Source organism: Drosophila pseudoobscura, chromosome 4 (genome assembly GCF_009870125.1).
Source record: "Drosophila pseudoobscura strain MV-25-SWS-2005 chromosome 4, UCI_Dpse_MV25, whole genome shotgun sequence".
Lineage (NCBI taxonomy): Eukaryota > Metazoa > Arthropoda > Insecta > Diptera > Drosophilidae > Drosophila > Drosophila pseudoobscura.
In genome coordinates this window covers 13486072-13556291 of record NC_046681.1, presented here as the reverse complement: position 1 = coordinate 13556291, position 70220 = coordinate 13486072, and the positions used below count along the sequence as shown (strand labels likewise).

General features: G+C 42.3%; 3 protein-coding genes across 3 annotated transcripts; 1 reads left to right on the top strand and 2 right to left on the bottom strand.

Moving 5' to 3' along the window:
- Positions 1-33151: 33151 nt before the first annotated feature.
- Positions 33152-34498, bottom strand: LOC117184106 (uncharacterized). Its single transcript, XM_033380301.1, has 2 exons — positions 33521-34498; positions 33152-33465 (listed from the first exon to the last, which is right to left on the bottom strand). The coding sequence occupies exons 1-2, from the start codon at positions 34457-34459 to the stop codon at positions 33274-33276; spliced, it is 1131 nt and encodes a 376-aa protein (XP_033236192.1). The 5' UTR covers positions 34460-34498; the 3' UTR covers positions 33152-33273.
- Positions 34499-48842: 14344 nt separating this feature from the next.
- tsh (teashirt) lies at positions 48843-57706 on the top strand. Its single transcript, XM_001357235.4, has 3 exons — positions 48843-49302; positions 53871-57289; positions 57504-57706. The coding sequence occupies exons 1-2, from the start codon at positions 49250-49252 to the stop codon at positions 56806-56808; spliced, it is 2991 nt and encodes a 996-aa protein (XP_001357271.3). The 5' UTR covers positions 48843-49249; the 3' UTR covers positions 56809-57289; positions 57504-57706.
- Positions 57707-57760: 54 nt separating this feature from the next.
- Positions 57761-58468, bottom strand: LOC6903386 (ER membrane protein complex subunit 7 homolog). The gene has a single exon (XM_002132229.2). It carries the CDS (start codon positions 58466-58468, stop codon positions 57761-57763), a length of 708 nt encoding a protein of 235 aa, XP_002132265.2.
- Positions 58469-70220: the final 11752 nt, after the last annotated feature.

Here is a 70220-nt window from a genome sequence, read left to right as displayed (position 1 = left end):
AATATCTATCTGGGAATATCTTTAAAAATAAAATAAATAAAATTTAAATTAATCAATTCTTGAAATTATTAACGAATACAAAATTATTTTGTTATTTTTTGATTAACTAAATAATTATTTAATATTAATTATACTTTTAAAAAAATAGAACTTAATTTTTCTCTATTAAAATTTTTAAATATTCTACATATCATTTATTTGGGTTTTTTCTATCCTTAATTCCTAAATTCCATTTTTTTCTATTCCCTAAAACACGCAGAACTTTTTTGCTCCGTTCCATCAAGATAAATCGTTGACATTTGCTGGAATTTACTTCTCCCAACCAGAGACCTCCCTACCAGAGATCTTTCCGACAGCCAAATCTCATTTGAACAATTTTGCAATTTTAATCAGTTGTATCTTTATGGGGGTTTGGGTAGCCCCCAGAGTCCTGCCATCCCACCCACTCCGTGGGTCTTTGTTTTTGGATACCGCTTTGGCTGGATGGCTGGATGGCTGTCTGTCATAAATCTATCACATTTAATGGCCGCCTCGGCCTCGCCTCAGCGCTGCACATAATTTTATGTATTTTATGCTGCAAATTGTTAGCCAAAGCGCCCGCCGCACATACACAAACACAAATCAGCAGCAAAAGCAACCCTCGGCCACGGCCAAGAGCCCTGATACCCAGATACCACCCCAAAGCACCCCCAAGGAGTGTGAGTCACAGACGAAGACGAGAACACGAAATTTCCACGCACATCTCTGAAGACTCACAAATTTCATAAAGTGGCAATTCAATCAATCAATTCTGACAGCAGCAAAGGAACCCGGTGGCAGTGGCAAAAGCGTTCGTTCGAGGGTTGGACGCCTGCCATTTCTGGGGTGGACGAGGACCAGAACGGGACAGAGTCCTCGTCTCCGTCTATGGCCATTTTAACCGTTATGCTCACGTACACAATCACACAACTCAAACTGATTTTCTTACGGGGGAAACGTCAGCCCAGGCTCCGTCCTGCCTCCCCGTTTTCAGGGCGAAAAAACAAAAGAAAAGCTGTGCCGTAAAGTCAATGCAGAAGAAAGTATGCATAAATTTCTCTTAGACCCTCGCCCACAACCCCATTTTGGGGGCAACAACTTCGGCCTCAAGGCGTCAGAGTCCGGTCCAAAGAAGGGGCATCAGAGGGGAGCCGCTCCAAAGAAAGGCCATCAGAATCCGCACTCCAAGCAGTCCGTCAGTCCCTCGCCAGGAATGAGGCCGTAGACCCAAGTACCCCCCTGCCCGCCCCACCGTCCTGGCAGTTTAAATATTTTTTAATTGCCTCTGCCACTGGAAACTCACCCTCATCCACCACCACCACCCCTTTTTCAAGGCATTTATTTCCCCTCCTTCTTGGCCTTCTTTGTTCTTCCCAGCTATTATCCTTATTTATTTGTGTTTCGCTTCTGTTTCATTGCTTTCATTCTGCTTTTGCTTTTGCCATTGTCCTGCGGATTCGATAAATTTTTTGGAATAAGAAAAAAACAGCCTAAAGGGAAACTGTAGACAAAGGAAGGGAAGGGGGAAAGACAAGTGTCAGGATTGGAGCAGAGAGAAAAGTCGAAAGCGAAAGCTAATGATAATGAGAGAGAGGAGAGGAGAGAGAAACAGGGGAGTAGTTGCAGAAGGGAGTTCGAGAAGGGGAGTACTCTTAGGCCTATATTTTGTTGAACAAATATTTGATAGATGAGATAAGGATAAATGGTAGCATAACATTGAACAATATAATAGTAATAGGAATTCTAATAAGGTGTTTATTTAGTATGTAAATCGAATGGAGAAGAAACCCATTTGGGAATGGCATATATTTCTCTATTATTCATTCGGATAGACTCTGATGAAAGCTTGAATGCATATTCATAGTATTACTAATGGAACTAGTGATAGAGGAATACCTTAACAATGATATAAATACATCTTAATTCCATATAAAGGGAAACGTGGAAGAATGAGAAACGAGGTTCTTGGTTTTCAATCTCCCAAAACATATTGTGAAGCAATTCCCATGAGGCAATCCAATCAAAGTCCACCATTTCCCAACAACAAAAACCCCCCAGCCACAGCCATGTTTTGTATCTTTCGAGTACACAAATATACCCGATGCTGCCAAGAATCTGTATGCTGTGTGCTGTGTGCTGTGTGCTGTGTGCCGTATCTGTGTGTGTATTGGCCAAGTGCCTCGTGTCCGTCTGTGTCGGGGGTAAGCTCATGGCCAGTGAGCGTGGCCACGTTGACAGGTGATTGATGGACAGGCGGATGGAGCGCCCAGAGAGCAAGCGAGATGGTGCACGGCGCAGGCAGCTCTGGCTCTTTCTGGAGGTTGGAAAACGTACGTACGGCTGCTCCGCCCCGACACAAAAGGAGGAACCACCTTTCGAAGAACCATTCATATGAATGTACAACATATTCGCATGTGTGTGGACTCTTGCATTCATATCCAAGCGAAACAGGTTCTTGGATACATTTTTGAAGATAAATAACTAGTATCTGATCACGTAATGAGTACATATTATGTGCATATGGTGGAGTTTTAGTTGTTTATTAACTTGAACTCTATAAATAAAAGTATTTTTTGAGAGTGGGTTTCGTCTTTTGTTCTGAATTTCAAGCAATAATGAAAGAAAAGCCCATTTAAAAGCCGAAATCGATAGAAATAAAATAAATTGTAATTATTTGTTGGATTATGAAATACAAATTATGCATTACCATAAAAGAAATGCGTATTTTTTGAATAAATAAAAATAAACCGCAAACCACAATTTTCAAATCCCTAACGGACACGTTTTCGCATTTGGTTTGTGTTCGAAATTCGAACTCACTCAAGCGCTCACAAAACGTTTCGCGAGAGCAAAAGCCACTCAAGCAAACTACTCGCTCTTTCTCATGTTACACTCTTACGCTCTCGTCTCTCTTTCGAAAACACGCAACCACAGACGAATCAGCTGTTTTTTTGCAGCCGGCGTTGTTTCAGACGAAATAAACAAATACATAAATGCAGTAATATACGAATTGCACAACAAGAGGTAAAGCGTAATATAAGCAAATATGTGATATCAGCAGCAGTGGCAATATTGAACAATTGAACCCTGGTCGGAAGCCGATTTGATTGCTTTTATCAAGAAACTTGCCAAATGACTTACCGAAAAACGCAATTACTGCCAGCAGCGGCTTTAGGCATGGAATTTAGCAGTTTATTATTTTAATCATTCACTAAAGCGGTGCACTTTGTATTTATTAGTTTACTTTATTGTATCTGAATTAATTTAAACAATAAAAACAAAAAACAACACTAATTTGTAGCCACAGCGCACTTTTCACTAGCAACCATACGGCAACGCGTTGCTTCAGCTGGCCGGCAGTTCGAAATTCGAACTCGGGTTCAATCGAAAACAAGAGATGAGAGAGCGGAGTGAAAGAGTGAATGAGCGTACGTGAGAGCGTGTAAGCATTGAGTGAGTGTGAGCTCGAAATTTCGAGTGTTTATTATTTTGAGCGGAATGAAAACGAGTATTATAATAAAAAAAACTTTAAATAATTATAATAAATAAATAGAACGTCAGATATTCATTATAAAATGCATAAAAATACTAGAATATGTAATAAACTAAAATAAAAGCTATAAAGCCTATACCACCCCAGTAGAAATTAAGTTTGAATTATTATGGAAATTACTCTTTAATGTTTAACACAACAATTAATGTGACTTTTCCCCATTCCATCTTTACAGAACTGGCCACCAAGCAGGTTGAACAAAACCTCCATAATTATCTAGAAATTAATCTGACATAATTTCAATCTACATATGCAACTATCTTTAAACACGATCCCAGGGGCATAATCTTGATAAAAAATTCTACACATTTCCTGTGTCATTAGCAGCAGTTAGTGGGAGAAAGACAGCACAACAGAGACAGAGGGAGAGAGAGACAGAGACAGCGAACAGAACCTCTCATTTTGTTGGAACGAAATCAAAACGATTTCTCAAATGTCATTGGAATCATTTGTATTTCAGAGATACTTCTTTCAATCTCGTTTTTTTTTTTTTGATCGTCTGGACATATGGGAGACCTCTATAAAGATGGGGAGTGGGGATATTGGGGGGACTAGAGGAGAACTAATTGCGTGTTCAGTGCAAAAATCGTTTCAATTTATCGCCTCAGGTTGATTTTATGCTTCACACACACACACACACACATATCCGTATCCGTATATTAATGAAGCCTCCAATGGCTATCCTCTGATGGACTCTCCTCTCATTCGCATTCTCTCATCCTCAAGGGAGGAGGAGGAGCAGGAGCAAGAGAGGCAGAGACAGAGACAGAGACTCCAATCCCTAGCAGCCAGTGCACCTTGATTTATACGCTTCAATCCCACATTTTTATTTCTTTGGCTGCCATTTAGCTAAAATATTTCATATCTGCAGTGCATCGCCATCTCTGTGAGTAGTCGTCTCTGAGCTTTTGGCTCGAAGGCCCCAATGGAACCTGGACACAGACCCGGTGGAAGCGAGAGAGCAGGCAATGGACAGCCGCTGCCCCGTAATTATGCGATTTGTTATTCGAGATTTGAGGCGATTGTGACTGTGAATCATGTGCTGCAGTGCACCCAGAGACCACGGGCCAGAGGAGAGTGGGAGCTGGAGAGATGATTTAAAATGCGATTTCAATTCTGGCATTTCTGATTCGCCCTGGACTCCGCTTGGTGTGGTGTCTGGAGTCGTCCGATGGAGTCCCGATGGAGTCTCTCCCACCCCCACCCCCCCTGTGCCCTCGACGTTCTCGACGACGACTCTCAGGTATCTGCCGAACCATCGCATGCTGCTGCCGATGCCCCGCTCTCCACATTCCCTCCCCCTGGAGGAGGGACCCATTGCATGTGCAACGGACGGACATTCGCATTCGCATTCGCTGACTGACTGACGTACTTGGGGGCTGACTGATATGGGTGGAACCCAAAAACGAGGCTCCAAAGAGGCAGCCCGATTGCCGCATGTTGCCTGTTGTTGGAAGCCTGCAGCATGTTGTACAGACAAGCGAAAATGTTGGTACTCTGGGGACTCGAGGAAATATATTGGGATTATCTTTGAGTGGATTTCAAGAAATTAACTATATTTGAAATGAGATAAAATATCATTTCAATTTAAGAAAAAAATAACAACAAATTTTTACAAGTTTTTCATTCTTGAATGATGCTATTCCTACAAAATTCCATCATTCCACGTTGTCATGTGACTGGCAACATGAAGGGACACTGAATAACCTTCATCAAGTGCATTTTCATCATAAAATTCTGTACCTGTTGTATATTAAATATTATAATTAATTATAAAAAAATTATAATAAATATATGTATATAGAATATGGATATAAGAAACTTAAATTTTTTAGGTATTTAGGAATATATATAGGGTATATTTTAAGTGGATTCCTACATTTCCCAAGCATTTCAAGTAGTAAAAAACTTAAGGACTATTCTTTTTTCCACTATAGAAGGGGATAATAATAAATATAAAGATATTCATCTATGAATTTATATAGGAGAAATATGAAATGGAAAATAGGAATGAGGAACATCTTTAGTGGATTCCCACTTTTCCTTTGCATTTCAAACAATACAAAACTTTAAGCCTTTGCTTTTCTTCCACCAACATTTCTCTTTGAGTGTCTAAAGCTTATATACGATCCATGCGATCGACTGGAGAGTGTCGGGCCTGGTGGTGGTGGCTTGATTGCATTGCATGAGGCCTTCCTTTCGTCTTGGAGTGGCTTCGTCTTCGTCTTCATCTCCATCGCATCGGCCGTCGTCTGCTCGGTCGTCGTCGTCGTCGTCGTCATCGGCATCGTCCATCTTGGCAGGCAGGAGAGAACATTGTCAGTTGTTGGATTGTGGATTGTGGATCGTGGCGGGAAGGGATGAGGCATGAGGGATTCGTTAGCTTTTGGCGGGGGCTCTCGGGCATAAATCACTCTCTCGGCTTCGGAGATCGAGAGTCAAGGCGAGTCTCCACCTCTTTATGGCTCTTCTTCAGCTTCCTCTGGTGGTGCTGGTGGATCGTCTCGAGGTTCATTCCGTTGATTAATAATTAATTTGCGTTGCCTGTTGCCTGTGATTGCCTGCGGTTGTCGGTCTACCGGCGGCTCACCTGACGACTCCTGGACTCTCGACTCTCGACTCTGACTCCTTTATAATGAACGGTTCGAATGGGGATATGCCAGGGTGTGTGTGTGTGTGTGTGTGTGTGCTGGCAGGACATTCGTCGTACATCATCCCATCCCAAAAAGCGCGCCCAATGCTCGATGTTCGATGCTCTCTGTCTGATTGCTTTGGCTCACAGGTTGCTCTACTCCTCTCTTGCACCAGCCCCTACCCCCTTCTCCTCCCCCTGCTCCTCCAGCCAATGCATAAATTCTTTGGACGCCAAACAGGTATTTAAGAACCAAACCGATCCCCAAGCAACTCTGAGACGGCAGCGGCATAAATTAAGCGAAAGGTGTTTATACATTCGACAATAAATCAATTAGCAAATTTGTAATTATTATGTTCATAAATCTTCACAACTTCGTGGCAGCCCCAATGCACTATCTCCGCGCGATTAAAATATTTTGATAGCCCCAAAAAAAAAACGCAGCACGAAAGACTCGCTGATCGCGAGATCTTCAGTGGGAGCCATGCATCGATGATCTCGAGAAAAGGGGGAAGAAATTTCGGGTGTGGTCAGCCGCCAGTGAGAAAAGATAGTCATGGGAAGTAGATCTTAAGAATTTACTTACTATTAAGGATGGTTTTTCCTAAAAAAATTACAAGGGAAATTTAAAGAAAATAAAGAATTTTGTAATGGATTTTAATATGAAACGCAAATAAAATATTTATCAGGTTTTTCAGTGAAGTTTTTATACCAAAAAACAAATGAGAGGGGTTTCTTATAGTCTTCAAAAGATATTTCTTTGTTCATTCTTAAATGAGTTATTCTTTTCGCTTGAGTTATCATTCAACGGTGACGTGTGAATGACAACTTCATGCTCCTTCCAAAAGGTGCATAAGTATTCCTTAGACACTAAACGATTTTCCATGATTTATTACAGATTAAAGTAAAAACCTATAGAATAATCGTCCATAATTCGCCAGGATTCCCCTTCCAAACCTTCTTTTCATCATTCATTCAATCAATCTTCTGCCAGTCTTCGGCTCCTACAGACACACACAATCTTCCAGTGGCACAGCCTCTGGGGCTGGGCCTTAATGACCTCCTCCACTCTTTTTTCGTTTAACGCGCATCCGTCATTGAAATTCAGTCCGGGGTGACGCCCACAATTCTCGGTGTGTTTATGCGCCATTATTAGCACGTCATAACTTAGCACCCGCTACCAATAAAGTTATCCAAAACAGGACCCCATCACCCCCCTCCCATCAGCACTTGCCAAAAGTTGCCATCAATCAAGGCAGAGGCCACCAGCAGCAGCAGCAGCAGCAGTCCAAGGGATAAGCAAATGACGTGGATGCAGGCGGCGGCTCCAAGGGGCCAAAGGTACCACCAGAAACCCCCCATCCTACAGCCTACATCGTACATCGTTTATTTATGCATAACACGAGGCGAGGGCGAAGCCGCAAAGTGATTTTAAATGGGGGCCATGGCCGAAACACACACAAACACACAGGGCCAGGGCAGGCCTCACTGCCTCTGCCTCTGCCTGCCTTCAAAATTTCGTTGATGAAGTGAGGAGACCTGGAGGGCGGGGGAGGCAGAGGAACTCTGAACTCTGGCGGCTACCGGAACCATTAAAAAAGATTTTCGCTTAAAAAGCAAAACAAAAAATGCAACGTAAATGGTTTGTTGTGTGGGTTTTACGTTTACGTTTAATTGAATAGAAGTGCAAACAGCGAAAAAGGAGCGAAAAAAGTGCAGAAAAAATACTGAAACAGCCTAAAATTTGAGGGGGGATTCCCGTAGAAAGCATCATTCAAGTAATTTTTTGGGTTTATTTTAAGGATTTTTGATAAAGAAAGATGATAGAGGAAGGGTTTAATACAACAAAGAATTACAGAGCTCAGAGGTAGAGGTAGAGGAAATGGGGGAATAAAAAATGAAATAGCGAGAATAGGAGGATAGGAATAGAAGCCTAGGGAAGCATTTAATATCAGAAGTACGCTTAAGAATCGGTATCTCCATCTGAGACTCCTCTGCTGTGTCTGAGACTCTTCTGCTATCTCTGAAAGTCATAACTGGCTGTAAATCTTAATGAATATTTGCTTGACAGGGCTTACCGAAGTTCCTGAATCACCATAAACACGTACTACTATCCAAACTGATATTCGTCAGTATTCGTGGTTGATCTAAAGTCGTCCTACAGGCAGACCTCCCACCGATTCCTATCGCTGAAGGTCTCTGGGTTCCTCAGGATCACATAGACCCGTCTAACGGTTAGAGTTCTGTCTGTAGCAGTCCTCTGGTTATGCTCCGTGCCATGCAGGACTCTCCTCAAGAAGAGGACACTTTTGACCAAAGCATTCGACTCCAACGTTGCTGCGGTCTTGGATCACCGTTCCGCCTCCACCAGTACCTTGTCCATGATTTGTGGCAAAGGTAGCCTCTCCTTTGATCTTTTGCTGGGGATTCCAATTTTCAGACAGTGTCCAAGGCACAGGTCCCCGCGATAGAACTTTCCCTTCGGTGGTAAGGAATCCCTCGAATATCTGGTGCAGAAGTGGAGGCCCTTCTGGCATTCAATAATCTTGAAACCCACCAAAGAAATCCACAAGCAGAGCAGTTTTTTACTCAAAGAAGTCCGCAAAGGAGCACAAATACTCGTAGTTTCCTTTGGCAACCAACCCAAAGAAGAGCCCGCGGAAAAGCGTATTTTCCGCAACTATTTATGCAATTTTCTTCAGTCAATTACCTCAACGACAAATAAAGGCAGAGTTCTAAATCATCTGCTTATGTTTACAAAAGATGAAATTAAATCGTAATCTCTGTTTCTGTTTTTCAATTCAAATTCAATTTCAATTCCCCAATGCAGAAAGGATCCTCCACATGTCCTCCCGTACTCCCACTCCTTTGAATCCCCCTCTTCCCCTTTCCCGGCGACCAATCGAATTCAATTCGCAAATATTGCAACTACACCGAGGACGAGGACGAGAACGGAGGATGAAATTATGGTCAGTGCCTTGTGCAGTGGCTCCAGCTGCTGTTCCTCGCTCCATTCGGGGATTGCCTCCTGTTCCACAGTCCTGCCCCACTCCCTCTCTCGCTCCCTCTCTTTCTCTGCCACATAAAACGCCGTAAAATGTTCCGTGGAGTAAATCTAATTTCGCTGGACAAGTGACTGTCATTGATTGCCGATATTTAGGAGTCCTGCAACGGCAACAGCAGTACAGAATAGTCCTGGTCCTCATCCTGCTCGCTGGCCTAAACCCACATGTGTGTGGTGCGTGGTTTGGTGTGGTGTGGCAGAGGCACACTCTCGCAGAGCGACAGGATTGTTCCAATCGTCAATCGTGTTGCGTGTGTTGGCCCGGAATAAAAATGGTTCGAGTGCGCTGCACACACAGCAAAAAACCAGAAACACAGTGGTTCAGAAAAGGAGAAATATTCAATAGAAAATAGGCCATTTGATGGATACCTATATCCATGATATCATTCTAATAGGCTAAGCTCACTTCCTCCTTGCTTTTCTCCTTAAAATTTCGTCTGTTTTATTCCAGGTTGCCTCTTTTTATCGCTCTCCAGCTTTCTTCTACCATCTCTAGCATATATATCGATAATAAATCAGCTAATTTCGATTGCCGTTAGTATATTTTTGACATAAATCTTATCGATGGAATTTTTCTCCATTTAACCGTTTATCGATTATAAAATTTACTTAGGTTTCCTTCTGTATCACTCTATAACTTTTTCTACCATCTCTAGCACATTTATCGATAAAAAATCACTATTTTCGATTGCCTTCATTGCTGTTTTGTTCTCTTAACCATTGATGGATAATAAATAAGTCTTATCGATTGCCGATTCCATGATGTTTTTCTCGTTGAACCATTTATCGATAATAAATCAGACATGGACATAAAAATGCTTAAATGTTCAGGCCTATCGATTATTTGTATCCTATTTCTTCACATATATTTCTTTATAAATCTTTTATCTATGCTTCCACTGTACCGCTTCACCACTCGATGCCAGATTAGTCGTCGCAGGCCTAGAACGCATCATTTCATACCCGATTGGACAACGGGCGACGTTGGTCAACCCCAGTATCCAACAGCTGAACCCATCGAGACCCCATGCCCGACTCCAATTCCAACGACAGGAAGAGAGCGCTCCACTTTCAGTAGAATACCAGACATCCTGTGGGCGGTACACAGACTACATTCATACATACATATATATCTGTCTGTCTGTCTGTATAGTCACATGCGTTGGAATGTGCGTGTCTCTGTGTTTTTAGAAAATAAAATTGCATTTTCATGAACCCTTTTGGGTTGTGGAATTTATCTGGCGCACAGATTTTCAGAACGCACAACCAAATAGGCACAGCACGCACGATGCATAAAGCGCATAAATAGCTGCACCCGGTCTGCATCCCGGTACACACATCCAACCAGGCGTCCAACCAATCCTCCATCCCCTAGCAATCACCATCAACCCCATCCCCCATCCCCCAACCCTGTGCTCTTCTGGTGGACATGGGCCCTGGACATGCGTGCATATTTACGAGTCGACTGTGGCGGCATCAGCTGCACCAAAAACTCGATTGCCTCGACAGAATGGATCCTGGGATGCCACACACACACGTACACACACGACGTTGGAGGGGGGGAGGAATAGGCCGACTGCTGGCCTCCCATTTGGCGTCACAAAATAATTACCAGAGCCCAGGACTCCGACTCCGACTCCACTCGACTCTCCTCGTCGTTCTTCGGTGATTGAGTTGGTAAAACGTTGCACTCGATTTTGATTTTTTGTGGCCTGGGTGCTGGGGCTCTCCAAAGGAATTTATGCGTGTGCCGTTCGGGCTCCAAAGTTTTGTCGGTTTTTAAGCTAATTTGGGCAGCATCCTGGGTGCCCCCAGCCCCAGCCCCAGCAGGATGCAGGACCCCAGAACACACACATTTGAGTGAGTGAGCAAGATTTAGTGGCACACATAAATGCCAAAAACGAAATGCTCCACTACCAAATCACGGATACCAATGACAGGCCCCCTTTCCCCCACCAGCCTCTACTTTGTGGGCATGGCCATGACGTAGCCAGTGACATTAGGCCAGATCTCTCTCTCCCTCTCTCTATCTCGCTCGGTGTTTGTGTATCCCTGGGAGTGTTTGCCTTTTTTGGGCGCCAAGTGCAGACAGACAATTTGTTGAGGGGCCAAGCCCCAAGTGCAGCAGGGAACCTCATGATTTCACCATAAATGTGTATCGGATAGGGAGAGGGAAAAGCTTTGCTTTATAGAAGGGAAAGAAGTGTCAATTTGATGGAGAGCTTGAATGGGTGATGGAACAGGTGATGGTTTCTTCGGAAAACTGAAAGACTAAACTCAGTTTAGGGTTTCCAAATACAGATAATTATGATAGAAAACTATAATTGAGAGCTAAATATTGGCATCCAAATGCTATGGACTTAAATGAATTGAATTAGACAAGTTCCTTTTATGAAATATAAAATATTATACCCATATTTAAGGGATTACTATACTCCCAAATACCGATAAAAGTTTGAAGATATTCTAGTGGGCTCTTAACCATTGAATAAACATTAAATTGAACAGAAATTTAGATGCAGAACTCTTAAGAACTTTCATGGAAGAATTCTAAGTTAATTCTCATAATAATATCTAACCTAAATGGTAGGATTCTTTCTTATAAGAATTCCGCTTCCTTCCTAATTTACTTCTGTTTCCCATACTTTGTTTGCGCTCCTCTTATCCCCACTTCCGGGAACTGTTCCCCCACTTAAGGACCGCTGTTAACCGCCAATCATTCAGCACTTAATCGTTAGCAAACATGTGTCTGTTGTCTGTTGTCTGCTGTCCAGTCCAGTACCCACATCAGTCACCTCCATCCCATACTCTGATCTGGCAGTGGTTGCTGTGTGATGTGTCACCCAGAGACAGCGTCAGAGCATCAGTCGGGGATCAGTCACCGTCTTTATTTGGCTGACAATCTCTCCCTTCCAATCGCCAATCCAATTGGCCAAGTGCAGCCCCAAGAGGCAAGTGGGCTCTGGCTCTGGCTCTGGCCCAGGCAGCTGTTACTCTGTTGATTTGTCACGCGTTCCCACCACATTGGCACCCCTTTTTGTGCCGTTGGTTGCCATTGTTCCTCCTCCAGTGTAGGGGCTTCTCTCTCTCTCTCTCTCTCTCTGTCCCTCTCGGTGCCCGTCGTTGTCGTCGATGCCAATAAATCAGTTTGATTTATTCACCTTGGGTGCTCGTTCATTTTTCGATTGTTGTCGTCGTCGTCCGCGTTGTGTCCGCGTTGCTTGTGGTTTCGTCGTCGTCGTCGGTTGTCGCCTTGTCGCGGATGTCTCTTCACGCGCGTGCTTGGATCTCTTGCTGGGTCTCTCAAGTCTCAGGTCTCCACATCTCTGCCCCAATCGCGATGTGCCAAAAGATCACCTGAGAGCGAGGACCGAACCTCTCGTCTCGTCTCGTCTCGTCTTGTCTCTAATCCAATTTAGAGTCTCTTCTCTGCGGCTCTTACAGAGCTTACATATTGCAAATACCCATATCGTGACTTTTGATTTCAAATTAAGATTATTTCCGCTCTCTCTCGCTCCATGGCTCTGACCGGCTGGTCTAGCCCCCCGTTTGGATCCACGTTTCGGATGTGTGTTTTATGCAAATTTATAGTTAATTTGTTTGGGGTCAGCATGAGCTATGGCCTGCTCTCGATTTCAATTTTTAAGATCGGCCAGTTCCCCCAAACCCCATTCGATTGCCCATTCCCTTGCCTTTTGGGGGAGTGTCGCCGTAAAGTGTCTTCTTACAAATTGAGTGGGAACTTTCAGAGGGTGGGGGAGGGCCGCACAATGATCTTTATAAGGTGGCAAGACATTGGGGGAGCACTCTAAGATCTGACATTGATGAGCAAACTTATGTTTGATTATGTGGGTTAATGGTTTGGATTAAGAGAAGTCTTTATAATTCATTTCATCCGGAAACTATTCTTAGAGATCTGGAAGTTGAGTTCGCTTTTATTTATTAGGTTTTCTATGGGAATATGTACATTCATTTTGACACTAAAAATATATGTATATTCTGACTGTTTTTTTTTAATTTTTTTATTTTTTTAATTAAGTTAATAATATAAGTTTAAGTTTAATTTAAGTTAATTCTATAAATTTTTGTTTAATATTTTTTTTTTCTTATATTAATTTATTTTATAGTAAATAATAAAACGAATCTTTTTGGTTATGTTTTGGCTTTTATTTATTTTCATTTAATTTTAGTTTTCATAAATTTATAAAAATATTTGTATAAAATTTGTATACTATTTTTTTCTCTTTTTCAATTTATTTTATAATAAATAAAAAATATTATTATATTATTTTAATTTAATTTAATTTATTTTATTTTTTACGTGATTAATTTAATTGATCATAGATTTAATTAGGAATATTTATGGATTTATGGATTTCCTTTTTTTTACTTTTTGTTTTATTTTTCTTATTATTAATATTTATGTATTTATTATTTTATTTTATTATTTTGTATTTTTATATTTTCTATTGAAGTTCATTATTTATTCTTCTAGATCTCAAGATCTACATATGTATGTAGATTGTAGATTATCTAGACAGTTGATTTCCAGCTAAGATCTTTATCATAAAAGACACTTCCACAAGGAAATTAGTCATTTAATTAAAAAGTGTCACTGTCGTCTAGGACTTCAATTACGGAAGAGACGAGACCCACAAGCGATTCATGAATGGAGACTACTCCACATATGTACATGCCCCTTTCTCCACGACTCTTTAATGAATCAACAGTGAGCGCAACAAGAGACAGAAGATGAAGGAGAGATGGAGAACGAAGAACGGAGCACTGCCATAGAATGGGGGCTGGTATGGAGACGGGAGTTTTTGGCAACTGGGTCACTATCTAGGCGTCGCATTGATGGCGCTCCTAAATGCGTAAATATGCTTCCAGCGGAAAGGCAGGAAGAGTAAAGGGTGGCAGGCAAAGAGAGACAAGTCAATGGAGTGGAAAAAGCGAGAGCTATCCCATCAGTAGAGAGTGCGAAGAAGAGAGAGAGAGAGAGGCAGAGCGAATGAATGAGCGAGTCGAGTCGAGTCGAGAGTCGAGCGGATTGAATGATTTATTTTTGACAGGTTTTTAACTTAAAATTAAAACGGTAAATCAACTTTTGACAGCGGAGGCTGCGACAAGGCTGCCAACAGCACAGCATCAACGTCGCCGTTGCCGTTCGCCGTCGCCACTGCCGCTGCTCTTTTGCTAATGATGATGATGCTCTACGTCGCACTACGAATCCGAGTACGAGTATGTGTGAGTGTGTGTGTGTGTGCGCCTTTTTTGAGTGGCGTTTGACTGTACCCAAATCAAGCGACAACTTTTTGCCACTTCAGAGAGAGAGAGAGAGAGAGAGGGGAAGAAGGAGGAAGGGAATTGCCAACAGTTGGCGACAGTTGCCGTCGCTGCCGAAAAATGTTGTCGCGACAAAATGTTGCTGTCGCTAGGCTGTCTCTTTCTTTGGTCTCTTCCTCTGTCTCTGTCATTAGGCTGGTCTTGTTCTTGAATGGGGATCCATGGTCCAGGTAATGTGGGATAAAGAAAGGCGGCTGTACAAGTGGATAGCTTCCCAGGAGTGGACAGAGCCATGAGTGGAAAGCTTCATGAGTGGACAGCCCTGTGAGTGGATAGCATCTTTAATAGTACATTTTCCTTCATGGGTCACCACTTTTCGCACAGAATCTGTATATAAGCCTCCAAGTTATTCATATTTCTCGACATTACGGGAATTGAGAACCCTTAATCTTTGCTAAGAAGTAATTTCAGAGTCTTATAGATAGTTCTTTAAGTGGAAAGCTCTTCTGAGTATTCATTAACCTTGCATGATCCTCTGAACATCTCTTTTTCTCTACCTGAAATGTCCACTCAAGAGAGCTTTCACTCTCCTCCTAAAAATGATATGTAATTTTACATTAAAACGATTGATGAGACAGAGAAAAAGAGGTCATCATGGCTGACAAAAACCCCTTATAGCAAGGCCATCATATAAAAAATTAAATCCATCGAAAGAGGCCATCATATCTGACATAAAATCCATCGAAAGAGTGGGAAATATAATCGACTTTCAGACCCCAGAAAGAGAGACGAGACCAACATATCGCTGCACTTGATATATTTACATAAATGATTTTATTTCCCCCCTCCCCACTATCCCCTACCTTCCACCCCTGCCACTGCCATTTCTTCAGTCACTCTCTTCGACCGCCTCTGCTTAATACGCTGAAAACAAAGCCATAAATTGTCTGTCGCTTAATTCTCTGTCATCTGAACTGTAATAAATTAATATAAATTTCTTGTCAACCCACAAAAAAGAGAGAGCGAGAGAGAAAGAGAGCAGAGAAATGCCAAAGAACTGCATGAACTGTTCGAAATGTTCTTCTCTCCACATTTGACACATCTGCAGGGGCCAGACACTTTGAAGGAAAGGTCTGCTGTGCGAAGATCAAGGGAGAGGATTTCCTTTTTCTGGGGAGTGATTGAAATTTTTGTGATTTTATGAAAATTTTCAGAATTTCATACCCCACAAGTATGCTTGAATTATAAAATAGACCTAGAGTTATCAAATTGTATTAGAACTATTGAAAACTTTTCTTTTTTAGTGACACAATTTGTTTTGTAATAATTACTAAGAGATTAGTATATTGATTATAAATGTTTCTGGAATAAAAAATAATACAATAAAGACATATCACGATAGCTGAAAAATCTGCAAAATGTTTGAACAAAACGTGGATGTAAAAACTATTTTTCAGGAGTTTAATATTTGATTTCCACGTTTAAATTTATACTAATATTCTGTTTATACTCTTATGCCTTTACATTGAATAAAGCATTGATGGAATTTCACATCCAATCTATTATATCTTATGTTCATAAAAGGCATCGTCATTAGAGCTGTAGATCTTTCGGTGACAGATAGTTTAATCTACAATGGATTCATTTTTTCAAATTCTTCAGTTTCGGAGCAGTAACTAAAGGCCTCGATCTCTCTGATCGAAAGAACAAAAACGATGTAGATATAGAAAACATTAATATTTAATTTTAAATGATTTTTGTGCCCACATTTACCATAAGAAATCCTTTCCAACAAGAGCTGGTTCGACTTGTATTTTAATTAAATAAATTTCTAAAGGAAAGAGTGGTTAAAAATGTATAATATCAAAGAGTATATAATAGAATGGAACTTGTTTTGGCAATTTCTAAGATATTTGCACTAGAACAAAATCTTTCTTGAGTTTTAGATTTTCCTTGTTCTCCTTTTAGTGAGTAGTTCTTAACAGGTCATACATATATGAAGATTGGGTTCCTAATAGTGTCATCTTCTATGGATATACTTGCTTTTGCCTATAGTCTTTGTTCATAGTCGTTGTTCAACTCCTAGTCCAACCTTAATTTATTTGTACATTCAAAATCAATTAACTAATTCCTTTCATAATCAATCTCTGTTCATCAATCAAAGTGATTGCTCACTCAGTGCACCAAACAGAGAGCCACAGAGCTACATATATAGATGCATTCATGATTAAGATCAATTACCAGGTTGAAACTTTAGTAACCTACTGCTCTCGAACCGGTTGCCAGATGCTTACGCACAAACTTTTATTTTCCATTCCATCCCAACCTGTTCGGAGTCCATCAATAGTGACAAGTGCTCGCTCGTACGAGGAAGGCGGAAAGGAGGGATCGAATCGGCTGGAATTGCAAGCGGGGAATGTTCACACGGGCTCCAGTCCAAGCAGCAGCTCGAAATGATAATTGATGCATTCAAATCGCTGAGCCTGAGCCGTGATTGATTATGACAGGTGTGCCCAGTCATGTGTGGAACCCACAGCCAAACAGCCAGAGTCTCAGTCCGAGTCTGAGGCTAAAGCGAATTCCAATGTCCAGCCAAAATGATTTGAGTTGATTGACAAGCAGGTCAAGTCAATCGGCGATCGGCGATCGACGATCGCGGCATTAAGACTTCCGTTGCAGAGAGCAAGACTGAGGCCTAAAGCCAGCTGGCTGGCTGCTGCCTGACTGCCTGACTGCCTCTGTACTGGCGACAAATTTACGCTTGGTGCGACAGGTTCATTAATTGATGTGCACACTGTCGCCCCACGAGCTCCGCTCCTCAGAGCTCCCCAAGAGCTCTCTCCCCTCGGATGTTGGCGATCGGGCGCCAACGTCTTTTCGTTGCGTGCGGTGGCCCCTGCTTTTCGGTGGATTTCTTAATCGATATCGAAATGATTTACGTTTGCCTGCCTAATGAGTCCGCATACAGACAGACACACAGTCGACAGTCGACAGTCGACTCTGCACAAAACATAGACGGTCGGTCGGTCGGTCGGTCGGATGGATGGATGGATGGAAGGTATCCCAGGTTTTCCTTTCACGCAAAGTCTCAGAGAGAGAAAGAGAGACTTCAAATCGGTGGCTTCTGGCTATCAATCTCTGACATGATGCGGCAAAACGTAGCATTTTATATTTATACTCATTTCTGTTTCGCAGTCTCTCTTTCTTCTTGCTGTTGTGCTGCTTGATTGGCATTTCAATTAACGAATTAGTCATTTGCATGCTGCCTGTTTTATATTCTTGATTGATTTTTTATAAGTAAGAGTTTCCTGTGTGCTAAAATAGATCGATCGATTGAAGAGTGTTACTGGGAGTTTCCTGTGCTGAAAGTTAGAGGGTTTCTCTGGGAGTTTCCTGTTCTAAAGTAGATCTTCTCGAAGAGTTCCAGCCATTTTTCTGTGGCATTTACTCATTCCCATTGGTTCTTGTTTCGTTGTTTTATTCCCATTTTCCCTGTTTCATTTAGCATCCCATCGCAGACTCTTGAATGACAGCAATCCATCAACTTCTAGGGGTAGTTTTTCCTTCGAACAAGGGTGCAATTTTCACCCTTAAAATGTGATTGATTTGTGTCGAAAGAGAAAAGATGGCAGCCCATAAAAGTGGTTGTTTTCTTTGGGGAAAACTATCTTTTCAGATATATAATATTTCAATTATAATCCCCGTATAATTTGTACTATATTTCTGGCCCTTAGCTCAATCCCAAATCCCAATTTATGAGCATCACATATCTCCTGTTAGCATCCCCCACTTTCCGCTCCTAATTACTGCACATGTGATCCGTCCGTACTCATTCCAAGGAAAGGTCCTTGGCCAAAAGAGCTTTATAATTTGCCATTGCTTTCAGAACAGTCCACTTCCGCACTCTCCATCCCTCAACCCCTATCTTTTCTACCCTGATGGCATGGCATGGCATTTCAACGCATTTTATGCTGAGGCTCTCGTCTCATGTGCGGGTGCTGTGGACATATTTATGTCGCATTTGGGAACATTTCATCCTCATAAATATTATTCATGCCCTCGTTCGCTCTTAAGGGCCCACAGCCCTAGCCCCAGCCATTACCACCTTACAGACACCACCCACAGAACCACCCACCTACCCGCCTCGATACTGCTGAGCTTTCAAAAAACGTGGAAGGAAAGTTCTCGCTTTCGTTACATGTGAGGGAAAGTATCAAGGAATCCATCAGATAAGTGCGGGTATGCTCTACCTCCCGCTCTCTCTCTCTGCTCTCCTTTTCGCCAGTAAATTGTCAAAGTGACAGCTGAAAAAAGAAGGAGAGTAAAAGAAAACCAAATAAAAGGGAATTTTCGGCCATCACCTTGTCTTTGGGTTTGCTCGGGGCAGCAATTTCTTGGTTTCTTTGATTTAATGTTGCGTGTGATATATCACAGTCCTCAGTCCTCAGACCTCGGTCCTGCAACGACATTTTGCTTTTATTTTACGCTTATCGAAGTTGGTCCTTTTTTGGGGTCCCTTTCTTTCCGTCTCACTCTCTGCAACCACTTTGCCACATTTAATTTTTGTTTTTGTTTCTCATTTTGCTCTTCGTTCGACGCCATCAACGGCGTCGTCAGTCTGCCACTCAGTCAACTCTGACACACATCTTATTCACTCTCCACTTGGGTATCTCTACCTCTCTCTCTCTCTTACTTTCTATAGCCATCTTCCACTCAGTCTCTGTATGTTGCCATCTCTTTCATTTACTTGTGTGTTGCCCAATGTCTTTCGGCATCAACTTCAATTCATTTGCCGCAACCAATAAATCACTCATTTCATTGTAGGTTTCCTTTCTCCTACGCCCGAAACCCCCGAAAGCTGTGGAAGGGCAGGGCCCACAAGGCGCTGGCTCTGAAGGGGGTACAGTGGTACAAAGGTGTGCGATAAAGTACCAGAAATACTGGGGATTTATTAACTTCTCTATATCTTTTGCATAACTTTCAATCAAACTTATAGTCCTCTAAGAGTTGTTTTCTTTGATTGCAAAAATATTCACTGATATTGATATCAATCTATTTAGTTATCTATCATACATTTTTTGAGGCACTCATTCACAGATAAGATAGAAATTTGTATAATAAAATGGAAGGTAGTTAAAGGTAAAAATAAAATGAAGATAGCCCTTGACGATTGTAGATATCACACTCAAAAAATCAAAGGAACTTCTTTAAGGATAAGAATAATCAGTCATAAATTGCAGGTAAGTCCCAGAAAATCTCCTGTTTTTTCCTGCATAGCTTCATGTGTCACGCGTCATGCGGCAGCGCTTCTCAGTTTATTCTTTCTGCCTGCAATACATCTTGATTTCTTGTGTCCCTTAATGGACCATTCACTGCACTTTAATCTCCTCATATTCTAAACATTTCTATCCCTAAATTGTAATATCTTTTAAACCACAATTTAAGACACACTTCTTACCACTGTTCCCGTATCAAAGTCAGACCCAAGCCACGTCGTTGTCAGCCTCAGTATGTCACTGGAAGACTTCTTCAGAGTTGTTTTGGACTCCCATCTATACTCTTGGGTTTTTGGGATTCTTGGGTTCTGCTTCGATTTGATTTCGACACTTTTTTTGTGGGGGCGGGGCAGAGGACCATCTGGGGGTGGCTCTACTGTCGTATTGTATGGGTTGCTGACTCCGGCTCTGGTTCTGGCTGGCACAAGTTGAGCTTTAAATTGCAATGACGTCAAGTTGGCAGGCTTCATGATTATGTCCCTTCGTCCCCGCCCAATATACTATATCATTCGCAGCTTCTTCTTTGTGTCCTTCTTCGCCTTTTGGTCGTCTTTCTCTTTTTTCTGCTTGTTCGTTGGCCCGAGAGTTGATTGTGTAAAAGTGCGAAAACGAGACGAAACACTTCTTATCTGGCGGGACCCATCGATAGATGTCATCTTGAGTGATTTACCGTCAATTGGGGATGTTGTCTTCAATGAATTTTTTTTTCGTCTATCCATCCCTCTCTGGCACTTTCGAATTGTGTTGCTGTCTCTGTCTGTGTCGCCTTCCTCCAGATTTATGTTTATATTTATTTACGCTACGATTCGCTTGTACCAAGTATCTTGTATCTTTTCCATCACCATCACACACACACACACACACACACTGTGGCAAAAGCTATTAAGTGTCGTCGTCTTTGCCGCAAAGTGCAAAAGAGTGCCACGGAAATTAATCAATATTAAATGTCTCCCTGACTCCAAAATTAAACTGTGAAGCGAATTTCAATCTAAAAGATAGCAGAGATATTGATTTTCTGCAAACGATTATTGGGAAATTACATTGCTTACTTGTATTTTGGTATGGAGAGAGATAGAGAGGTACATATATCTGAGAGTTTTGGTTTGGGAATTGGCAAGAAGATGGTAAAGTGTGGGGTCACCAATTGCAGAGCCTGTACTTGAGGGGTCACCACATGATGAACAGAAATTTAATGGGTCGCCACTTTATAGAAGAATTGTTTCAAGCTTAAAAATCTGAAGAAAAGCTGTATGGATAATTTTAAATGGCTAACCTATGAAATTATGGCCGTGTGATACGCAAAACAATAGGAGTATGGGTCACCAAATGATGAATCAATACGAAATGGATCACCAAGAGTGCATTCTAATATATTATAATATAATTATAATATTAATTAATAATATAATAATATTATATAATATATATAATTATTATACTATATATAATATTTAAATATAATATAATATTCGGTTCCAAACGTTTCCAAACTTGAGTTCTCAACTAATTAAATTTATTTCGAGATTAATAAATACAAAAAAAAAAGGATTATGGGTCACCAAATGCTGAATAAATACAATAAGGGTCACCGAAATTGTCTAAGAATATAACTCTCATTTCCAAAGGATTCTGAGGTTCAGATCGTATCCGTTTAAAAACCAATTTTTCTCACAATGAAACCATTCATCATATTCAAACCCATTTTCCACACCAAAAACTCGCATATTTCCCAGCCGTGGTGATGTAAAAATCCACCGACAAAAACCAATCTAACAACTTGTTTCGCTTCAGTTGAGGCAATTGCAATTATTAGCTCAGCTGTCACTTGCCATTGACAGGCTTCATTATTAGCCCGAAACCTGTTTCGACAATAATTTAGGACTTTGTCGCTATGAGAAAAATATTTGAGGCCGGTGACAAGTGAACACCAGACACAGACAGACAGACAGACAGACAGAGAGACATTGCATTGGTCAAAAGCCCACGCACAAATGCCACAGACAGACAGAGTTTGAATCCGAGTCTGGAGCAGAAAGAGAACCAGTTTTTGGAGTGATGAAAACAAACTATAAATGTCACCAAAGTGACTTGAATTTATTGATGGATTATAATAGTTCAAAATGTACAACATGTACCGAGTAAATTCTGCTGTAGCCAGGGGCACGAGCCAAATGGAAACACTTCCCAGACATACAGACATGTGGCAATTTCAGAGGCAATTTACATGACGATTATTAGCATTGACATTCCTCTCAACTGCAGACGCTGCACCAGACCCCAGACAATTGCTAAACAGAATCAATTAGACAAGGGGTATCTGCCAGATACCAGATACCAGATACAATACGAGTATATACAATGTAAAACACATGTTTGTGCCATAGAGAACGGGGCATTACTCTCCTCCACAAATATGAATACGAGTATGTATATGAATATGCAATTATTCATATTTGCGCAGCCAAATTGATTTTGAAAGATGAAGGGAATGGGATTTTAGAAGACTAGGAAAAGAATAGGGGGAGGTCTCTTCAAAAGTGGGAATATTCTATGTCATAAAAATCATACAAGTACTCAAATGAATACCTAAAGATATTCTATGTCTCCTAAGATCCCCCCAAAAACCCATAGTCTTGCCACAACTCTCCTCAAATCAAACCCCAATCGAAGGCCTCTTCAATCGATTGCCACAATTGCAAATAAAAGATGGAAATATCCCTCGTCTTTGTTTGTTTGTTCTGATTTTTATGATGGAACATGCGATGCCAAAGCCTTCACTTCACTTCTGGCTATCGCTTGGCGATCGTTCCCTTCAATTCCTTGCGCATAAAGCTTGACAATTTATGGGGGATTTCTGTGCCCTGGATTGGACCTTCTTTTTTTGCTTTTACTTTCAATGAGATTGGAAAATGTTGCATGTCTGTCGATTAGCCGCCAGCAGCAGCAGCAGCAGAATCACCATCAGAGACCGCCAATATCTTCATGCTGCCTCTGTCTGAAGCTGTTGCACATTGTATGTATATTCCTCTTGGCTCTGTTGCAGTTGCAGTTTGTTTGCCGAGCGCCCGCGCCTGTTGCAATTATTCAAAAAATCGTTTAAATTATGGCCCGGGCACCACCAATGCCCGGGCCTTTTGTTGAACGTGTTGTTTTCTAGTTTGTGAGCTTGTAAATTTTTGCTGTACTTCAGCTTCCCCCTGCTGATGGCCTGATGGCCTGATGGCTGGGTGTCTCAACCCAGAAGCGTTTTAAGCGGCCACGCAGCCAACACACAGACACAGGAGGGAGCTGCTCCGAAGCCCACATCATGGGCACGCAATCTGTTGTGCCGCCATCTCAACATCATCAACATGCAATGAGGCATCCACTGAATGCGCCACATGTGGCCCCTCGCGCGATTGGCAAAGGGCACAGAGCTGCAGATCTGTGGAGGATCTGCGGCAGCCGCCAGCCACTGCATCCCCAGCAGCAGCGGCGGGAGCAGCAGGAGGGATGGCGTCTAGCCAGTAGAATATTTGGTGTTAATATGTAACATTTATGAGGTATTCTTTTCCTCTGAATAGGGTGCAAGAGAAGGCATCGAGACGCGAGAGAGAGAGAGATGGTGTTTGGGATAAAAACTGAAGGCCGATCAGCAATCAAACACTGACTAATGGAACCATTACAAATGGAAGTTAATCAAAGGTAAAGCCTTGACTTCTCTAAACTTAAATATATAGAAATCAATGCCCTCGAGTTGATTAACCTTTACTCCTGAATTCCCCCAAGAAAAATCCACAAAAATCAAACCAAAACCGAACATCTTTCAACAATTACCAAATTCTAAAAATCAATTTCCACAAGAACCTCCTCCAACCGATTGTCAAATTCGAAATACAAAAACATGAACCTCAAATTATGCACAACAGAACAGGACACAGCAGACAAGACCATGCCACCTGCCGCCTGCCACCTGCCACGTGCAACTTGCTGCAACTTCCAATGCATTTGTTGGGTTTATAGAAAAGTCGTAAAGGTTTTTGCACAAATTCCACGTCAATTTCAAAGTCAATTTAATGCAAAATTTGCGAAATGTTTGCCTTCTTTTTTGATTAACAATAAACTAATCTTTCAAATGTTGTTGCTGTTATCCTGCAGACAAATGGTGGAGCAGGAGGAGGCGGCCACTCAGAGCGTTTGCTGCTTCTCTGTCACGAATTTATACATTTTTCAGCAGAAAATCTCATCAATGGAGAGGAGCCAGAGCACCAGTCCTCCCTATTCCTCCCTCCTTCTGGCTATAACAATGGATATGATATCCCAGTGTGTGGTCACAGACCCCTTCGCCGCCCCCTTTTTGTTGCTTTTGAGAGGAAAAATATGTTTATTTAGAATATCAAAAACCGAAAGTAATCGATTTAATAAACTGTCACCGACATGTGACCCAACAGGATGGCTCTCTGGCTGTGGCTCTGGTTCTGTGGCTCTCGTTCTGTGGCTCTATGGCTCTATGGCTCTCTGCTATTCTGTTCTGTCCTCCTCCCGCCCCCGCTTTGACCATCTCAAGTCACGATAATTGCAAATGTATCTCAAAGATACACACACACAGACACATACATAGAGTCTGCGGCATAGATACAAAGCGCACATACAGCTGACTGCATTGACAGCATTTCGCATCGGACAACATTTCATAAAGGGTTTTCCTCGCTCTCGTGTTTTCTTTTCAATGCTGGGGGATTTTTCTGTGAAGGCACAGTGGTTCGAGGATTGATGGAAAACTCAAGTGTTTGAATGGGGCACAAAAGAGGGTTTTTTACTAAATAAATTTATGATTTGTCGGCTTTCTTTTCGCAAAAAGTACACCTTTTTTGTGCTCATTTGCCCCACTGTGCGCATCTGTTGTGGAAAGCTGGTTGGGTGGACATCGTCAATGATATCTACGTGGTATCTCGTTAAGCGTTTTCCCTGCTAGCATCAACAGCAGCAGCAGCAGAAAATTTCATATGTGCTGTGTGGAAATCCTTTATGTTGATTACATTTCTGGGTTTATTTTATTAAAAATACTCTCGCATCGCATCGCATCTCTCGCATTGCAAGGATAACACACAAAATACAACCTTACACACACACACACCCATACACGTGTGTGGTGGCAAAGGAATAAAAAATATGTGTGTGAGAGAGAAGTGAAACGAACCTCTGGTCTCAGTCAATATTGGCAGCGTCTGTGGCTGTGGCTGCTGCCCCATCCTGTGGCACACTTGCTTCATCCTTTTCTGGATATTGTTCCGACTGCCAAATGCACGTTGCATGTTCGAGTTGCACAAAAATTTGCAATGCAATCCGAACAATCAACCACCACCCACCCGCCTGCCTTCTCCTGCCAGGTGGGCATCAATAAAAAGGTAGGGTAGGCACCTCCCACCACCGTCTTGCCGTTGCCGCTCCACGCACGAGTTGCAAGTATGATGAGTGCACTCGACAGCACGAAATGTTGCCTTGAAAACTGGTGGAATGGCAGGGGGAAAGGGATTATGGGGGGAGAACAGAAGGGAACAAAATTAATTCTGTCCAGCCACAAAAAGGGGATGGAAGCCATGAAATGTTGCTGTTTTTATCAGGCAGGTGACCTAATGGATCACAGTCATGGTAAGGACTGTACATATAGAAGATTATAGCCTGAATATAATACATATATTATGAATAAAATATAACCAAGAGAAATGGAGAAATGTAAGAATGGAATAAAGAAAATATAAGCTCACTAAGGAGAAATCTACCTTAACACCCAGAGACCAAAAAAAGAGCTGGAATTGTATTATCTATTCGTAAAATTAAAAAAAGAAAAAACCCACAATTAAAAAAAAAATGTTGTGCAGATCTAATAATTGATTATCCTATTTATCCCAAATACGGAAATATTCAAATTATATATTTTATATATAAATTAAAATTAATCTAATTGAAATAATGTCATATTTTTAATAATTTTATTTTTTAAAAATAATAAAAAAATGTATAATTTTTTAAATTTATTTCTAGATTTATATTTATATTTATTTATATTTAAATTTATATTTTTATATATAAATTAAAAATCAATCTAATTAAAATTTTCAAATTTTATAAATTATATTTCTTTTTAGATTTATATTTTAATTTATATTTGTATTAACATGGAATATATATTTGCCTTATAACGTTTTAATTCAAAGTGAGATTTATTAAAATTTTTGTATTTAATTTATTTTTAATTTGAATTAATATTTCAATTTTTCAGTTTATTTTTTAAACTAATTTAAACATGGGTGTATTTCTTTTTACTGTTTCACTTTTCTCCGAGTGTGCCGTAACGCACTCCAAATGCGATCCAAAAGCCACATTTTTCATCTTCAATTCGAGGCTTACGTCCCTCGACATTTAGATACCTGGTAGTATGTTTTTGTCGTTTTATTTTCATCCCCAACCATCGTTCAACGTCCAATGAACGCCATAAGTCACCCGAACTCCGTTTCCCTAAACGATTTACCTGGGGATTAGCTGATGAAAATCAATTTGAACAAGGTTTTTCTATACTATTTGGCCATTTCCGTTTAGTTTTTTCTACAGGCGGAAAATAGAAAAAGAAGCCTCCGAAAAAGGAAGAAGGAAGCCTCCTCCGGCAGGACAGCTGCCACACACTCAACACTTTCCGCATCAATTACGTCATGTTAATCCAAGTGTCCACTGGATGTCCGCAAACTGACCGACCATACATCACCCCCGACCAGGATATCTAGGACCCCGCACGGATGTGTGTGCGGTCAGGTCCGTCACTCAACGAAAGGATGGTGCAACACCATTTTGGTGCAACATTTGTGCACGGCGAACAAAAAAAAAAAACAGAATGCCAACCAACCAACATTTCAACTGCTTTGATGTCCGCAGCTCCCCCTTCTCTCACCCTCTCGATGGTCCGACTGCAATGCCAGCCAACATTTCAATCAAAAGGTGGCTCTGCGAATGGGGCAAGGGAGCCAAAACGATGCGATGCGCCTGCTGCTGCTGCTGCTGCTGTTCGGAGGGCAACTCAATGACGCACATAAAACTGGCAGCGTCAGCGTTAAATGCGTTCGTGTCCGTGTCCGTGTCTGTGTCCGTGTCCATGGCTATGTCCCTGTCCAACATCCACAGCTACAGCCACATCCCTGTCCACGTTTCGGGCTGCCATGAGTTGCGATTCACTCACTCATTCACTGTGCTCCTCCACTGCCTGCCTGCCTGCTGCCTCATTCACATGCAAAAAGGCGACCAGCAAAATGAAGAGGAACCAGCGCCAGAGCCATGCCAGAAAGTGAAGCGCGTGGAACGAGTGCAAAACGAAAGAACAAACAAAAAAGAAGCTCAATTCGATTTAATTAAAACCAATTTTCGACTTTGAGCGCGCTATGGGGATAGTGGATATTGCAGATACACGACCTTGGAGATACTCTAATGTCATATGTTCCTTTTCCAAAATTATATGATTTTCCAAAGGATTATTTGAAACAGCCAAGACTGGGTAATTCTTTTCTTAATTTTAAGCTGTAAAGAGAGGAATATAGGAGATTTTTCTGATAAAAAAATGATTGAGAAGCACCTGGGAATTTATTTTGTTAATTCTGGCCATAAATACGAGCCTTTAAGAATGTTAAAAGATAAGAAAATAAGAGAATAAATAAATATTTGTAAGATAGTAGCGTCTGGGGACTTATTTTTATTCATTCTCGTCATAAAAATACGAATATAGGAGGCTTTAAGTGATCTCTTGAATCTCTCCTCCATTTTAGAACCCCAGAGCATCCCCTAGTCGACTCTGTTTCCCCTCATTTCCCACATTCAACCTAGAAACCATAGTGAGAGTCGCAAAAAGAAAAACAACTGCAATCATGTCCGGGGAGTACGACCTCTGGATGATGCGTCTGGATGCAAGTTGCCGAATTTACATTTCTGTAAAAAAAACATATCCACCGGGAGGTTGATTTCACCAATTTTTTGTGTGTGTAGAAAAAGGAACAAACGCTTTTGTTAGTCAAGCTGATTAAGTCGATGAAACGTGTTTTGGAAGTTTAATAAATTGATGCTTTTACGTTGAAGTGTTTATCAAAAGGGAATGGAATATAGAGGAAAGGTGAGAGGTGGTCTATACCAGAGATTCCTAAGGAGATTTGCACAATGAAATTCCCCAGTAAAATCCACCAAAACATCTGTATTTTTGGGGCTTGTTGTGGATCAGATTCTTAAGTAAATTTACGGAATGAAATTCCCCAAACATGTAGGCCTTTTGGGTGCTGTTCATGTCCTTCCTTCGAACACAAAATCGAACAAAATGGCGCCCATCAATAACAGTAAAACATGCGAATTTCTGTGTGAAAAACAACTGACAGAAAGACAGAAAGAGAGAGAGAGAGAGAGAGACAATACCAAAGGGAAAGAGTGCGAAAAAAGCCTGAAATGGCGTCATAATGCAATACGAAAAATGGGCAAAGAGAAAGGAGGGGAGGGGAGGGGATATGCCAGGGACTGGAACGACTGACGACTGACTGCGTTCGATATTTTAATGGGCCAGACGTCATTTTGGGGGGGCCGTCCGCCATTTGGAGAGCGACTGCCTGCCACCAAAGCGCAAAATTTATGACAACATAACGAGCCAGACGATGGACATTCACTGGGAGTAGATGAAGAGGCTGGGGCTCGGGTTGGGGCAGGGCCGGGAAGCCTGCAAGCCTGTAGCCTGGGCATTAAATGCGACATTCAGAGTCGAAAATAACAATAATCATAATTAAGGATATGCAGATGCAACGAGCGGGCGGCGGGCGGTACAGGCAGGCCTTGATCCTCTCAACGATTCAGTGGGGGTGGAAAATCGATCCATTTACAGGGCGGGCGCCAAAGAGCCCAAAGAGAAGCCGAATATTCCGCACGAATGATGATGTCCCTGTCCTGCAATGTCCGCAGTCAGATATCATTGAATAATGACTGTTAATACCCTTCAATGTGGTGTGGCAGCAGTACGAGGCGGCTGCTGTGTCTCCCTGCCACTGCCACTGCCACTGCCACTGAATGTGGCAGTGACTCTGACTCTGACTCTGTCTCTGATTTTGGCCATGGCCAATCGGATTGGCCATCGCCATGAAATGAAGTGGATTTCAATGCACTACCCAGCGCGACCATGTCAGCACAAAGGGGGGGACGTGGTAGATAGCCATGAACGATGGCTAGGGTCAGAGGTCGGAGACGCGGCGGCGAAAAGTGCGTGAAATAATATGCGAATTGTGCGAAATGTTCGATAACGGCCAAGAGCGCGAATTATGAGACATGCAGCAGGGCAACATGCCACATGCAACGCATTCCGATGAGGCTTCTCTGTCTGACATTCAGCGCTGTTATTTATCCACAAGATGGGCTTTTAAAGGGTTATAATTAATCATTTGAAATGATGATTAGAAGAAGGAATCGAAACTTTCCTATAAAATTCATAATATAATCACATATTAATATATATTTAAACATATTAAATTAAAAATAAAATATATTATATATTAAAGAAAACCATACCACACCCATAAATAAATTAAAAATTAAATAAATGTATAATGAATTATATTAAATTGAATTAATTAATTAATTCAATTTGGAATTCAATTTGATTTAAACATATATGTATTAAAAAGTGTTTTAAATCTAAATAAAACGTATATAAAAACTTAAATTTTTACGAAATATATTTCATTTAAATAATAAAACATTTAAATTAAATATGGATAATATTAAATATAAAAAAAATAAATATGTATTTGTAATATATTTAATGTGTAGGAAATATATTCTATCCAAATAAGACAAAATTTAGTTAATATATTAAATGTATTTAATTTAAATATTTATTTCAAATATGAAGTATATGTATATAAATAGTATATTTTCATATTAATTAATTATAAACTCAAAGAAAATCTATTGGTTGTTAGGTTGTTTTAGTATTATAACCCTACATTTGTATTTACCTTGCTGCTAGCTTATAATTATTAGTGTTAATCTACAATTGTATTTACTATTAACGTTGTACGAAATATCGTAAGTATCCGAATAAGTATCGATATGAATAATCATCCGATAGTTCTAGTTCTGCGAACTAGAACTATGCGAGAACTAGATCGGAATAGAACCAGAGATCGGAGCTGGATTCAATGAGCACTTTTGCGGTATCAACAGGACAGAGTGGTTGGTAAAATAAAATCATAAAAAGTACGAAACATCCGTGTACTTTCTGCGCCAATATGGTCTAAATTTTTAATTTATTTCAAATTTTAAGATCTTTGAGTAAATATTTTTTCATGGGGTCTACAACAATCTGCTTAAGAGCCCTTCCAGCTACCGGCATTCATATGCTAACCCTTCGAAATACTAGCAGCAGCTGACATCTCAGATTAAAATCAATGAGGCCAAACTTTTCCCTCAACCAATGGACATTTGCAATTGTTAACCTTTCACTAGCCATCGGGCCATAGGCAGAAAACCCCTCCTCGTCGTATAATCTGTTTGTACTTAATGTAAAAAGGTTTTCGTACGTATTTCGGTCAATTTATAAGCACTCGTATTTCTAGCGTCTGATTCCGTTCGAGGGCCCGGTGATCCCCCGCGTACGATTCATTGAACAAACATATGAAAAATCATTAGTTTTTAGTGGCGAGGCGCCTGGCAAACAATCAGAAAATTGCCACAAACCCTTTTTTTGCTTTGCGGAATTGTTGCGTTTTCTGGGCACCATTTTTGTTGGTGTTTATTTTTACGATCTTTTTCCGGATTTTTTTCACACTCTGTTTTCTTCTTATTTTTGCGCCTCATAACGTATTCAAAATCAAATTGGTTTTTGGCCCGTCATTCGGCCAACACACGAAAACTTTTACTTTCCATTTCGGAAACACAGTGCGAGGCAGCGGCAGGGGCAGAGGCAGGAAAATTGAAAATAAAAAATCATTTTTCGCACAATAAAATACTGAAAGCGAACCCTGAACCCCACATTTTTTGTTGTTGTTCCGGCAATAGTTTCACAGCTCTCTGAATGGGTTGTCGAGACAGAGAGAGAGAGAGGGTAGGGCAGAGGGGGAATTAGTTGCGCCTGAATTGGCGGACATTTGCCACGCCCACCTCCAGGCGCCTGGGTGGGGGGGGGGGGGGGGGGGGGGGGGGGGTTTGGCGCTGGTCAATTTGAAACAATGTTTTCTCGCTTGTTTTGCGTTTGATTTTATTTGATGTGCGTTCCTTTTTATTTTCCTTAAGCGACCCTTTTTCCGCTTTTCCCCCAATTGCATTCGGAGTTTTCTCAGGGGCAGGAGGAGGAAATATCCTCTGTTCAATGGCACGCAAATGATTTGAGAATCGACCAATGTATATGTGTTACATATGCTTGACATGAGGGTTATGCGTGGGTTTCTTCTGAATGGTTTCTTATGGGGTTATGCTATAAGAATCGATTGCCATAAAAAGTGGCCAGAATTCGGGTTAAAAATCGTTACATTTACGTCAGTTTTAGAGTCAGTTTCGCGGTTCATTCTTAGATGCATTTAAAAAACTTCTGGTATTTGTATCAAGGAAAATTTGTGACTAAACAATTTTTAGAGATACTTTAATGGAACAAAATTCTTCACAAACCAAGAAGAGTAGAAGAAGTAGAAGGTAAAATCCTTCCCAAGCCTACAAAATCAATTTTTTCAAGCTTTCAAAGGTATCTTTTCATACAACAAAACCTGTAGAAACGTTTTTGTTGAGGCACAGGTCCCTTAAATATTGTAGTATTCGTAAATTAGTATACCAAAACAGCACCCAAAACTTTCTTTTAAGGAGTATTACGAGCACAATACTGGAAATCCTATGTATTCAGTTGTTTAACTAAATATTTTTGTCAAAAAGTTCCATATTTTATAAGAAAATAATCACATAACCCTTTTTAAAGTTAAGACTAAAATAAAATTTAACAATACTATACAAAATACAAAAATCTTTTAAAATTATTAATTAATACTTTATCTCAATTAAGGCCTTATGCTAGAAACTAGCTAGAAATTTATTTTTTACCTGTTAGATATACATAGATACTCTTTCAAGAACTAATTTGTAGCTTCAATATGTAATTTCTGCCCATCAGTATAAACTATCTCCATAAGAAATCCCTGCACAAAGATATTCTACCCTACTCCACTCACAACTCTCGGTCTTTCTCAGCACTTTCTTACCTTGTTCACAGATCTTCTACCATTTTTCGTTCATCGCATTTAGAGTTCTTCATGTGCCGTGGCCTGTCATCATCTAAATTTTCATTGTCCTTCTGTGTGCGCTTTTCCTCGGCTCTCCGAGTTTTCCCCCTCTCCGAGTCTGAGTCTGAGTTTCCCCAGCAGCCACATTTCTTCTGCTTTTGCGTTGCTTTTGCTGCTGCCGCTGCGTTATTTGACTAACTGCCTGACGTGTTTTCCTCACACTGGCAATAACATAAAATTTTACTATTATGCGTTTTAGCTGCTTTCCAGCATTTTAATACAATATTTGTTCGTTTTTTTCCACTACAGAGAAGGTCCTGCGGGGGCGGCGAGAGAGAGAGAGAATTCATGGACATGCAATGCCTTGCGCCGTGCGCGTCTGAAGGAAATTTACATTCAAATGTGTTTCGCTTTAGAGGCGAGAAAACCCCCGTATCGTATCGTTCTCTGGGAAAAAGAAGTACCTCCGTGCTGCAGCCAATTCCCCCGAGCAGCATATGTTCGACGTGCGGATGGGGCAAGGCTTTGGGGGCGTGCCCCTGACAGGGGCAGATTTTTGATGAAATTTCAAAAAAAATTCCCACTTAGCAGGAAAATGACTGACATTAAATTGATTTGCAAGCCAGCGACATGACGAACGGAACAAACTGAAGGAAAATTTCTTATCAAAAAAGAAACGCAGAGGGAAGAAAGGCAGGGAAAGAGGGCTTTTCTTTTGGCAAAAAATCAAAATTCCAGGCACACTTGAGCATTTCATTTAGAGCCAAAGAAGGGGGAGAGCGGTGGAGAGTGGGTGGAAAATATTCAGGTTTTTTTCCAGGACGCGGGCGGGCTCCTTTGTTCCCGCTCTCATTGGACTCTTGGGTGGTAATACAAATTTAAAGTTATGTTCTGTGCTGTACGCAAACACCTCTCTCTCTCCCTCATTCATTCATTTCGTCAGTGAAATTGTTCTTTTTCTCCTTTTTTTTGCATTTGAGAAATGAATAAAATAAAATTTTATTTTATGCGTGCAACATGTGAAATTATTCTCATCGGGGGAACGCCTCCCCCACCCCGCAACGAGCATTTATGCAACATTTGCTGCCTCATTAAATTTGATGGGAAGTAATATAGTATGCTACGTATAGTATTAGATCTAAATGATGTTTTTCGAGATTGTTATGGCCATATATAATATTTAATTTCTATGAAACTAAAGTTATATTCATTTTACGCAGAAATGAAAAGCGATTATTGTTCATAAATATACCAAACCAATAGGTAATAAAATATATAAGAAAACTAGTGATTAAATATAGGGCATATTTTCTACTCAATATGCGATGGTAGGGATCCTTTGCACAGTTAAAATGTTGATTCAAAATGGTTAGAAATGCCTAAAAAAGGGGAATATATTTAATGAAAGAAGTCTAATACAATAAAAACACTCACCATACATCTATATTCCTTGGGTTCCTTGATATTTTTCCTATTTAAATGCAGATCTATATCCACCAATTGATTTAGGAACTCATTTTCCTTTTTTTTGACTTTATCGCTCAGAAAACCCAATAAAAATATGCTCAAAAAGTGCGAAATCAAAGCAAAATCCCAAAGGCAAACAAAATTTAAGATCAGCAAAGGTATCACAAAGGAAAATGTATTAAAAATGGCATAGAAACTTCCTTGGAGTTGTGTGATGGCAAAGTTCAAGCGAAGACAGCAGATGAGACGCTCATTTTGATTGCCAAAGTAGCAATCATCCTCCTGAAGACACTCCATAAATTCCGTCATAAATAAGGATAGATCTCTCCGCCATTCCATAAGTTTCACTAGATATAAGGCCACAGCCAGATAGCACAGATGCAGCAGGGTATTGTAGTAGAGTGCTGCCACAAGATGCACCACACGACCAAATGTTGAATGCAAATCGGAGGCAAAACGAAGTACAGTCACTACAAACAGCAGAACTAATGCCCCAGACTTTTGCTTTGTCGAATTCTCATCTAGAAAGCAGTTTTCCAACTCTTTGTCTATATGCAATATTGCATTCAGTAATTGTAATATTTTTTCTTGATAGTAGGGCACATGTGTGAGGCATATCAGTGCCACTAATCCATACAAACGACTCAGCCATAATACAATTTGACCCACAATCAATATAACCGTAATATTATCCACCAGTTTGGCCGAGTATAGGCCATAAAATATGAGTATCAATAGGGGTATATCAAAGCCCAAGAGCAGAACCTTCAGCAAACTTAGGAATATATGATAGTACACAAATCTATGGACAACATATTGATTCTTTTGTGGGCAGTATCTAAAGGAACACAACTGCAAGACAAAACCAATGCGATACAGTAGACGTCCACTCCCTTTGAGTAACATTTTCACACTGTCTCTTAATTTTCAATGGTCTGGACTCTCTTCCTTATAATTAATGGACTGTCATTAGCTCTAATGATCTGTCATTTGTCAAAAATTATATATATTTTTGATGATATATTATGTAAAATCGATTCATTATGGGCTATCGATTTTTTTTGTGTACGGAGGTGTGTCAGCGGTCATCAAATTACTTTTTGGTCAGTTTTTTTTTTGTTTCTTCATTAATGATAATGTTTGGAAGTCACTGAATGATTGTGAATCAATCAAAGAATTTTGTAAGGAAATTAAATTGAGTTTTTAAGGGGTTTTGTATAACCAATTGGATATGATTGGCGGATGAGTGATTGCTAAAAGATATATCATATGATGTATGGAACATTTGGCAGAGTTTTATCATTCAGGAAATGGAATACATGTCTTTAAGAGTGTGATAAATGAAATTCTTATAGGATATACTTGATTTATGAATGAAATTTCCTGTTTTTGATAATATTTATTGATATTTGTTGTAGGAATTGCATCTTAATTGATTCAAAAGAACCTTTCATAACCTTCTTCATAAGAAAAAGGCTCTTCTCATTACATCTTTCTTATGAAAATAAAGATCTTTTGTAATATAATAATCCAACATTCATGCAAAAATTATCCCATAAATTTCGTACCTCAAGTTTCCCTTTCATTCACTTTTTAGCAATAAAAAAAATATCACCAATTAAAAACTGCGACACCTTTGATTCCACGCTTTCATTATCTTGAGAGGGGGGGACACATGATCCAGAAATAGAAAAAAATAATAACCGAAATGCGCTACAAAATGCGGTTAAGTAAATTTTGCGTTGAGCTATCAATCACCACAGAAAAACACAAAAAAGCAGCAACAGTTTCTGTGATGTTTCCAAACTGATGGATGGCTGATTGATCGATCGAATGTCAGAGAGCCTACAACGACTGATTAACCCACGAAAGGGTTACCGCTCCAGAGGGGGAGGGGAGGGGAGGGAGTGTGCCAGCAAGTGCGCTGCGTCACGCAATGCCGCAAGAGTCAGCCATTCAGTCAGTCAGTCAGTCAGCCCCGGCATTCGGCTTAGCCACGCAGTTAGTCATTTGGACATCCGCCAGGGCTTTTTTTTTTGATTGATGGATGATGACGATTGCTGGACTAGGCGCACAGAGAGAGAGAGAGAGAGATTGAGATAGCCTCCAACATAAAGTGGGTCGCCAGAGCCCCCTAAAAACCCGGAGGCAGTGCGTCAGTGGGAAGCATTTGGCGCAGTTATTTGTGATTGATAGAACCGCAATGTTTTGGGAATTGTTTCGAGAGAAAACGAGGGAAACTTAACGCACAAATATCAGAGTTTCGAAGAAGATTTAAGAACGTTTAAGACGGCTAATGTATCTCTTGAAATATAGTAATACTCATACCTCAAAAGGCTATCCGCAATTGAAAGCACGCTCATACATATGTACATGTTCATCAACACTTGTAGCCATTAACCAACACTATAAAACAGTGTGACTTTTTGCGGGTTTTCTTATACATTCTTCAGCCTTCGGGCGGGGGCCTTCTCTGTTGACGCATGTATCGTCTAATACCTGATAAATCTGTCAGTTTAATGTTTAAATTGAAATCTCTCACCACGGTGCCTGCCACAGAGGCTTGAAGTGCCCTACCCTCTCCCTACCCCCCATCTGCCCTCACCCTGCCACGCGACGGGGAATGAAAAATGAAAACTCAACTGGGACTGGGGCCAATCAGAACAACGAGTACAAGAAAATCCCAAGCAAAGAGGCAAAACAGAGAAAACAAACAAACAATACAAATCCGCTGCGATCCGATCCGATCCACAAGATGCATTTGGCTTGGGCGAGAGCAGATACAATTTAGATAATTTGTATCTCAACATTGTTGTCAGGCTGCGAGCGTTGACTGACAGATGTTTTGGCCCCATTTTGTGTGCGGGGGCATCTTTCAACTAGGCAAGCGAGTGCGAGTGCGAGAGTGTATCTGGTATCTGGCAGATACCAAAGCATTCTCAAATCAAAACAAAGGCAGGGACGATGGGAAGTCAAAGACGAAGTGTTAGATACTCTTAAAGAGGGATTGTTTTTGGATGGAAATAAAGAGTTCCCCCTATTTATATATATTTTTCCTTCGCTTAGAGCCAATTCTTTCTCTAGGTCTCCTCTAAATCCATATACCCCTTGCTTTAGGGCCCCACAAATATTGAAAAAATAAAATACTTAAGCATCCAATTGGTTGGCTAGCCAGCGAAATCATTGATAGATTTATGAGCAATGCTTCTGGTATTTATGGCCCACTCTTAAATTATTTTACAGCCCACAGGGGCCTGCCCCTCTAGGGCCCTCCCTAGGTCCATTAAAAGCGCATAAAACACGAGGGAACAAAACCATCATGTTGCATGTTTGTTTCTTTTTGCAAAGCTACAGAAAATAAATACCTGAAGAGCGGAGAAGCCTAGCCGAAGATTCTTGGGATAATAATGGGTATATAATTATATTTTGTTGAACCAATTAACGCCAACGAAATGGTGGAACACCCATTGCGAATGAAAGCCCAACCGAAACAGGAATCGGACATGAATTTGAAAGATTTCTTTGGGCATTTTATTTAAATGAGAAATGGATATGTTTATCGATTGATTTGCTAAGAGATTAATTGTTTTTGGAGAGGCTATTCGATTATTTTCGTTCAACGGAACACAATAAATCGTGAAATAATTGTTTTTAGAGTGAGAGTGAGACTGAGAGAGAATTTCCTAAGGAAAGGGTTAAAGCAAATAATTCTCAAGAAACTACCGAAAAAAGCCAGCAATAAATTAATTGATTTGTTAATACATCCGATGGCAATTGTGCTCCAAAAATCAATTGATCAATGCCAGAGGCAACCACCCACTATCAACCACAAAGAACCACAAATCACGGGGCAGAAAGAAACCTTAAAACAATAACCCCCTCTCCATTCCCCATTCCCCATTCGTCACTCCCGAAGACAGTTTATTTGTTTAATTCCCATTCGCACTACTCGGTGCCACAGGTTTCCTTTTGTTGAGACATCAATCAAGTGGGGGGTGCGGTGCGGTGCGGCATTTGGAAAAACTAAACGCGACACACGTTGCTCAATCAATTTTCCTCGTAAGCGAAAACTTAAGCCCAGGAAAAAAGAGCGATCGTCTGGTGATCCATCTATCATAATGCGGTTTAGGCCCAAATCGAGAATTAATCCGTCAAAAAGGTTGAACGGTGGGGCCCACTGCTGGGCCACCGACTGTTGCCAAATTCACAATCGATCAATGGGCATTTGGTTTGGCGGTATTTGTTCGGTATTTTTTTGGGGACGGTCAGCAGATCTATGAGTCGCCGCCCGGTGGCCCACTGGCCAGACCTCGGACATTGGTCAGAAAAATTAAGTGATTTAAACGCTAAGACCATTGATGGATGGATCCCACAGACCACAGGCAAAAGACCACCGGACGCACTAGACAACCGGACTTTGGAGTAGGAGCAGTTCTTTTTTATCTTTTATCAATTACAAAGAGGCAGCGCCCACACAATCGTGGCAATTAGCCAGTCAGGGCAGTCAACGCGGACAACCATTGATCAAAGGGTTTTGTGCCGCACTTCAACTTTGATGCAATGCCGCACCGCCTGGCGCCCACCCAACCCCAGCGCCCAGTGTGTGTGTCGTGTGCCGCATAATCCGGAATATACTTTCGGGAGATCCCTCATCTTTTTTGGTGTGTGTGGATTTGCATCTGGCGCAATTTGCATTTTGACCAGAAAAACCAAAAAAACCGCAACAACGAAAAAACACACGCAACAGCCAAAAAACATTCACAGCAAAAAGATTGAAGAAAGATGGGGAATACCGCAGCAGAAGATACACTTAAAGATGGATTCTTTTCTATAGCAAATAGAGATGGAATTGTCTAGTGCTGGGAAAACGTAAAAAGATTATGCAGTAGCTTATTATAAAAAAAATTCTAGAAAGTATTCTTTGCAGGAATCTGTAGTAATATATTCTAATAAGTACACTATCTGAAGTGTCATTGGACTTTTAGTAGAAATATAAAACATTGTTCTTATGAAAGCTTTACTATAAGCAAGTTTCACTCAGATCATACTCGTATTTCAGCAGTGTTTTGGAGATAACCATGAATATTGGTTGCATTATTCTCATAGTCAAAATTTTATACATAAAACTTCTCTTAGGAAAGTTTTTTCTATGAAATCCTAAGCGTTAATTCAAAATCAATCCATGGTATAAGGAAATTGTAGAGTTTATTTTATTTACACAAAGTTTTCATTCAAAAAAGTCTCTTTCGGCAAATTATTTCATTTGAATTTATATGTAAATATTTGTATTTCTTTACGCTTTCTGCTACAACAATTAAGGTCTGTACAACAGCAGGAACTTTATTGAGAGCCCCTTAAATATATATTATCAAGAATATTCTTTTTTGGGGTAGGAATATATATAGATTTATATATAAGGAAATACTTGTTATGGAAAAAGATCGCTAGGATCCATCGATTGTTAAACTAATGAAAAGGCTATAAAGCACAGCTGTAAAGCTGATCAAAAGGTCAAGAGTTTATATACCTTTCACGTTCAGAAATGCCTCCGTCTCTGATTGGAATTCTTGTGGCTGTTAATGATCGTAAAACTATCAAGAACAGCCTCAGAAACGGTCATAATTTTAAGCATACCAAACCTTTTTGAAATATCGTTATGCCCCTCCCAAACGAAGTGTACTCAAACACAAAGTAGTACAACAGTTGACGTCATAATTATGGCTGTGTCGGGTCACTACTTCATAGTTTTTGTCACCCACTCCTCTGTGTACCCCTCTCTCTCTCTCTCTCTGCCAACAATTTTTATCGTTCTGTCGATAATTGGCGGCGCTAGGCGTTGATTTAAAATAAACAAACCCGGGCCCCTCCCACACTCCCCAACCCCCAGCCGATACTCCCCGATCGAAGTTATTGTTGTGTTTGCGGCTTGATGGCGGCGGTGTCAAAAATTAACAACCACAAAATCTGAGTTATTATTGCCGCATACTTTCCGACATCGACATCGGCCCAAAAGTACAGTGCGAGTAGATTGTGAAATACATATTATTAACGTATGGTATAGCAGTGGGAATTAAGGGGGAGACCATGGGGAAACAGAGAATTTGATATGCGATATGTATGCCAGACACTGAAACTCTCAAGGGGGAAATTTTAATGCATTTCAAGTGAAATTTTAAAGAAAGTACCAATTATAGCGTCATGCAGCAGCACTCCTCGGTCGGATGGGCTGCCTTTCTGCTTGGTTTTCGCTCGATAGAAGGCTCGTCGGGTTCTAAAGGTTACCAGTATATATTTCCTATATTGTACCTTATTCTAATGGCATTTTTAGCATAAATATTTGATCATTCGATACACAGGTTAAACTTCCCATAAATACATAACCATTTCGAAGTGTTACTGAACTTTGAAACCACATAAAATACCTTGCCACCATTTGATAAAGTCATAAAACGTTGACGAAACTGGAATTCTAATTCGAGAAACTTGAAGACATTTTAATGTTCACCAAAAACATCAACATCAAGAACTAACTATCTTCGAATATTTGATAGATCAAATAGTTGGCAGAGATCATGGCGTTTTTTTATAGGTTCTTTTTACAGCATTTAAGCGGGAGAATCATAAAACTGAACACTAAATAAAATCATTTCACAATTTTTGTATTTGTTTTAGTCCCGAGCCAAATGAACATGATCGTAAAAATCAGAGTTACATGGCTATAGGCATGCGGCTTGGGGCATGGGGCATGGGGCATAGCATGTCCAATTTCGGGGCGTAGCAGCCAGATGGTGGGGGCCTTTGATAAAAAGTTAAACATATTGGAGACATTTCAAGATTTTACGACCGCACTAAACACGATCATCGGACAGCAGCCATCGGTGGGGGAAATACTTTCCCAAGACTTTCACATAAATATCCGAACCGAACTGCAGCCAAATCCACCAGAGAACACCAGACCGAGCCCGAGCGAAGGGACAACCGAAAGTGACGAGCGATTGCCGCCTGCAAGTGTCAATATAAAGTAACAACTTTATTGAACCTTATTTATTCGAGGGCGATCCAATAAAATGGGCAACTTTATAATGATGCACATAAATAACGCTGTGGCTGCGACCCCAAGAACAAAAGCCTCAAACAGCCAGAAAGGGAGCCTCAATCCCGAAGAAGATCCACAGAGGATGACAAAGACGAAGGCGCGCAGGCGCAGTCACAGACAAAGACAACATCATGTCAACGATGTATGGCATTGAGGATGTGAATCTGGATGCCGAATGCTGAATGCTGAAGGCTGACTGCTGAGATGTGCATCTGGTTGTTGATTGTTCGCTCATGTGGAGGAAGGCTGTGTAAGGTGATTGCTAAGCAGTGAAAGAAAGATGGTTTTTGGATTGGAAAGAACTAAAAGTACGAGGATTAACGAAGAACGTACCAGAAATAGGTATTACTTCAACATTATTTCAACAAAAGAAGATCCGCGTCTTTTTCCAACACATTACCGTAATCTTTACTCCGTTTTCCAGCACTTAAATGTCACTAATAAGACCCGTTTCTATTTATGTTATTTTTTATATAATAAAAACATGAAATGTGATTTCTTTCCGATCAAGAGACTACGAAAAACTAGTGGGAGGGTAAATAAAAACCTACCACAGGCGAAAAATACAAATTAATATAATTACTTAGTTTGCCAACACTACACTGTGCTTTCCAACACTGTGGTATCCTTACTTCATGAGTCGATGCTGTCCATATTAGAATAACCAAACAATTATTGCTTTGAAAAGTCAAGAAACAGGGAATAGAGTGAGGATCACTTGGTTTTCCAACACAACACAAAACCTTCCAACACTGTGGTATCCTTATTACGTGTGTCAATGCTCTACATGTTGGAATAAACAATAATGCTTTAAAAACAAACAGAAAGAGAGGACTGAGAATAGTCTGTCAAAGAAAGAAAACTTCTCCATTTTCATTTACGACACCCAACAGTGTCTCCTCCACGTGCTCCCATCTCCCACTTAAAAGTGACTCACAAATTGCCCCTCAAAATAGATTTAAGTAATAAATTCTGCTTGGAAAAAAACAACGAGGCATCACAATATATTGAATGTCCATGTTCCGTCTCTGCTGTGCCTTAAAGTAAGTCAACAAATATTGAACCGGCTTTACATTTAGTCCGAAATCGAAATCGTTTGCATTAAATTAAGATTGTTTATTGGTCAAGAGTCACTTCTCTGACGCCCGGGGGCTCCCTTCCCGCATCGGTTATAATCGATGCGAAAAGGTCGTAAGTTTTCGTCCCGGCTTTCGAGACCAAAACTATAAAAATTGGAAGCATCCTAAATCCCTTTTTCTGCCTTTTTCTGGCTGGGCTTCCGCTTCAATTACCGTTTCGCCTGTCAACTGATCCGCAGAGCTTTACAGTGCCGCTCATAACTTTAAAGCTCAGTGGATATTTCTTTTTTATAGGCTATGGTTTTACTATTTTTTTGGTCAACATTTTGCATGTTGTAAGACCTTAAAGCCGGAGGCATAAAGTACGAATAATTCATTTGTTCGTGTCGATTTTTGTCGTCATTTTCGTGGTTAACATTTACATATTTTGCAAGCTTTTTTTGGGTTAATTGTGGGCGTAAAACCAGGGCTTAAAATATATCAATTTATTGGTTGTAAAACATTTATACACTGGACATTTTAATAGTTTACCTGTGCCTCGACAAGAGCGGTTTTTTTTCATAGATTTATTCATGATTTTAATTATTTGTCAAGCAAAATATTATTCATCAATGCCACAGTTACCTTTCAGCATTTGGCCCACATTTAATGTTTGATTCCTTCTCGATTTCATCGTGAATTGATAACCAACCATTAGCCACGATTTCGGGGACCATAAAAACCCGATACTTGGAACAAATTTCTATTTAATGATCTCCGTTTATGCGAAACTTTAGGTTTATCTTTCGCTCTCTTTCTTGCTGGAAATTAATGTCCGTCCATTTAAACCGAAACACATTTCTGGCCAAAAACGAAATACTATATAGATATATGTCTTTTAATGATCTTTTGTTTAGAGTGTGTGTGCATTAATTAATGCCACCGATCGACATTCGAAACGGAATGAAATCTTTGCGATCTTGCGCGTCCCATTGTCATAATTTGAATAAATGTTTTACGATCTGAATTGTTTGAAACCAGATTTCGTTTTCGTTTTCGATTCGATTTCTAGATGTCATCGAGAGAATCCGTCTGTGGAATTTTTTTGTTTGTCGGGGGAGAGCTTAGAGCGGCGGAATGATCAATCTGTAGAATTTTTCTATGGCTCTCTGAGTGGCGCCATAAATTTCACATATATAATTAACAACTTCTTAAAGTTGTTCGTTTCGCTTCGCGTCTCTTCGCTTTGGATCTTGGATTTCTTCATATTCATATATTGATTTTTGTTTTTTTTTTGTATGCCATTCAGTTTTATGAGTTTTTGTTAATTGTAATTTATTTGATTGATTTATCGAATTAATAAATACCAATCGCAGACGAGTTTTGGCGCACAAATTGAAATTGGATTTTAGTTTAATAATAAACCCGAAAAAGAGTGCCCCCACGTGTGGTCACCGCTTTATGGGGATCAATAATATATATATGTATATGTATATAGAAATATCTTTTGTGATATATCAGCCTGGAGATTTACGGTTGGTCCATGAATCAAAATTTCAACGGTACGGGTTAATCCCTTGGCCCCATGAAATCCGCCATTAAAAATAAATCCAAGGCAATGCTGCGATCAAAATCTTTGGGCAGATCGTTCCAAATAAATAACTCATAGCCCGCGCCATTTCGTGGGCGACAGATACAGATACGTATCTTGCAGATATAGTATATCTGTATCTGTGTACTGGTTCTGGTTTTGCTTGGGTTCTGCTTGGAACGGAAGCGTTGACACTCGGACAATGACGAATGCCGTTCACCAAAAAGTATCTTTTATAATACGTTTTGTTCGCGATTCTCGGGGATCTTTTTTGTGTATATATTTTTTTGTTGGATATTCAAATTTTTTCCTTATGCATTTAAGCATCTGCTTAATGAGTTTTTAAGCTTTTTGATTGTCTGTGTTCTGCCATCAATTTGAAAAATAAAAGCGTGCAATTTTGGTAATTTTTGGCTTGAGGAAAAATAAAGCTTTCATGTAAAATTAAGGTTGTTTCTCAGGCTCCTCCTCTGCTTTCCCCCTCCCTAATGTTCGGAAAACTTCACACAATTTCTATTCAAACAATATTTATACACTGAAGCAATCATCATAATTCTCTACTAATCAAAACCTCTGCCGGCGGACGGGGGAAAACTAGATTTGTGGCATTCTAAAATATGCAGAATCCACACAGAGATTATGCTCGTGGATGCCTGCGTATCCAGCGGATACCTTTAGCATCGAATCGAAGAAGAATTCCAAATAATAATTTATCAAACGGAATTTTACGATCTCGAACACATAAAAAAATTAATGTTCTGCGAGAGCGGCCGCGGCGGCGGCGGCGACAAAAGATGCGATAGACCGAAGGCCTTCTCGAGGAGAGATCTCTCTGTCAAAGTGGCAGAAGAAGAAGAAATATTAAATAAAACGAGGGGGAACGTTGTGAGTTGCTGCGGTCACCGCAACTCTACAGTTATACCCGATACTAAGTCAGTATGGCTCTCCTCCGGCAGATGGCGCTAATATTAAGCGACACGACAAAGAGTGTGTGCGAGAGAGACAGAAAATCAGTCTGAGCGTGACGTCGGGCGCTGCGTAGCCACTGCAAATTGATTTGTTCCTTTTGGCTATAAAAATGATCTGATCTGATCCAGATTCAGCAATCTAATAGATATGGTCATTATCTATGATTCTGCGTTTTTAGTTTTCTCGAATCTGCAATATTGTGGATGCAACAGATTTTCGTCCTTTGTGGGGGCGGATGGGGGTGGGGCGAAATTCTGAGATATACGTTTTATAGTGACATCTTAAAGGAGTGTGTGTACCAAATTTGGTTACTCTAGCCTTAATAGTCTCTGAGATTTGTGGTTGCCCCAGATTTTCGTCCTGTGCGGGGGCGGAAGGGGGTGTGGCGAAATTTGGACAGGAAACGGTCAAGGTCCGATATCACAGGAGTGTGGATACCAAATTTGGTTGCTCTAGCTTTTATGGGTTCTGAGATCCTTGAACTCATATTTTGTAATTGGCAAAACCGACCATGAAACCTGTGTGTTAGAGTGAGACAGAGCGAGAAAGAGTGAAATTGTTTTCGTGATTCTGGCTATAATAATTATACGATTTGGTTCAGATTTTGCACTCTTGAAGATATAGTCATCTTCTACGATTCTGCGTTTTTAGTTTTCTGGTATCGTCAAAATTGTGGATGCCACAGATTTTCGCCCTTTGTGGGGGCGGAAGTGGGCGGGGCAAAGTCTTGAAATATTTTTGGAGCAGTGACATATCACAGAAGTCTGGATCCAAAACATCGTTGCTCTAGCTCTTATAGTCTTTGAGCATTAGGCGCTGAAGGGGACGGACAGACGGACAGACGGACAGACGGACGGACGGACAGACGGACAGACGGACGGACGGACAGACGGACAGACAGACATGGCTCAATCGACTCGGCTATTGATGCTGATCAAGAATATATATACTTTATGGGGTCGGAAACGATTCCTTCTGGACGTTACACACATCTACTTTCACCACAAATCTAATATACCCCAATACTCATTTTGAGTATCGGGTATAAAAAAAAGGAAATGCCCAAATCAAATTATAGAATCGTAAAAGTATTTATTACCACCAGGGACCTCATCAGTGGGGGGCTCTCCCTCTCACTCTCTCTGTCTCTCTCTGTCTCAGTTTTTCAGGAGTGTTGGCAGGCGAGAACCGTCAGAAGCAATGGCTGTGCTGTGCTTTGCTCTTTCTCTTTCCTTAGCCCCCGTCTCTGTCTGTCAAGTGGGTTCCAAGTGATTTGATTATTATCGGTTAATTGGTAAATCGTAAAAACTTTTACGATTCATTCGCCCCTCGACCGTCGGGGGCATTAAGTGGGACTGGGGCTGACGATGGCTCCTTTTGGGAGCAACAAGTGCAGTCAGCAGGCCAGGACTCCCGCTCTCAGCCAATAAAATCACACCGGACAGCCGTTGAAGAAGCACACACGAGAGCTGTCCACCATTTTCCACTCGTCATCGATGGCATCCATTTTTATGGCTCTCCAGGCATTCGTCAAGCCGGGCATCGTTCGATGGCCTTAAAGTCCCAGATAAATGTAAGCTTTTCAAGCAGCTCTCTTAATGGATCATAATTTTGGCATTATGGGGGATTGTCTTGAGTGGGGAATAGAGGAAACCCATTAGAATAAACACAATTAGAATGATCATTGGAAGAGGAGGAAGCGCTGTAGAATAATAATACGATGGAATAGCCCCAGTTCTTCTGAGTTTCTTGATTTCCCATCATAATTTTAAAGCAAACCCATGCTCTTCTGCCCTCCAAAGGCCTATTTCCTCTTCCTATTTTCCCTCTCGAAGAAACATATTTAAAGCATAATTTCCAACATAATTTCCTCATAAATCACATCAGCAACTTTTGAAAACGAAATTCGACCCATAGAATCCATCTTGAACTCGTAAAAATGTAACATTTTACAGATTCAGCCTCTCAAAAGAAAATTACAGCCCTCATGCCCAAAGTCCAAGTGCCGCTAATTTAATTGTTTTTCCAGCCAAAAGCCAAAAAGGGAAAAACTTCTTCAAGTTTTTTTCCATCCAAGTGCAGTGCCACACGCACCAGAAAAACACACCCCCAACCCCGGGGCAACCACCACCCCTTGAGCGACAACGACGACGACGACGACGAAAAGGAGACAAAAGAAAACTGCAGTGAGAGAAAAAAGACAAAACAAAGAGTGACATGTCAAGTGACTGCAGAAAGGGATGGGGATGGGGGATGACAATCAGCAGAAGAAGATGCAGAAGGAGCCGCCGCCAGTCCTATCCGAGTAGAGAACGACAGAGCGAGCGAGATGGAGAGAGAGTCACGCTTCAAATTGACGAGGACGAAAAGCTCAAAAGCAACAACTTGGAAGCTGGTCCCTCGACCCACTCTCCCTCTCTCTCTTCCACTCGCTTCTATTACCGCTATTTATTTAGCTGTTTTACATTGTCATTCCCTCTGCAGCCCACACACACACACACACGCACACAGAGAAGCACCCGCGCATTGCAAAAATAAGCAGAAGAAGAAGCGAAACGAATGTCAGACAGAGAGACAAAATGTCGAAAGCGCGACAGCTGCAGCAGCAGAGGGCAGCGACGTCGCAGCAACAAATTAGAACGAGAGACACCTACACATACATATGTATGTATGTACATATGTATATACCTCTCGTCTATGTATTGTACAACTGTATGGCAGGGGAGTGGGAGGTGTGAGCAGGCCAGCGCATGCGAGCGAGAAAATTTGTTTTGAACTGTCATAAATCTTAATTGCGGCGGAGTGATGGAATCGGAATCGTAGGAGTATAGGGCATACGAAAGGGTGATACGAAAGAGCGGGAAGGCTGACGAAAGGCGGCAAAACAGATTTCACACGCACACACACAGACAGCCTCTCTCTCTTTCGCTCTCTGAGAGAGGCAGTCATTTCCCCTGCGTTCCATTCCCATTCATTCGAGAAGATTTATCACCAATTGGTGCGAAGGGGAAACTGATATTGCTGGTGCGCATGCTCTCGCTTGCATGTGCGCTCTCTCTCTGCTGTGCTCCCTCTCTATCACTCTCTGCCGCAAAAGAGAGCGAATATCAAGCGGGCTTTTGTAGTTGTTCTTCAGTCCACAGCGGACCGTTACAGCGTGATCATGTTTGAAAAGCTTTGCGGCGCGTAAGCTCTCACAATCGCAGTGGCCGAAAAGTACGTAAAAAAGGGTAAACGCCACGCTACGTCGCTGCCTTCGCACAGTAAACAGTAATTAATTAGCAGAGAGCCCTGAGCAGCGCTGCTACTGTGCGCGAGCGAGATAGGCGCACAATTTAATCACGTCTCACGTCAGTTGTCGGCTTTCAGTGGGTGGTGTAAGAGAGTGGAAACGGAACAACGGTAACAAAAAGAAAAGGCAGCAAAAGTAATCAACACGCAGCGCTGTCGACACACACACACACACGAACACAGTCATACTGCGCCGACTGCGTTGCGCCGTCGCTTAACGCAAATCGAATCAAAATTGCCGTCGCCAAAACGCGGGCTTCGTGTTAACGAACGTTTGTCGTCTCTCGTCAAAAAAACAAACAAAAAAAACAAAGTCAGCAGCAAGCAGAGCAGCAGCCCCAGCACAGCATCCAAGCAGCTCCAAAACAGGGAGCAGAAGCGAAGCACAGCACAGCAGCAGGCAGCGCCAGCAACAGTCGCGCAGCAGACAAAACGAAACGTGCGCGTCGCTGCCGTCGCGCTTTGAACTTCATTTTTTTGGTATCAATCAGCGGCAGAGGGGGGGCAGAGAAGAACGCAACCGACGACGCGAGCGACGCGACGCGTCTGATTCTTGACTGAATCAGAGTGACAGCCCCCACCCCTCCCACTCACCCGAGCAACACACACACGCACACACACACACACGGCAGAGGGCCATCAGCAGCGCAGTAGCAGAGCCGAAGAAGCGCGACGCGAGGCAGAGCAGTGGCAGGCCGACAGCAGAAGCGGCAGCAGAATTCATTCGAATTCGGACTCTCAAACGAGTAACGACGAGGAATCCGTAACTCGGAACACACTCATACACGCACACATACAACATACATCTCGTATACGTACACGCGACGCGCGACTCGCGTGTTCCCAAGAAATCTAACAGTAATATTACAACAGAAAAGCGAGAGAAGCAAAGGAGAAAAATGAATTTTGAACGCCATTCAAGCCACAAGAAAAATATTCAAAAATGCAAGTGTGATACGAAACGTAATAATAATTAAGAGTATTTTTGAAAGAAGAGAGTCCTACCATCATATCTAGTCAAAAATTGAGTTGAAAAGTTCATCAAACATGAAATGCGCTTCAAATGTTTGATCAAGACTGAAACAAAAACCCAAGCACAACAACAAAATTATTCAACAAAAAAACAAACAACTACAACAAATGGTTCAACAAAGTATACGTAAAAAACAAACCACGAAAACAAAAACAAAAACAAATACAAATACAACAAATTATTATACCCCACAAATATATTTATTAAACTAAAACTTAAAACAAACTACAAAAATATATATAGTATATTTAACAATATTTTGCTCACAACAAAATTCAAACAACAAAATAATGTAAAAATCAACAAACAACAAAAAAACCCTTAACGAAGTATACGATTCAATGCAATTATTAAATTAAATTTAAAAACAAAAATATTTAAACCTACATTTTTGTCTGCCATACGATATATAAAATAAAACAAATATATATATATATATATATATATCGGAAAATCCAAACAAAGTTATACGCTACAACAAAACAAATTCTATACGAAAAAAACGTACCAAGTGCAAAAAACAAAACAAAACAAAAATTTATGAATATTGTGTCAAATTACGAATAAGTTCTGATCGACAAATCCTGTTAGCCAGGATATAGAACAAACTGCAGCAAAGTTCTCTATCAAAACCGTCAAAATTCAACAAAATCTCAACATGTTGCACGAGGCATTGATGCTCGAGATCTACAGACAGGCGCTAAATGCCGGGTAAGTGTTTGGCATTTTTGGGAGATACTATTATAATAGTCTTCTAAAGGGATTTTGAGGGAATTTTGAGTAGAGTTTGGATAGATTTAGCTTGGAGATACAAAAAATTATAGATGTGAATAGTTTTAGAATATATGTTTAATGGGGGAGACTGCTTATTGTTGGGGTTGAAAAGAGGACTTGGCTATGACTAGGTCCAGAAAACTATAGGAGGAGAAGTGTTTGGAAAAAACTATAGGGAATCCCCTTTAGTGGAGAATTGAAACGGGAAAACTATGTGTAGAGTTCTATTGAAAATAAGGGAAGAACTCTTTCTATTGGAATTCCATTCCATACGTTTCCAACTAAATCAAAGACGTTTACTAGCGAATGTATAGAAAGACTAGGGGGCAAGCCCCTTGGATGACGACGACGACAATAGAGAGATGTTCATTAAGAAAGAGTTTTATTAAATTGCAAAAAGATGTAGCCATATGATCTATTAAAAGACATATATTCGTACGCAAAAATCGTTTTTAAACAAATTTTAAAAGTAATCTACGAGGGGAAAAGTATATCAAAACCTATCAATTATATAGAATCAATTATCAATCATTTCGTTCCGATTTAAAGTACATTTTTTTCTGACCCTCTAAAAGTGATTTGATTGTAGTTCTTTAGTTCAAACAGCTGTTCGTACTATATAGTTTCTTGGTTATTACCAAACTAAAAGCCATAATAAAAGATAATTAGATCCATCTGGAGATAGTCCATAGAGCTGTGAAAACTATTCTAGATGGAAGTTGGAAGAGAAACCTCCAAACGAGCTTTTGATTCTTGAAATTTGGTAGAAATTATCCTCCAGGAGTTTTCATACTTTAAGAACTAAAATCTATCCGTAACTATTTGCTTAGATCTTTCCGTCTGGTTTCTGCAACACTTCCACAGATAGATTCCCCAGCAAATGATATAATTTTATAGCGCACTCTTCCACCATTCATCAAATCCACAAAATATAGAACCCAAAACTGTCGCCTAACCATATGAACGTTTTTAATCACATGAGAGGCCTTCTCTTTCATTTCGCTTCGTCATTCGGGGGGCCAGAATTCTGATTTTTGATAGCCAATGGCCCATTAAAATATTACTTTAGACTGTGGGGCGGGCACAGATAAATATACACCAAGAAATGATTATTTCATCCGAATCATTGATGATTGGCGTCCTCGTCGTCGTCGTCGTGCACGTCGCACACCTGTCGTTATAAATTCTGCCCCACGCCAATATTTGAGGCACACCATATATCAGGGGCATATACAACCCACCCCCGCACCAGTGCCAGCGCCAGCAACCCGTGAGCAACAGTTCTGTTTTCGAAAAACTATTGATTTATACCAATAAAACACACAACTCAGAAATCCCGAAACCCACAAGCAGAACCCCAAAAGAACAATAATTTTTATCAAGTTGTAAAATACGGAAAAACTTGATTTGTAATCGCTGGGGGGAATGGGGGTAAAAATTAAACACAAAAATTGTGCTATAGATTCCAAAATGATCTATCTTTTGGGGGGCTATGTGTGTGTGTGTGTGTGTGTGTGTATCTGAAAATTATGATTAAACAAGTTTCGAGATACATCTGAAAACGGGTTTTCCCGTTGAGGGGAAGGGGGCTGTGCTGTGTTGCATCTGTGGCATTACTAATAAAGTGCGACAAATTGTCTCGTTTTGCTGCGAAAGATATACGAATTTGCAATATATGTACATAATATTTGTTGCCTCCTTTTCGTTCGTCTACTTTGTAGATGGGAGGATGGTGAGGATGGGGTAGGAAAATGTGTTCAAGATATTTTACCAAGGCGATGACGTACCAGAAAATTTGAATAAATCATGCGAAAAGTGAAGAAAAACTCACGATACGCTCTGGTTGCCATCTTCTACTCAATTGGGTGGGGGGTGCCTGTATCTGTATCTTTGCCACTTAGCCCTCCCTCTCGCCCTCTCTCCCTCTCTCTCTCTGGCATTGTATCTGTGTATCTTTGTGTGTGTGTGTGTGTCTGCCTATTACCGGGAAGATTTATGTTCACAATTTGCCGCTGATTTGTGCGTGGTGTCTGTGAGTGTGTGTGTGTATCTGCGTATCTGTGTGTAGTAATATTCACTTTTGTTACCTTTACGGATTAGTCATGTTTTAGTTTTTTTTTCCCCATTTAGACAGTGCACTACAGTGCCTTACAAAAGTGTAGGAATGTGCATTCAAACGATTGATAACAGAAAATTTTTAAACATTAAGCGATTGATAGATCTGCAATCTGATGGATACAATAGTCAGAATATAGTATATATTTATTGCATTGAAATATCATAAAAGTGGGCACTTTAGAGCTGTATATCTGCTTGAAATTGCAATTAATTGAAAGCCTTATCGATGCTATCGCAGCAATTAAAAATCCTTTTTTCACTAATAAAACATGGCACAAGCCCTGCTATCACCTGCAAACACTCGTGTATATACTAACTCTACGCACTGTAACCCATTCCTTCCCCATGAAAGTCGTGGCTGCATAGATGCAACCATGTAACTCTCTCACTCTCTTTCTCTCTCGCTGTCGATTATTAATGAGACAATTCCAAGCTGTAATTAACTGCACTCGAGAGGAGAGAAGTTGCGTATAAATCATTTGTGATTTAAGCTTAATCGAATAACGAGATTTCCGATTATGATATGCTATTGCTATGAGGAAAACTTGTTGCCAAGAAAACAAAACACAACAGCAACAGAAACACAACTGCCACAGCAATGGCTTTAATATGCGGGCTTAATCGTTGAATGCAATCTGGATGGATGGCTAATTAGCTGTGAGCGATCGGTGTGTAATAAGTATCTGTATCTATGATATGCTGTCATAAAACGCCGCCTGGGCTTATAGGTGTACCCCTATATGAATCATCTGAACACCGAACCAATCAATATTGTCTCTAGTCTGGATCTGCCGTTTGTTTTTCTGTGTACTATCCATCAATTAGGGAACTTTTGACAAACGTTTTCCTTCGAACAACTTAATTCCGTTTAAAGAAGTCTTTTTTTTTTTTGTTTTTGGCTGTTTGAGCGATCGCTTCTTAAACAATAGAACACCTGACAAATTGTTGACATCAGAAGAAACATATTTATATTTTCGTTATAGTATTTTGTTCATTCAAATCAAGTCACATTAACGCCGCTTTTGTTCAGTGATTTCCGCCATGGAATCAGCCACACACACACACCGCCAGGCAGACGCCCACACAGATATTATATATAGAGATACAGATACAGATACAGTGCCTAATCATCAAAGAATTTATAACCATTTTGCATATACTTCAAAGTCAATCAAGGCAATCATTCACCGACTCTCGCGCCCATAAAAAATGTTATATGTGTGTTACCATTTTCGATTGTAAATATACTCTAGGAAATCAAATTCCATATTTTTTCGTTCGGTTTTTTCGGGTTTTAATTTTTTTTTATTGCCAATTAATTTATGCAAACTGTTATGCGGAATGTGTGTCTATGGCCCAGCAACAAACAGCCAGATGATGATAATTGCCGCAGATCTCAGATCTCTGAGGAGATGCTTACGATTATGAACATCTAGGGGGTCGGTGTCTGGTCTCTGCTCATAACTCAGGCCTCAAATCTCGAATTAAACGCCATTGTTCCAATATAGAGTTTTACGACCCATAGAGCGGCGTTAGGCGTTAGGCAGTCGCTGGGGCGAGGGAGGGGACGTACGAGGCAGTGGAATGTGTATCAGAGAGGGATAGACAGACAATGGTGCACAGATGGACAGTGGAACGTGTATGGGCGAGGGGACAAACGGATAGTGGAACATAAAGCGGCGCAGCAATGGTGGTTTGTGGAAGGTATATCGGGCTATGGGCAGAACATATGACCTGTGGAACGTGGATGGATAGAGGGACAGTGGATCGTAGATCAGTGATAGCGGGACAGACCGGCAGTGGAACGTATGGGACATATGGACTGATGGAACCCACAGCTGTGTTCCAAACGGCAGACACAGTTTCATTTTTTTCTTTTGCTTTTTTTGTTGTTGTTGTTTGTTGTTTTCATTTTGGTTTATGGCGCCTTTTGAGATTTGAATAACAAATCGAAATGTTGACATATGTTTGGCATTGTTGCCATTGTTGTTGGGGTTTGTTCCTGCGGTGGGGCTTATGATTTAGCGCAAAATATAAACATATTTGGAGGGGGGGATGTGGGGCAGATTTCCAATATTATGCTCTTGATTGCTTATCCAATTTATGGTGGGGTTTTTTTTATAGAGGAACCATTGGGCTTGTGAAAGTCTTTGATGGGGAGAGGAGAAAGCTCTAAAAGTGTACTTTGTAGATTGATTGATGAGTGATATGATGTAAATGAGGAGATCTTAAGGGATACAAAAGATAGAAGATTGTTTTACCAGGAAGATAGTTTCAAATGATGATTAGTATTCTATAAAACACTCTTTGAGAATCCGTAGAGCACATAGATTATCTCCAAATTATACTTATAACTAAATGCCTCCCCCCTTTCTTTGCCTTTGCAGCGCTTTGCCCACAGCTCGTCCCCGTTCCACGGAATCGGCCAATTCCAGCGAGCGGTGTCCCTCGCACGAATCCAATTCCTCCGACAATGGGGGGCAGCGCGGGGACAACAGCGGAGGGGGTGTGATGCCAGCCACATCCATGCACTCGACATTCCCGGCCGTGCCGCAGAACCTGCCCGCACAGCCCCCCTCCATGGAGGCGTATCTGCATATGGTGGCCGCGGCCGCACAGCAGTACGGCTTCCCCTTGGCTGCGGCGGCGGCCGCAGGACCCCGCCTGCCCCTGCCCCTGCCCAATGAGGCGGCGGCCCCGTTCAAGCTGCCACCGCAAGCATCGCCCACGGCCTCCAGCAATCACTCGGAGGCGCTGGACTTTCGCACGAATCTTTATGGCCGGGCGGAGTCCGCCGAGCCGCCAGCCTCCGAGGAGGAGGAGGACTTCGATGACGGGGCCAACAATCCCCTGGATCTGTCGGTGGGCACACGGAAACGCGGCCACGACGCCGAGCCACAGCTGGGCCACATCCAGGTGAAGAAGATGTTCAAGTCGGAGAGTCCCCCGGCGATTCCTTCGCCTACGCCGGCGCCGCCCACTGCCAGCCAACTGATGCCCGGAGTGAATCCCTATCTGGCGGCTGTGGCGGCCGCCAATATTTTCCGCGCCGGACAGTTTCCCGACTGGAATGGCAAAAGCGATCTGGTGGTGGATCCCCTCGAGAAGATGTCGGACATTGTGAAGGGAGGCGCCCAAGGACACAAGGAGAAGCATCATCATCATCATCATCAGTCGAAGGCCACACCGCCCGCACAGTCAGCACCGCCAAAGAGTCCCGCACAGCAGCAGCAACAGCAACAACAGCAGCAGCAACAACAGCAGCAGCAGCAGGGATCCAACAACAGCCACAATTCCGAGGGAGGATCTGGTGCAGCAGCAGGTGCCACACCCGCCTCCGGTGGCGGCGTCACCAAGGCCCGCCACAACATCTGGCAATCGCATTGGCAGAACAAGGGCGTGGCCAGCTCCGTCTTCCGGTGTGTGTGGTGCAAGCAGAGCTTCCCCACCCTGGAGGCCCTGACCACCCACATGAAGGACAGCAAACACTGCGGCGTGAATGTGCCACCGTTCGGGAATCTGCCGAGCAACAACCCCCCCCAGCACCAGCACCAGCACCACCAGCAGCACCACCATCCGGCACCACCGCCGCCACCGCAGAACCACCAGAATATGCGCAAGCAGGGGGGCGGCGGCGGCTCCCAGGCGAATCACTCCCCCTCGGCGAACGTGAAGAACGCGTTTCAGTACCGCGGGGATCCCCCGACGCCGCTGCCCCGGAAGCTGGTGCGCGGCCAGAACGTGTGGCTGGGGAAGGGCGTGGAGCAGGCCATGCAGATCCTCAAGTGCATGCGGTGCGGCGAGAGCTTCCGCTCGCTCGGCGAGATGACCAAGCACATGCAGGAGACGCAGCACTACACGAACATCCTCTCGCAGGAGCAGAGCATCTCCATCAAGTCCCAGAACCAGGCCAACGCCAATGCGGACTCCAAGGACAACCACAACAACAGCCTCAGCTCCGAGGAGAGCCGCACCCTGAGCGCCGTGCTCACGTGCAAGGTGTGCGACAAGGCCTTCAACAGTCTCGGCGACCTGAGCAATCACATGGCCAAAAACAATCACTACGCCGAGCCGCTGCTCCAGAATGCAGGCGCCCGCAAGAGGCCGGCCCCCAAGAAGAGGGAGAAGTCCCTGCCGGTGAGGAAACTCCTGGAAATGAAGGGCGGCGGGGCGGGCAATCAGGACGATTTGGCAGCGGAGAAGAGTGCTGTTCAAGGCAAGCCCGGCCTCGGACCGGGCGGAGGGGACAAAAACGATGCCGCTTTGTTTGCGGAACGCATGCGGCAGTACATAACGGGTGTGAAGTCCCCGGAGGAGATCGCCAAGGTGGCTGCCGCTCAGCTGTTGGCCAAAAACAAATCGCCCGAGCTGCTGGAGCAGAAGAACGGCAATGCCAAGCCGGGCAATTCCTCGGTACTGAGTGCCATCGAGCAGATGTTCACCACCAGCTTTGATACGCCGCCGCGGCACGCCAGCCTCCCGGCGAGCAGTCCCTCCAACTCGTCCACCAAGAACACCTCCCCCGTGGCCAGCAGCATCCTGAAACGCCTCGGCATCGACGAGACGGTCGACTACAATAAGCCCTTGATCGACACGAATGATCCGTACTATCAGCACTATCGGTACACGAGCAGCGAGCGGAGCGGCAGCGAGTGCAGTGCGGAGGCGGCCAGGCCACGTCTGGACGCCCCAACGCCCGAGAAGCAGCAGCCGCTGATGGCCTCCGCCTCCGCCTCCGCCATGGAGGAGTCTTCGGCCGGCAAGTCCGTGGGCAGCATCAAGCAGGAGGAGGCCATCAAAATGGAGATCAAGTCTGAGATCAGCGACGAGCAGAACGATGACACGGCCATGCCGTCGCCCAAAATGGAGGCCACCCTGGTCAACGGCAGCTACACCGCCTCCTCCGCTGCCAACAACAATAACAACAACAACAACAACAATGTGGAGCGGGCCTCGCCCAAGACCCCCTCGGTGGCAGGGAGCCCGCAGTCGAGGCTCCTGCCGCCGCGTAGTCCGGCGGACAGCCAGCGATCGGCCACGCCCAAGTCTCCAGCCTCCAGCCACAAGTCCTACGACGGCAGCGAGGGCAACAAAAAGTATCCCAGTGACTCCCTGAATGCTCTGTCCTCGATGTTCGATTCGTTGGGGGCCAGCGGCGGCGGGGCCGCAGCCAATACGAGAGCCAAGCTGGCCGCCGCTGCAGCCGCTGCCACCGGGGGAGTCCTGCCCGTGGCCGGCGGTAGCGAGTCTCCGGAGAATCTAAGCGCCAGCAATTCGCTGGCGGCCTTGCGACAGTTCTGCGTGAAGAAGGAGAAGACCGCCTAAGAGCTGGAGCTGCTCGGCCGCAAACCGGACCGTTCCGTAAAACGCTCTCGTTAGCCTCGTTTTTTCGTTGTTTTCGCGCAAACAAAAAGCATTTTAAACACAAATTTTTTTGGTTTTGCCTGCGCGTTGCCCACACGCCGCCTCCCCCCCGAAACGGCCACACCCCCAAAGACCCCCATGCACTTTTTGGGCGGCGTTTATTAGGGGGGGGCGGACTGCGGCAACCATTCAGAGAGAAGAGAAGAGAGAGAATCAGGAGTCAAAAGTACTGCCACTTGGACGACACTTTGGCGACAGGATGCAAAAGGACACCACCGAGATATGGAGATGTGTATTCGGTATCACGAAACGATTATAATGAAGACAATGATTGAGAGGAGTTAGCGAATAGTCCAATCATTCACTCAATCAAGATACCAGGCGGCAGTTGGGGATTGAATCCCCAAGGCGTTCAGCAAGCCTTAAGGCCTACTTTTTCAAGGTAATTATTCAAGTATTGCAAGCAAAAAATTATAGAATACAAAGGGAACAAGTGGGAATGGAATGCAGCAACTGCTTCTGGGGTAAATGGGAATCAGTGGGAATGGAACAAGGTTTTGACAGCGTCAGCTGTTCCGTCATAAATGTATTCTATAATATTTGATATAGATGAAAACCCACGACTAAAACTCGCTTTCTCTTTCGCTTCATTTCAGGATATATTAAACTTGGGATCCTTGAAAAACTATGGCTTGGAATGGCTGATCATTTGGTGGGTTTTTGTTGTTAGAGAAAAACCACACAAGCCCTTGTCAGGGCTGCCACATCTCTCTGCAAAGAGTTATGAAATTTGAAGAAAAAGAAAACATTGTGATCCAATAAAAAAAGAAAAAGAAAAGAAACAAGTTTTTATGAACATTACACCAAACGGAATCTTTATTTGTGAAAGCAGCGGCACGGGGGGGGGTTTTCTTCAACGTTTCTTCTTGTTGCTGCAGATTTTCTTGGGCGATGCTTTCTCTGGAGGGGGTGGTGGTGGGGGTGGGCGTTGCTTCTCCGACAGCAGAGACGTTAGCATGTCGCTGAGGTCCGGCATATTGTTGGGGACATTTGGAAATTGCATTTTGTCCAGCTCGCGCTTCGTTTGGGGATCCTTGATGATGTGATTGGCGATCAGGAGCATCAGGACGGGCGCCAGCATAACCAGGATCATGGGATGCAGGACAAAGTCCACGAAGCGCCACTGTTCGCGTTCCCTGAAGTATTTGCGACGCTTCAGTGGCGCCAGCCGCAGTGGATAGGCAATCTGGACAACGGTCACGGGATCCACATAGCTCACCTCCCGAGCCCGGTACTTGCCCCGCGAATTGATCTCCACTCGCACGGGTCGGAAGTAGATGTCCGCATGGTGCACCTCCACCACATGACTCCCGTACGGTACTCCGCTGATCAGAAAGTGGCCATCGGTGCGCACGAATCCCTTGTACTGGCCGCCGTTGATCGACAGCGTGATCTCCGACAGCCAGCGGAGGGTCAGGCCCAACTTGCGATCCGGTGGCAAGATGTACCCGCTGATGGTGTACAGCGGCGCGGCAGTGGCAACTTCATTTTCCACTGGCTCCACATCAGCGAAGCCCAGATTCAGATACAAGATCAATACAAACAGATTAATTTTAAGCATTTTGCAAGGCATTTCAAAAGTTCACTTTCTGAGGACAAAAAAAAAAGATAAAGTTTCCTTTAGGAGAAAAATTGTTGAAAAATTTCTAGCTAAAATCGGTTAATATTTTTCTTTAAGCTACGTTTTCGACGTTACTGACTTAAGAGAAGTTACAAAATCTGTGATGTGGAATCACATTTAAATCTGTGAGTGTTTGATTGAGTTTTTAAGATCTATCATAGGGGAAGTTTCAGCTAACAATTCAGAGGTCCTTCTATCCATTAAGTGATCTATCTGTCAAACGAGGGAAGGGACAATCTATCGAGTTATCTACCTATAGATTGCCGCAGACTAAGGCTTGGAAAATCCATATATGGTGGCCTACGAAACTCTTCTTCCATCTCTTCTCTTTCCCCCATAATCATCCAGTTTTGCAACCATCTTTCTAGGAACTCACATCTTTCTCTCTTCGAAGCGTCTCCCATCTCCATTGCCTGGCCAAAAATCGTTTCTAAAGATACAAAATCCCGACGGCAAAGCAATATTTTCCACAGTAGCCGCAGTAGTCGATTGCCCCTCAGTATGCGATCATTCGCATTTTATAACGCAACAATTGTTGCATGAGGAGTGACTCACTGGAAGCCAGAAAAAGCCCTGCTCCAGCTCCGCCTCCTCCTGCTCCTCCAGAAGACTTCTCTTCGATGGAAAGGAGTCGTGACCAAAGCGACTTTTGTTCAACCATCAGACACTGCCGCGTACGCGACTCGTACTCGTATGTGGCAGAAAGACATTGTATGGAATGTGTGTTTGGGTCTATGAAAGGAGAGGTAGCCAAGAAATAGCTGCCACAAATTTGCACTTTTTGATGAACGTTTTGTGGCTTCTGCTTCTGTGTCGCGGGAATCACGGCTCCAGCGATGGTAATTTTTTTTTTATTTTTTTAGCAAGTAGCACTCGAATGATCCTCTCAACAAGTGTTCGAAAAACGGTATCTGGGGGCATGCGCAAACAATTTTCCAATATAATTTGACTTCTCTAAAGATGAGAGGGGGCTCCGGGGGTCTGCAGCGGTGTCGTCATTATGGCAATGTTCGTGTTCATCGTTTGATTTAGCGCCAGCCTCGCATTGAGGAGCGTCTTGAGGAGTTGTTTGTATTTAAATTTCTACAAACGGAGAGCCCCTCAGAGCCGATCTCTAACGTCGTGGCCTGCCATTAAACAGAGTTGTTGTATCTGTAGATATTATTTTTGTTCGTAGCTGTATCGTATCTGTTGCCCCACTCAATTGACGGCAGCTCTGGCGCATAGAGGAGCTTCTGTCTGCGACTAGATGTAGATTAAGTTGCTATGAATCGTTGAATGGTAAAGAATTGCCAATGATTAGAGCTGCAAAATGTGTGGAAATTCAAGTGGAATAAATGAATGAAGGCGAGTTCAAGATGGACTTTAAATGGGGATCGATATGGTGGATTAATCAATGGGAGTTACAGGAAATGTTCAAAGGAGAGGGAATAGGCTGGCAAAGAGAATGCTTGCCAAACAACATGCATTGCGTGTGCATGACGCTGTAAAAAAGGTCTTAAAAGCTCTAAATCCACAGAACTCTTACATTTCCAGACAATTCTTACCTTTATCATCCATTCCATATTCCCTTGAACCCATATATCTCTGCCAAAGCTGTCTTTTTCTCTATAAAACTAACCTGATCCAACACACCGCCCAACAAAGTTCTACAGCTTATCACAGAGCAGACTATAGTTCTTCTATAAAAGTTCTATAAATAATATGAAATCTAATCTCGACAAAAAAAAAGAGAACCAGGGTACCAGGCAAAAAGATCAAAAGCATTGAGTAAATCAATCAAACCAGCAATTGATAGCTAATGACTGATTTATGAATATAAACGAGTCATGTTTTAATCATAAATCCAAAGCAAAGCAAACAATCGAATCGGTAGGCAGGGAGGGAGTACCATATGGCTTATCCCCCTATCGCTATAGGGTCTGGCGAGTGGCGAGTATTATTCATCGTTTTCTTTCATAATAAAACAATTTGAACGATTGCAAGATAATCGTTTAATGACTGATAACGAACACAGAGATTTACTATATAGATGATGGTCGGTCGGTCGTCTGATGGCAATCGCTTTATCGCAGAAAACCAGAACACTATCTGCAATAAATCAATGCACATAAGAGCCCCCCCTGTCCCCCCTGTGCCTTCTCTTGAAGACCCATCATAACTGATTTGCTAAGAATTGTTTTCAGCCTGGGATTTTTCTTGCGGAACAGCAGAGGTCATAAATTTCTCGAAAACCTTTCAGTTTTATGCGGAAAAAAAACAGGGAGAGAAACTTTTAAATATTCATGCGTGATATTTGTCGCAGCGACAGGGATCGAATCGAATCGGATCGGATCGGTTTCAGCGACGATACCAACGATCGATTGTTTCTTTTAAACCAAAACAAAACAAAACCCAATCCCAATGTCAGTCTCAGAGAAAACAATTGTTTAGGAAGAACACAACACAATGGGTCATTTAGGAGTGGTCTGTGGTTCGATCCCCATCCTCGCTGACAGCCAACAAGTATTGCACGATCCTTGGGGATGATGATGACGATGCTCCTGCTGGAATGGGTATGGGTATGGGATCCTTCTGCCGCTGCTTCGGCTGCTGCTTCGGCTGCCTGAGTGATTTATTTAGTTTGTGTCAATTCCTGAAATTATTGGCCCCCAAATGCAAAAATCGTTCTCAATGTTCGCGTTCTGGTCTCAACGTTCGTGATGACATCTCCCCTGCATATCTTAACACATTTTCAGATTCCCTGAAGGATCAGATCAGTTCATGAGAAGACGGAATCCCTGTTCTTTTTTGGGTATGGTTGAGATGTTCTTCTGAGTCATGATCCATGATCTTTGGGAATTTGATTACCAGAAGGAAATAATTTACATTTTGAAAGGGGTGGCGGGGGGGAACTTTTTTCATTTGAAAGTGTTACGCGTCCTGCAGCAGCGCCTTTCGGTTGGAATACCTTTGCCCACTCGGAATTCCATTGGCAATCTTAAAGACATATTCTAATAAGCTTAGAAATAACTTTTAATTAAAGGAATTGCTGGGGAAATACTTGAGCCAGTTCCAGATATGGTCTTGTGGCAGCATTGACGATGATGAGGCAGGCACAGGCAGGCCAGCCAGGCAGCCAGACGACCACAAGATGGAAGTGGCAGTGGAATGGAATGGACTGGAATGGAGGCTGGGGCAGGCACATTTAAAACAAGTTCAAGATGCAAACAATGGATCATTATCCAGATACAAAAAACTAAAACAAAAAGAGAAGAACGAACAGCCAAGAGCGAAGAAACAGATACAATCGAGCGCAATCGCCACGGCATTCCCATAGGTTACACCGCAACGAGGAGATGCCTCAAGAGGAGTCCAGGGGGGTGGGGGGTGGGCAGCGAGGACAGCGAGCGAGAAGGACAGCACGAGCGATAGTGCAACAGAGAGGCAGAGACGCTTTCGATGGCGATGGCTCTTGTTGTTTATTGATTACACGCTTTTTCGGGAATGCTGCAATGCATTGGGCCACGGTGCGAGTGAGACAGGGACAGAGACAGAACGAGCGAGAGAGCGAGAACCGCGCGACTCTTGGCCATAATGGTGCGGATGCCAGCGGCTGCAACATGCGCCTGTCATGCGATCGCCGCCAAGAACATAACATCCATTACACAGCGATCGACTCGACTCGACCACAAGAACGACGACGACGACGACGACGACGACGACGATGAGGATGAGGCTGAGGACGTGGTCGACGACGCTTACGATTGTGAATGCGATTTGGTGGAAGATCCCCAGTCCATTGGGGGCAGGGCAGGGCAGGGCAGGAGGCACAAAGCGCAAAAGAGGCGGCTGGGGCTATCTCTGGGGCGAGAGCAATATGAAATTCAATGCCACATTTGCTGCATGAACTAGAAAAAGTACAGAAATGTTTGTTGGCACAAAAGGTGCAGACTTTACAACGAAGATTGTATGCCCTTTCCATATAATTCTAGGTATTTTTAGGTATTTTTTCGGTTTAAAATTAAAAGGAATGTGTATATCCATAGGATTCAGAAGCAGAAATGTCCATAAAGCTCTTTTAAAATCTTTATTTATTTTTATAGAATTCCATAGGCATATTTGGAATCAAATTTATCGATAACTTATCGATAGTAAGCGATTTTTGTAAAAGTATTTCTACAAAACTAAATGGAAAATTGTATATCGATAACTTATAGATATTAAAAGATTTTTGTAATGGTATTTCTATAAAAAAAATCATAGAGAAAATGGAAATATCTTAAAACATTTTTTGTAACTTCAATTGTCGATAAATTATGGACAAAAACCCGATTTTTGATAGGTATTTCGATAAAACAATTATAAATTAAATGAAGAATTCTATAGAGACTTTTTATGAAAGTATTTATAGATAAATTATCTACAAAAAACGGTTTTGCGGTAAATATTTTGATAAAAAAAAACCCAAAATAAACAAAATTAAAATTTAACCGATGAATGCAAGGATCGGAATGGTTATTCATTCCCTATCGATGGCTAAAATAAAGGAAAATCTGCAAGTTTTTTCTAAGGCATCCTCCATAGAATGTCCTGCTCTTCTAACGTCACAAACCCATCCCTAAAACTGCTTATACCCTCTCCTCAAATACCTTAGATTTTAAAGGATAAATGCTGCAGTGCACCATAAAGTTCTATGCTTGCTTCTGGCTGCAACATCAGCAGCTGCTGCTGGAGTTGCAAGTACTGCAGTGGCTGCTCCTGCCGCTGCTGCAGTTGCTGCTGTCTTTTGGGATCAGCGCCTGCATTTAAATACAAAATATCAAAATTAGCATTTGTAACAATGGCGAATTGGCCAGCAGAAATAATGGAACTGACCTGCGCACCACAAACCAATGATCATGGCCATGGCATCGCAGTCCCAGTCCTCCTCCTCCTCCTCCTCCAGCTGCTGGATGCACCTTCTTCTGCCTCGTAAATCAGACATTCGGCGGGGCAGACACAACGTGCTGCAGCAGAAGACCACTACGACTATGCCTACGACGATTGCACTGCACTGCACTGCACTAAATTCTCCGTTGGGTTCCAAAAACAAAAATGTGTGATGTCGTCTGTGGCGACGATGGCGACAACATTTACTCGTACAACGGGAGCACAGCACAGGCTACAGGTCGGCTGCGGAACAGCGACCACTCTCTGGCGATTGGCAATGGCCAAAAGGCCAATCCCAGGGGCCGTGACTACAACGAGTGACACTCAGATCTGTAATCGAATATCGATACTCGCTTGGCCACAGCCATATTTGTATGAGGGATCGAGGCCTGGACGGATCCTTTGGGGATTTGTTTGGGAGAAAACTAAAGGCGAAAAGAGATCAAACTAAAAGCAGGAAAGAGATCAAACAAGCAGGAAAGAGTTGAAGCCAGGAAACTGCGAAGGAAAGGACTGAAAGGAGCTTCAATTTGAGACTACATTTTGGGTGGGATAAAGTTTGGATTTGTCTGCAGGTTAAGTCCATTAGGAACTGTGTCTTTCCATAGATGGATCATAAATTGTATCTATTTGAAGGCTGGTACACCCAAAGGTAGTATAAATTGTTAAGATGAGCAACGCCCATGGCACACGATGGCTTTTAAGGCTGGATTTTATATTGTTTTTATTTATTTTGTCTTTGGTACATCTATAGATAGATCGGCTTGCATTTCTTCCCAGGTTCAGGGGATAAGGCGATAAAAGTAATCATCAGAAAGGGTAAGATATATCATATATATAAGGAGTTGCTACCACATTTAAAAGGTCTAAAGTACATTAAATATAAGAGCTTTGATAAGTTGAAAATTAATTTTGTATTCAAATAAAATGCTCCAAAAGCAATGCCAGAATGATCTTTGACTTCCCATCAAAGAATCTGGTTCTCCAAAGATACAAAAAAAACCATATCTCAGCCTTAGGAGAACTCAAGCCGTCAGGAATTTAATAAGAATCTATAAATATTGGATTATAAGCCAGGAATTTACGATCTCTGGATCGCTGTTTGGCTGGATTTGATGTAAAGTTAAGCATATGCGAGTCCAACTGCAAGACCCTCTGGCATGCAACATGCAACAGGGTGGGGGGTGGTGGGGGGGTGGGGGGGATACCGTTATGATTTCCAATAGTTTTGCTGCTGCCGGGCAATGGCGCTCGCTGCATTTTGCACTTAATTTAATTTGTATGGCAAACAACAAGTGAAGCAAAAGCGAGCAAAGGAGTTGGGGGCCAGGGAGGGCGCCACCGCCACATCAAGCGCAGTGGCCGCGGGGGCGTGGCACCCGACCAAAAACCGAAGGCTGCCGCAATGCCACAGCAGCAGCGGCATCGGCAGCGGCAGCGGCTGCCTTCATATCAGTTTCATGGAACTATAGTCACGATTTGGCAATAATGTTGCTTAAATACGACGATGGACTCTGGCTGGAACTCCGCGGACTCCCGATTCCACCGCACAGTGGGGAGAAAGAGGCGGCTGGCTGCACAGTGGGAGGAGGCGGCACAGTGGGATTGTAAAACATTCGTTTGGGGCAAGATTTGTTTGCGGGATAAAAATAAAATTGTTCATTTAAAGTAGCTGCTGCTTCTGTTGCTGTTGCTGCTGTGTTTTTTGTTGTTTTTTCTTTTCCGAGGAGGTTTTTCTCTGTTTGATTCCCCCCCAAACCTCCACCGAAATCGGCTTTGTTTATGAGATCGTTTTTATCGCTAAAAAAGGCGAAAGGACCTGCAGGTTAATTTCTTAGCGCTACTTAATTTTCGAGTCTCTCTTATCAAACCCCCCCAGGCCCCTCTTTCCCCCTCGATTCCGATTAGATGTTTATGTTTACGGTTGTTCGGTATATTGTTGTATGGAGGATGTCACGAAGCGAATGAAAACAGTTGTCGATACGCTCGATTGCAGATCGATAGCGAACGAGAGAAAGAAAGACTTCACAGATGCACAGATGCACAGATGCAGAGATGCAGAGAGAAAGGCATTTACATGCCCCCCTCGTACAAATTGGTGAATGTGTAGTTCAGAGAGGAATGTGCATGTTGGTGGGGGGGGATTTTTTCTGCAATTAGAAGAATGTGAGAGACTTTCCAAGCCAGAGCTGGTTGGTCCAAACCATGCCCTAAGATTCAAGGCACAAAAATCATAAAAAACAGCCTCACACATGTCTCAGAACTTCCGGCTGTGAAACATAAGGATACGAAAGCCAAAACCTTGCCTTACCACCTTTGGAGCGGGCAGAGGGGCTACTCCTTCGACGACAGAGCTGCCAAAAAGCAATCCGTATGGTTCTGTGGCCTGGAGAAAAACCGGCAGGAGGCACAATTTTCCGAAAAACGAACCGCAGGCGAAGTGAAGCGAGAAAGAATAAAAGAAGAAACGAAAAACCCGAAATTTTTCGTCTATTTCGATGGCAATAATTCAAAATATGAAGACGGCTCCGATAGTCATAAATCTGTCAAAAATCCATTTCTTTCATTTTACCCCCGACAAAAACAGCATCGCATGGCGTTTCCTTTACTTCGATTCTCCTTCTCTCTCTCTGCATGTGTGTGTGCTTGCTAAGCGTATCTTTCAGATACATAAACTGCCACTTCAAAAACTGAAAAGAAAAGAAAATGAAATACTGTGTGGCAGTGGCTATGGCTATGGACTGTGTGTATGCCTGTCGCCGTCTCTTTTGGGGGTTCTGTTTTCAAGAGAGATCCACTCGAATCAGCAGCAGCAGCCTTTCCTGTCTGTCTGTCTGTCCGTCCGTCTGTCTGTGTATCTCAAATACCAATCCAATCCAATCCAATCCAAAAACCAAGCGGCGCGGAGCAGCGTAACTGAAACGAAAAGTGAAGCAAAAGTATCTGGTAAGATGCTCGTTTGCTCACTTCAATCCCCCCCCCCCCCCCCCCATCCCACTCTCTCAAGATCTCTCTCGCAGATGATGGAAAGCAGCCATCGCACCATATTTCAGTCAATTAGAACTGTCATAATTCATTCTTCGGGAGTTATTTAGTTTCATTCTGCTGTCTGTTCTGCCTTTTCTTTTGGTTATAATTTATGATTTTTACCCCATGATGAGTTCCAGCTCTAACCCCAAATATATCTATACAGCATGGCGGTTTTAAATAGCTTTTGGTATATGTTTTCCTATGATATTTGATTGGGGAATCACACTTTATGCGATTCGAAGTAGGCAGCATAATTGGGTGGAAATATATTCGGTTTTTCATTAGGTTTTTAGGTTTATGGAATAACTAATGGGATAGTACTTGGAAATATGAACAAATGCAGGGAAAATTGTACAAGTTTTAAAGAAAAATTGAGGAATATTCTTCATATAATCATTATACAAAAAGATCTCAACTATAACCCAATAAAATCAAAGTATTTCTCATTATTTATATGGAATGGAAGATTAAGATTATTAATAACTGGGGAGCAAAAACCCTGCACACTCTCTTTAACTGAAAAGCTGGTTCTATAATCAAAATATATCCTTTCAAACCCATTTGTCTGCTGAATCGCCCACCCATAAACCGTAAACATCCCAGAAGTAAAGTTCATCAACGATTTAATGTGTCAGCTTCATTATAGGCCATAATAACTGAATAATACCCCCCGCCCCCACCCACAGCACATATATGTAATATATATATGTATATGTGGGACTCCCGGACCATATGGCTCTCTAAAGTCCTTAAATATCCTTTTATCCAATCCTTCGAACTGGCTATCGAAATTGATGCCGCCAATTAACAGGCGTTGAAAAACATTTCGACCAAATTGCATAAGCCTCAGGATGCCACATAAAGTGCTCTGTTGCAAGGGAGAGGGCAACAGAGGGGAGTTATAGTGGGGCATATCCATATCGACAGAGCGACGACCACACACACACACACACACATCAGCACTCAAAACAACCGACACAATCCAATGTTGATTACCGCATAAAAATCCAGCAGAAGGACAGGCGGACCTCCTCTAAGCCTGCACCCACCTCTCACGCCCACCCCTACCACCCACCCACTCGCCTGGGTCAACAATTTTTGATTGCCTCTCCAAGAGAGAGAGAGAGAGAGAGAGAGCACGCGAAAAATTATTCCTAAAAACAAATACAAATTCATTTGAGTGGATTTTGCCACTGCTCCTGCTCCACGGGTGCAGGGGGGGGCATATCCTTTTAGTCCTTTTTGCAGTGCATTTTATGCGTTGCGCCACCAGCTAATGGCATGGGAATGGGGTTGGGGGTTGGGGGGGCGGCAGGCCCTGGCGTCAGAGCCTGATGATTGTCCTGCAATTTGTGTCCTGAACGGGTTGTGGGTCGAGTACGGGCTCCGGGCTCCGGTTCGGGTTCTGGATCGTAGCTGGTGCGTGCGTGTTGGAAATTGTCGTTCTTATTGCCTTTTTCGCAAAAATTATTTCGCGTTAATGGCAATTACCACTTATGTCCTGCTGTGGGTCCTGCTGCCAGTGCCTCCTGTGCCACTGCCACTGCCACTGCCTCCTGTGCCACTGCCACTGCCGTCTCCTCTCGTCTCATGCACAAATGCAATTTGAAATTATTTTTAAAGAAATGATTTTCGCCAGCTAATTTATGTTAAGTGTAGTTAAGTGAAAATTGTGTTTGGAAAATTAGCCCGAAACGCGGGGGCGTGGTTTATGTTGCAACTCAATTAGTTTTACGGTGCCTCAATGTGTGGCAATGTGGGCTTGACGATGCCAGAGGACGAAGCTGCAGGATGCCAGGGAAATGGATGAGATTTCCTCCATTTTGAATGCAGATTAAGGAAAATGTTCCAAATGATCCATCATTTATAAGAAAATACTTTGAATTATAAACAAAGTGTCCTTTAATGGATTTTTCTCTACAATTTCTATAGATTTTTCCCTGGAACCCCTTCAGCATATCATTCCTTCTCGCTCTCTATATATCTCTCCTTTCTATTCCCTATCCTGTGATCTTTGGCACTAACTTTTTATGGCATTATCATCAAGGCTTTATCTCAGCCTCAAAAATGCTGAAAGGCAACAATTTTGAATGAAAAGTTTGAAATGTTGCCATTTTCCAACCCACTCCTCCTCCCCCCCCCCAAAAAAAAAAATGAACACAAATGAAGTTTGAAGCTGCATCTTGGGAGTCTTATGAGGGCAGGGAGGCAGGGGCTGTCTCCTCTCTCAGCCAGCCAGCGGCTTCTGTCGACTATGGAAAAATGGGCGGGTTGGCATTTTCGGGGCAGACATTTGGAGTGGAGTGGAGTTTGCTGGAGGGGGCGGGGGCATCTCCAGTGGCATGTGGCAAGTGAACTAAAGAAGCAACAACAATGGGCGAAAAAATCAAGCAGCAGCAGAAGCAGCAGCAGCATCAGCGATGAGAAAAATCGAAACAGCAACGATAACAACTACAATTGAAACGCTGGCAGCGAAGCTTTCAAGAAGGAGACGAAGCAGAAGCCGCAGCAGCAGCAGCAGAAGCCAACGACGAATCAACAGCAAAGGAGGAACAATGAGAGACGACAACGACAGCGACAACGAAGGAGACGATGGAGACGCCGATGATGACGACGAGGAGGAGCAGCAGACGAAAAAGTCAACGAAACGAGACAACAACGACAGCCGGCATGGGGAACAATCAGGGTGTATGGACTTTTGGGTACCCTGTTAAAGGAAGGCCTAATGAAGGGCGGCGTTGGGATCAATTTCGAGCCTTAAACCTTGCCAGTTTTAAGGAAAGCACAAATAAATGAGGAATTTCTCTGAATATTTTGCCCTGATTTATCACAGGCCTCTCCTTTCCCGACTGCTACCCGATATCCTTCCCGACATTCATCGAACAGGACCTACCAATACCTGCCTCCAAAGGGCATCAAAATCTTCGACTCCCCAAAGCTTCCCTTTCCTTTAGCATCTTCCTCTCATTTTTTTCTGGGTACATTTTTGATGGACAGAACAATGAGGAAAAGGGGTGGAATCGTTCAACCAACAAACACACACACACACACACACACACAGCCACGCAGCAGATATCGGTTTGTATGTGTGTGTGTGTGTGAGATATGAATTTCGATTTGCATTTTACGAGGCAAACACAAAGAGAGCGAACGAGCGAGCGAGAGAGAGAGCGCAAAAACAGAATCGACAAAAATGTCGACCGAAGGCAACATAAAAATTGATGGATTCTTCTTCAACGCTTCTCCAATGCGGTGCACGGGGCGGTGTGCTGGTGCGTGGGGCGGGGGGAGCGGCAGTGGTTGATGGAAAGGAAGCTGGGTGGGTGGGGTGTGTGTGTGTGCTGTTGCTGAAGGGCTTGGGCAGGGCCGTAGCGGAGGAAAGGGCGGAGGTAAACGAAGCTCGTTTTGCGATTCGTTTAGCTTGAAGCTAAGGGACAGTGGGGGGCGGAAGAATAGGATCAGATGGAAGGGGGGTTAAGTGGAAAGGGAATTAGTTTAAGAAATTAAGGGATATTTTATAGAAATGTTTAATTTAAAACCTTTCAAATTACACGTTGGAAACGCATTTTTATACTAAAACTCAGAAATCTACTCACTATATTCATGATTTTCATGAAAACCTTTTGATATTACAAGTAAATTCCATAGAAAAGATTAATTTTAGTTAGAAAACGTTTTTTTGTAATAAAAATCAGAAAATCTATTCTTTATATTCTTGAATTTAGTTAAGAAACGTTTTTTTCTAATAAAA

Coding starts and splice junctions, on each gene's coding strand:
- LOC117184106 (XM_033380301.1), bottom strand. CDS start 34,459: ATGTTACTCAAAGGGAGTGGACGTCTACTGTATCGCATTGGTTTTGTC. Junction 33,466..33,520: donor CCAAGGAATATAGATGTATG/GTGAGTGTTTTT, acceptor CCCCTTTTTTAG/GCATTTCTAACCATTTTGAA.
- tsh (XM_001357235.4), top strand. CDS start 49,250: ATGTTGCACGAGGCATTGATGCTCGAGATCTACAGACAGGCGCTAAAT. Junction 49,303..53,870: donor AGACAGGCGCTAAATGCCGG/GTAAGTGTTTGG, acceptor TTGCCTTTGCAG/CGCTTTGCCCACAGCTCGTC.
- LOC6903386 (XM_002132229.2), bottom strand. CDS start 58,468: ATGCTTAAAATTAATCTGTTTGTATTGATCTTGTATCTGAATCTGGGC.